The 72,089-nt window shown below is 35.4% G+C and overlaps 1 pseudogene; it reads left to right on the plus strand.

Moving 5' to 3' along the window:
* Window positions 1-2,643: 2,643 nt before the first annotated feature.
* On the plus strand, window positions 2,644-52,347 carry LOC141507314 (small RNA 2'-O-methyltransferase-like; annotated as a pseudogene).
* The last annotated feature ends 19,742 nt before the right edge of the window (window positions 52,348-72,089 follow it).

Here is a 72,089-nt window from a genome sequence, read left to right on the forward strand (position 1 = left end):
ATTTGAGCTGCTCAACAATGCTGCAACCTATTATTAGTTATTTTAATCCCCATTTTGTAGTGGAGGAAACTGAGGCAACCAGAGATAAAATAGTTCTCCTACCTTGAGTCAACATATAGGTTCATGAAGACCAATTTGCCCTTTCAGGATGAGAAAAGGCCCTTTGATAGTCACAGGAAAAAAAAATATCCACACAGAAAAGGCAGGGGTAGGACGGAAGTATATACTTCTTTTTCTAATAGATAAGGATCCTTATATTCCTTGACATCCTTCATATATGCCCACAAATTCACCTTTATGCATCCTTTTTCATTCTAGCAGTCTTGTACAGTTTTCTAAAACTTGATCAACCCACAGCAATTTTACCCAAGGCTTCCCACACTTTTCTATGTCATCTTGATGGCACATCTGTGGATGAGTAGATGAGAGCCTGAAGAAGTTCCAAGCCAGAACTTTGGACTGAATTAATTTCATTTATCTTAATTTCATTTATTTTGTTTAGATCCATGATTTCATATATGCAGGGTGCTTCTAGGGTAGGAATGCCCTTTACCAATACAGATTGGCAGTTGTAGCTTTTAGTCTTGGAGAGTTTTCTGAGGATGTTAAGAGTCCAAGTCATTACTTATAGTCACTTACGTAACTCATTTGTGTCTGGGACAGAATCTGCATTTATCTTTTTGACTCCTAGACCAATTCTCAATCTACCATATCATGTTAACTTCTTGATTTTTAAAATTAGAATTTTCATTTTCTTAAATTTCAATTCCCTTTGGGTCAATATTATTTCAAAGTTCAGAACTCTTGAATCTGACATAATTCTATCAGCAAATGATTTCTGGAAGAAGGAATAGCATTGTCCAATGGCTTTGACAGAAAGTATGATAGGGGTACCATGATTGTAAAAGTTATTTTTCTTTCTCCATGAAAAAATAATTAATTTAGTATTTTATCTTTCCTCAGATACACATAAAAACAATTTTAACATTTATTTTTAAAAGTTTGAGTTCCAAATTCTCTCCCCACACCCCACACCTCAATTGACAAGGCAAATAATTCGATATAGGCTAATGTGCAGTCATGCAAAACATTTTAATAATAGTCATATTGTGAAAGAAAATATAGACCCCCAAAAAACCCTCAAGAAAAACAAAGCAAAAATATTCAAATCAACTCAAAATATTCAGAAACCATTAGTTCTTTGTGAAAATACTGCATAGTATTACTGGGTCAGGTGGTTGATGCAGAGGATAGAGTGGGGAAGAGTTGTTCCTTTTCCTGAGTTCAAATCTGATCTCAGAAACTTATTAGCTATTTGACCCTGAATAAGCCTTTCCCTTAGTTTCCTCAACTGTAAATTAACCTGGAGAAAGTAATAACCAACACTCCACTATTTTTGCCAAGAAAAGCACAAATGGATTTATGAAGAGTTGGACGTAATTGAAAAACAATTGAACAACAGAATAGCAATGACGTGTGATATACCAAATGTCCTTGGGACTTGAAGCACTCAGCTTCTATCTCCAGACTGCCCCCCGCCCCTGCCCCGTATACAGGGATGCACACTTGATGCTGTCCAAATTCTTCTAGACCAGGGATCCTCTTTTGGACCCTCTTTTGAAATAATGTTTTAAAATACATAAAATAGTTACCATTATGTTGAAATGATATTTATTTATTTTAAATCATTTTTTTTATTTTTTTAGGTTTTTGCAAGGCAAATGGGGTTAAGTGATTTGCCCAAGGTCGCACAGCTAGGTAATCATTAAGTGTCTGAGGCCAGATTTGAACTCAGGTACTGCTGACTTCAGGGCTGGTGCTCTATCCACTGCCCCACCTAGCCACCCCTGAGATGATATTTAAATAAAGTTGTGATTTTATTTTTTCTCATCCAAATTTATAGACCCTTGAAATCTATCCACAGATCCCTTGGGGGTGAGCAGACCCCAGGTAAAAAACCTTTGGTACCTGATCATCACTTTGGTTGTTAATGGAATGGGACTCTAGCAAATGGCACTTTCAAAGAGAGTGATAGTTTTATTATGATAATTAGAACCATCCCTGGCTTCTAATTGTTAGATTAGACTGTGAATTCCTTGAGGACTGAGACTACTTTGCCTTTCTCTATAGTCTTCAGGTTTTTTTTTTTTTTTAGGTTTTTGCGTGGCAAATGGGGTTGAGTGGCTTGCCCAAGGTCACACAGCTAGGTAATTATTAAGTGTCTGAGGTCACATTTGAACTCAGGTCCTCCTGATTCCAGGGCCAGTGCTCTATCCACTGCGCCACCTAGCCACCCCTTTTCTCAATATTCTTAAAGATGTTTAGTACAGCACCTTGAACATACTAGGCTTTTTAATTTAAGTGAAGAGACCACCATCCTAGAAAGCAGAACACCCAAACTCCCTTACTAAGCTTATCCTTTATGGGAATTAATTTTCTGCATTTTGCATCTTAACCCTTTTTGTCAGCAGAAAATGAAGAGACTTTATCCTTCCTCTCAACCTGATATCACTGTAAAACCATGCAGATGAATTGGATAAGTTTGCAAAGCAATGTGCTCTTCAGGGGCCAATGCAGCAAAACTATAAGTTAGCATTACTGCTATTAGTCAGATGAGGGAAAGAAATGTTAGCCCTTCCAGGAATGTTCCAGGCAGCAGCTTACGGCTGTTGCTGGGTGGGAGGCAACCCAGGGCTGACATGGCCCGGAATTGCCAGGCTCTCTGGCAGTCCAAAGGGTAGAAGATGGCAGCACTGGACAGGTAACTGTTTCCAAGGAACATGGAAAGATGTTACCTTCAGCCCAACACCAGCTGGGCTCCTGGATAATTATATTTTAAGCAACTCAGAGCATAAAACAAACAGATCCAAGCTGGCATCAAGGGGGCCAATTTCACCCAGACATGCCTAAACTGGCCTTTCTCACTTCAGGGTGTGGGAGAACACAAGGTTTTGTGGGTCCCTTTGGGCCTGCCAGGCCTGCCGCTGTTGCTCAGCTGTTGGAAGGGTGCCAGCTTTCAGGTCTGTTAATGAGTGCAGTAGTGTCTGGCAAGAAACTTGCCTTCAAGTGAGTGTGACTAATCATGAATCTTTTCAATAATGCTTACAATCCATTCTTTTTTTTTTATTCTCTCTCTCTCTCTTCTTGTTCTTTGCTGAATCCTGCTGAAATAGGAGAAAATTAGTCTCATTCTAGAAAAGGCAGGAAATGATAAAGAGCCCCTAAAAGGTTTACAATCCTTGGTGCCTGTGTGTTTTGTAGGGAGTATAATTATCTGATGTGGGTGGGTTAGTAGGGTTTTTGTTTGTTTGTTTGTTTGCTATTGCTAAACCAGTCACTAAATATCATGGGCTCTCCTATAGGAAATAGAGTTATGTTTGGGAGTTTGGGTGATCTGGGTTAAAATCCTGCCTCATATGTGATTGTACCAATTCTGTGACTCTGGATAGATCATTTAGTCTCTTTGGATCTTAATTTCCTTATCTGTAAATTAAGGTAGAAAGAGAACAGGAAAAAAATGTGGGTTTAATATTCTCTAAACTTCTGAACCAGGATGGTAGTTACCACATAGTTTGAATGGCTATTATCAAATTATTATCTTCCACATGCTGTCGGTATATGGAGGTTAACCTTCCATTTCCTGTTAAAAGGTTGCATTTTATTAGAGAATGTTTTATCTGCTTGTGAAAATGTGCTAGTCCTTAAATGCACTGGCCCTCTTCAATGAGGTGTGTTGAGGATAAAGGGAAAGCAAACATGCCCTCACACCCACTTCTTTCCGGGCCACCAATTTTACAATTTCTCTTTGCTCGTGAAAGCTGAGATCTATATGTAGGGCATGCAGAGAATGTGCACTCCTTGAGGAAAGGGATTATCTTTCTTTTCCCATTAGACATAGTGAATAATTCAAGGTCTGGTACATAGTACGTATTTAACAAACACTTGTTGATAGATTGATTGTATGTATGTGTACTGTTGTTGGCCAAGCCATCTGTTGGTCTCTGGGATGGAACCATTTCAATGTTCAAGATAACTGGATGCTAGACCAAAACTATTTAAGGTTCTATAATTATTTAATGAAGCTGATGTAGTCATAATCAATGACCAGTTCTCACAGAATGTTTCCAACACAAATTCTTAATAGCTGGGTCAAAGGATGGCAACTTGGTTAGATTTGAGCAAGCCAGAAGAGGAGACAAATATCAGTAACTGATGTTATTATTTATTTTATCTTATTTTATTTATTGAAAGCAACAAGTTAAATGATAAGGTTACTTTTTTCCTTTATAATTTACAGTTTAGATGGAAATATGTTTTGCATGACTGCACATGTACAACCCTGCTTTCTCAGTGGGGGGAGAGGAAAGGAAGGAAGGAGAACAAAAAAATCTAAAAATTAATGCTAAAAATTGTTTTTTATATGTAATGGAAAAATAAAATATTAAATTTTGAGTAAAAAAAGATGATCCATATAAAATTTTAAGAAAACAACAGCAAGATTTATGGGTTGTATATATATCTCTTTCTCCATACTCTATCCTTTTATTAGTTTAATATTTTGGGGGGCAAAGGGGTTAGGGATTGGAACAAGATCCATGATTTCATTAATATAAAAAACACATTAGAAAGGAAATTTCTTCTACCAAAGAAAGTTGATACTCTCTCTTCATCTAACAGTCTTAGAGAGTTGCCTAAAGCATTGAGAGTTTAAATGAGTTGCCCATATGTGTCAAAGTCAAGACCCAAAACTCAAGTCTTGTCTCTGACATATTTGATAGAGTTCTAAAATTATCATTATGAATGGCTTTTTTTCTTATCCTTTTTCCAGTGGGGTCAAATTAGATTCCTCTAATATCCTTTCCAGTTTTGACTCTATAATCTTATGATTCCTCCTTTATTAGTGGGAGGTAGCATTTTTAAATGGTTTGCCACAAAGCTCCTGGGTTCTTTTCCCAGACTATTGAGGAAAAATGTTGACCATCAGAGAGCGATGGTTCACCTCCATCATAGAATGTGATGGATTATTTTGTAATTGACAGTGAACTTTCCTCACTTTTGTGACTCAGATTGAACAGGTATTATTAACTCCATTTTATAGAAAAAAAGGGGACCTCAATGAAGAGACTTCCCATAAGTCACTAAACCAAACTGGGACTCTTGACCCAGTTTTCCAAGTCTAAGTCCTATGTTCTTTCCATTCCCTCTCACAGTCTTGTTTTTTTTTTTTAGATTTTTCAAGGCAATGGGGTTAAGTGGCTTGCCCAAGGCCACACAGCTAGGTAATTATTAAGTGTCTGAGGCCAGATTTGAACCCAGGTACTCCTGACTCCAAGGCTGGTGCTCTATTCACTGCGCCACCTAGCCACCCCCATAGTCTTGGTTTTCTTAGAAATATAGAAAGTCAGTATGTTTAAAGTCAATATGGAAGTATAGGAATATAAGAAGTCAATATGGTTGAGTCCTTTGAGCGGCTAGAAAAGCTTTTGGAAATGATGACCATCAACAGACAAATCTGCCATTCTACTAAGAGACAGGATGGGAGATTCAGCAATAATAGTAATTGAACAAATAAAAATAACATTGGTGATTATGGTTGGGGCCTGAGTTCTTATATTTTCACTGATTTAAGGAACTCCTAAGTACTTTCTCTGAAACAGTGGTCCTGGAGAAGTGCCTAGCTATGCTGAGGAGTAAGAATCAATTTACCCTGGGTCAATGTAACCACCAGGTGTCAGGAGTAGAACTTGAACCCAGATCTTCCTGTTTCAGTGCAAACTGCCTATCCATTGTTCCATGCCATCTTCAATGATGAGATAATGATTTTTATGGCTTACTTTTGTAAAGTGCTTTAAAGTTTACAAAACACCTTCCTATGAGTCACGCTGCAAAAAAGGGGAGCACTTGAATAGGCTATTTTTGCTTACGAAAAAGCAAAATCCAGAGGTAAAATGTTATAATGCCTGACAAGGTCTATTTTTCATTGTGTGATTGTTGGTTAAGTAGTTGAGACCATTATGTGACCACAATGCTTGCAATGAGGATGAATGACTTTCCAGCGCTCAGTTCTGGCACTGCCTCAAACCTTGTTAGTCCTTTTTCTCTTTTGAAATGACTTTGCAATAATATATATGTAAGTATGCATATATATATATATATATATACACACATGCAGGTATAGACATTTGTATGAATGATGCATATATATGTATGTATATACATATAGATAGATAGATAGATAGATAGATAGATATACCTGCTTATTTTAGTCATGTCTGATTCCTCAAAACCCATTTGGTGTTTTCTTTGCAAAGACACCAGAGTGGTTTGCCATTTTCTTCTTCAGCTAATTTTACAGATAAGGAAATTGAGGCAAACAGGGTCAAGTGACTTCCCCAGGGTCAAAGAGCCAGCAAATTTCTGAGACTGGATTTGAACTCAGGCCTTCTTGACTCCAAGTCTTGTATTCTATCCATTGGGTAATCTAGCTCCCCATAACATATACATATATTATACACATATATGCACTTACTGATGTACCTGTTTACAATAGACTGTAAACTCCTTGAGAGTAGGGATTATTTAATTTTGGGGTTTGTATCCCCAGTACCTAGTACAGTGTCTATTTTATAGTAGGTGCTTAATAAATATATCCTGAACAGAATGGAACTAAATTGAACTGAATTGAATAGAAGTGAATTTTTGTCTTCACTCATTGTCTTCACTCAGAATCTGGGGTTCTTGAGCTAAGTCATTTTATAGGAGAAATAATGTATTTTGGGAAGGTTTTTGTATATTCTTACATGACTACTATATGTACTTTGAACCTTATGAATCATTTTTTCCTTTTATTTTAAAAACATGAAGCACAGATGCAATTTGAATTTTTTTTAAATTCAAGCAATAGTGAAAAGGAAGAAAAATTTAGAATTTTATGTCTTTTAAAGAAACAAAACAACCCACATACAAGAAAACAATGGTACTTTTTAAAAGCCAAAACAATCAAACCAGTGAAAGAATTCAGAGAGACACTTTAGGTTAAATACTTCATTCAGGCCTTGGCTCTACCTGATGGTTTCTTTGTATCAATCAAGACTGACCTGAATGTTGTGAATAGAATAGTTGTTCAGAACCATATTTCAGAGACTAGACTGGTCAGATTGATCATGTTAGGGACTCCTGTGGGTTCCTTCTCATTATAAATAGCTCTATTAGGAATATAAAGTCAGCCTTCAGGCCAAGGATCTCCTAGTGACAGGGTAGGTTCTACATAACACCAGTATTATAAAAATCTAATAGCTGTTCTCTGGAATGGACCACCATCCAGGTAAGAATGCTTTCCAATCCCCAACCTACCCTGGAAAATTCCCTAAGTCAGAGGTTCTTAACCTGGAAACCCTGGGCTTGTTTTTGTTTTTAATATTTTGAAAGAATTGATTTCCTTTGAAATGCTCTGTATTTTTAAAAACATCACTCCAAGGAGTCCATAGGCTTCACCAGCCTGCCCAAGGGGTCCAATATACAAAAATAAGGTAAAGAATCCCTGAACTAAGGGAATAAAAAATCAACCTTGACTCAGTCCTTAGGATTGGAAGTCATGTGTAAACGTATGCCTTTTGTCAGTCCATTCTTATGCCCTTTGAGAATAGATAGAAATAGTCAGCTTGTACTCATATACACAAGAGCCCTAAGCTAGACTCCTTTTCAGAGGCAGTAGGGTATGATGGAAAAAACATTGGGATTGAATACTGATTCTGATCCTTACCACTACTAAGGCTGATATTTCCCACCTGATTGTAAAAAAAAAAAAGTCCATTAAAGCCCCTTCCAGGTTTTTGATGACCTCATTTAAAATAATCCATTAATGAAATTAATCCTTCTGAAATGATCCAATAATGAAAGATTCAGGAGGGATAGCAGGTGGAGGAGGCTTAACAATTGTCTCTGTACCTTTTCTCCACCCACTCACTACCTCACAGGTTGTTGTAGGAATCAACTGAGAAGATAATATATGTAAAATGTTTTATAAACCTTGAAGCACCATATAAATGTCAGCTATTAGCATTATGGCATTTACTATATATATTCCTACTCCCTGTTCTGGGGCTGGATTGAGACCCTGCTTTCTACCATAGAGACTTCAGAAGTCATTCTACTCATAAATGGCCCTTTGGGGACCCATCTTCCTACGCTTTCCACCCACTTCTCACTTTCATTGTTCTATTCACAGCCAAATCTTCATATCGTGATTAAAAAAATAATAATAAAACAAAACAAAACAAAAAACAGGCTTGGGGTGGAAGCAAGGAAGGAAGATGGAGGCAGAAGAAAGCAATGAAATGGGGGCTATCAAGGGACTGCCTTCCTTCCTCTTCTCCTCCCACACTTCCTCCTCTCCCCCACTTTTCCTGTCACTAATCAGTTCTTGGCAGTGGAATTAACTGAAGTAGAATTAACAGAAGAACCCAGCCACAACCTTCAATATTTGAAAGGTGATTCAAAAGAGCTAAGAGATAAAATGAGGAAAAGATCAGAGGGAGAATGGAAAGAAGCAAGACCTAGAGAAAGAGCCAGAGGTGGAAATTGTTTAGTCAACCACTACCACGGGATTTAAATGTTCCTCATAAATCACTTTTGCTTTATCCCATATAGCAAAAATTTGAGTAGTAATTGACAGATTTCATAAATTGATATGTATGTACACATACATATGTATACAGTCCTCTATCTATGCATTATAGTTTTTTTAGTATGTCTTTGAAATGTTATTATATAAAAATTTACTAGAAAGAAATTACTCTTGTTACTATCATTATATAATTAATATTTATTTTAAAGCATAGATTGTTATTCAGTTGTTTTTCATTTGAAACCAACACTTTGCAACTTCTATTTGGGATTTTCTTAACAAAGATACTGAATTGGTTTGCCATTTCTGTCTCTAACTCATTTTACAGATGAGGAACTGAAACAGAGTTTGTCCAAGGTCACACAGCTAGTAAATATCTATAGTAGACAGTAGATTTGAACCTGATTCTAAGCCCAGTACTCTATCCACGGCACCATCTAGCCCCCCCCAAAGAACAGATTGCATATTTTATAACAACACTAACGTGATCAGCCCAAGTTACTTAACTTCTGTCTGCCTCACTTTCCACATCTGCAAAATGGAGGTAATCATACCACCTATCTCCCAGAGTTATTATGAAGATAAAATGAGATAATATTTGGAATGTGCCTTTTAACTGTCAAGTGATATATTATAAATGCTAGCTATCCTTGATCAAGTATGTTGCAGCAGCTTATTATAACTTTTACGATTTTTGGTCTCTTGGTGATACTTTGACTCTAATTGACAGACTGTATTAGGACTAAAACTTGTTATAGTTACATATAAAAGATGATGCTTCCTTCTTCATTCTCAAAAATAAGACCAGGACTTCAGGGAGGTGATGCTATGACAAGCAAATGAATTGGATTTGAGTGAGGCGGAGTGTGTTAAGTTACCAGCCTCACTTTCTCCTTCAGAGACATCTGGGTCCAATGACAAGATATGAATCAGGATGCCTGGACATGGCTCAGGATGCAAGGCAATCAGGGTTAAGTGACTTGCCCAAAATCACACAACTAGGAAGTGCCTAGTGTCTGAGGCTGGATTTGAACTTCCCACCTCCTGACTCCAAGACCAGTGCTCTATCCACTGCTCTTTCCACATATAAAGAAAGGTGGTTTTGAAAAGCAGAAAGGATTTAGAGTCGTTTGACCTGGATTTTAATTATAGCTTTGCTGTTTCCTGCTTGTGTGACCTTAAGCAAATCACTGCAAGTCTTATCTTCAACATGAGGGAAATGAATTAAGTGATCTCTAAGATGTCTTTCAGCTGCAGTCTCTTTTCCCAGAGTTCCAAACATCACATGGAAAACCAGACCTGCTTACAAGGTGGCAATTGCCTTCATTTTACAATTTTTATATGCTCTGGTTTCTCTGACAATGTCCCATATTGTTTCATTTTGTTTTCTAGGTCACTGTGATTTTGTCTTAACTGATATAGCTCTGTGAATAAGTTCCATTATATTATTAATTTTATCAAGTTGTATCAAGTGGGCTTTTGGTCAGGCTTGGTAGGTCAATTATTAAGCCTCTATCTCAGATTTTATAACAGTTATTATCTTTAGGACTTCCAAAGGTCTCTAATGCTTTCACTAATGTTTTCCCTTTCACTAATGCAATTATGAATTTTTCTTCTCTCTAGCAGAGGACCTTGATGAGATGGTAACTCAGGTGTGATGGTGTCATCTCTTATCTGGAAAGTGATCTGGTTGTTAAATTTTCAATGTAAGTATTTACATCTGAGAAATTAACAAACACTATATAAATCAAGGCTTAGTTTATTTTCTTGCTTGTCTAGACCTAAGAATGTGATGAAGAAAATATGAATAAATCAAATTAAACTTAAACGTGTGTTATGGGCATATTTTCTAATCACATACCCCTAGCTAGTTTTTAAATATTTAACATATCCCTGGGTGGGATAAACTGAATTTAGTCTCTCTTCTCTTTGTGATGTGGCCTGATATCTCCTCCCAAGTTTGAGTTTATGACCAACCCAGAACAGTTCTAGTGGCATAAAGAGGACTCTAGAGGAGAGGCTGTCTTTTTTTTAAATTGATATTTTATTTTTCCAAATACATATTATGAAAGGTTTTTAACATCCATTCATATGCATATATATATATATATATATTTATTACAAAATTTCCTTCTACCTTTCCTTCCCACCTGCCTTCCCTCAGTGGCAAACAGTCTGGTTAACATTGTCCATACATATTTTTTGATAAACATGTTATAGATTAGTCATTTGTAGTATGAGAAATTAGGATTAAGGGAAAGAGATACATGAAATAATTTTTACAAAAGGGTTCCTCAAATTCTGAAGGTTTTTTTGTTTGTTTTTCTTCCTCTGGATGGGGATAGCATTGTCCATAGCCAGTCTAATAGGGTTATCCTAGTTCTCTAGAGCTGCTTCTGTCAAGGTTGATCATCCCAAAATATTGTTGTTAATATGTATATTTTCTTGGTTCTTCTCCCTTTGCTAGCATCAGATCCTTTAACTCATTCCATGCTTCTCTAGTCTGACCATTCATGGTTTCTTATAGAAACCATACTATTCATGTGCCAAGACATGTTTAGCCATTATTGATGGGTATCCCCTTAATTTCCAATTCTTTACCGCTACAAAAAGAGCTACTATGAATATTTTGGAACATGTAGAAATTTTTCCCATTTTTTTTATGATAGATATAGACCTAGAATTGGAATTGCTGGATCAAAGGGTATGAACAGTTTTATTGCTCTTTGGGCATGATTCCAAATTTCTCTCCAGAGTGGTCGGATCCTTTCCCTTTTTCTCACCTTAGTCAATCTGATAGGTGTGAAGCAATACCTCAAAGTTGTTTTCATTTGAATTTCTCTAATAAATTATGATTTGGAGCACTTTTTCATATGATTATAAATAGTTTTAATTTCTTCATTTGAAAACTGTCTATTCATATCCTTTGACCATTTATCAATTGGGGAATGACTTGTAACCTTATAAATTTGATATTGTTCTCTATATAATTTAGAAATGAGACCTTGATCAGAACTCCTAGTTGTGAAGATGTTTCCCAGCTTTCTGCTTTCCTTTGAACTTTGGCAGCATTGATTTATTAGTGCAAAATTTTTGCAATTTAACATAGTCAAAATCATTCATTTTGCAGTTTATAATTTACTCTATTTCTTGTTTGATCATAAATTTGTCCCCTTTCCATAGATCCAATAGATAGAGTTTTTCTAGGTCTATTAATTTATCTATGGTGTCACTCTTTATGTCTAAATCCTGTACCCATTTTGAACTTATTTTTGTATAGGGTGTGAGATGTGGGTCTATGCCTTGTTTTTGCCATACTATTTTCCAGTTCTCTCAACAATTTTTGTCAAATAGTGAGTTCTTATCCCAGAAGTTGATGTCTTTGGGTTTGGAGGAGAGAGAGCCTATCTGAGGAAATAAGACTTGGATTCCCACTTCTATTGTGAAGAACTTTCTCTTATGTAATATACTGGAACACAGACTTGCACCTTTGATTCCCACTTAGATGTCCCTTGGAACAAGGTTGCCAACAGACTTTGCAAGAGTGCCAGTTTCAACAGTGCCAAACAGGTACAAAGTATTTTTCAAGCAATGTTATCCTTGGTGTTACTTTGCAAGTGGATGATGTGAGAAATATTTTCGTGATTTTCATTTGTGCTTTCAAGTAATCCAAGTCTGGACCACTCAGTCTTCATTTATGTTCCCTCCCTGAAGAATTTTTTTAAACAAGTTCTTTCCAGTCTACATCAAAACCTCAGATTTTATTTTAAAAACATTTTCCCCACTTCTCTCTACCACTCTCCTATTGGCTTTCAGGTTATTTCTCTGGAGGGGGGGTATTCCTTCCATAAAAGCAGACCATAAGATTTTCAAGCCTTAGCATGATGGCAGAATACATAGAATATTGGATCCAGAGTAAGGAAGATCTGTTTAAATCCAACCACTTGCTTTGTAACTCTAGGCAAGTCACTTAACCTGTGGTCTCATCCTTAAGTCCTTAAGTTTCAGTTTTCTTGTGTGTACACAGAGAAGGGAACAGCTAATTACTAAAGTGGATAGAGTGTTGGGTCTGAAGTCAAGTTTAAATCTGATCTCACATGTTGCCTTGCTGTGTGACCCTGGGCAAATCATCTTACTTTGTCTTAGTTTCTTCTTCTGTAAAATGAGCTGGAGAAGGAAATTGCAAACCACTTTAATATTTTTTGCCAAGAAAACCCCAAATGGGGTCACAAATAGTTGAACATGACTGAAAAAAGCTACTTAACTTCAGAAATGGAGATGATAATAAAACTTCCCTCCCAGGGTTATTGAATCAAATGAGATATTTGTAAAGACTTAGCACAGTGCCTTTTGCAAAATAGGGACATAACAAATGGTTCTTCCTTACCTGGTTTGGTTGTGGCCAAAATAATAATTACCCTAAGTCCTATATCCATGGGTGTTTGGTCAACCCCCTGACACTGATCATCCATACACTTAGCTAGACTGGCTATCTGATGACCAATATGGAATCTGTTCCAAAGCGGAACCCAGTACATCCTCTGATGTCCTGCAAGACCCAGGGTCATCTTTGCCTTCCACTCCAAAGTTGTTAGAGCTCCCTTGCCCCAAATTACTTTGAATTTATTTCCTTCAGATTTAGTTTTGCATATAATTTGTATTTATGTATCCATGTGAGTGTTGTTTCTGCCTCAGTGAGGTAAATTCCTTGAAGGGAGGAACTGTTTATATCTCCCCCCGCCCCAAAATCCCAAACATCTAGCACAGGGCCTGACACATTAACAGACACATTGTAGATATCTATTTATTTGTGAGCACCAGGGAAGATGGTGGGAAAAAACAAAACCCTGAAAAATACGGCTTAGAATTAGGAAGTCAAATATGCTAAAGATTAGTAGACAATACAGAAACCTTTTTTTTTATCATGAATACTTTCTTCAAGAAGAGGATCAAGAAGCCATTGAACAAAGCAAGTACTGAAAAATCAGCAAAAATAAAGCAGAAGAACAACAAAAACCAGATTACTTAAATCAACAGGTAATGACTGATTATTAATAGCAATACAATGTATAATCTAAACTGCAATAAGACTTTTGGAACATCTGGTATAAGAATAGGATAAAAAATAACTTAATTCCAAAGTGGAAGTCATGGAAATGATAAGGTACCATAGTGTCAACCCAACCAGTTTAATCAAGTTGCTGACTTCATAAATTGACTAGTGGACAAAACTAAAGACCAATCCTCACTATTACCATTACTATTTCTTAGAAAAGTTTAGCAAATGTCAAATAGTTTCTACAAAAAGGAGGCAAAAAGGAGCCCCTCCAAAACCATTTTATTTTTGAAATTTTTAGTTCAGTTTTTTCAATATTTTAATTGTAATTCAGTAGCAGATTTTAAGGGTATAGTAGCTGCACTTGACTGCTATATTTCTGTCATACAGAAAAGGGAGATTTTGTTGAGGAGTGAAGGTGTTGCAGAACCAGAAGGCAAATGGAGGAAACTTCTCCCTTCTGAATACAGAGGTTTTTGTTAGGGAAAAAAAACCCAACAACCACAACCTCCAAACCTCAGATTTTTAATATTTAATTCACTTACCATATTTTTCCATGTATAAGATACACCTTTTTTAAAAGGTTTTTTGCAAGGTAAAGGGGTTAAGTGGCTTGCCCAAGGCCCCACACAGCTAGGTAATTATTAAGTGTCTGAGACCAGATTTGAACCCAGGTACTCTTGACTCCAGGCCGGTGATTTATCCACTACGCCACCTAGCTGCCCCCAGATACACCCTTTTTCAAAAAATTTGAAACTGAGAGCGTCTTATACAGTGGTTGTTGATTTTTTTTACTTGCATTTCCCACTTTTTATGCTTGCTGTCTTTGTGCTCATTGGTTCACATTTGTTACTGGTTATGTTTTGCCACTTTCTGCCCAGAAATGGTTCAGAAAAGATTTTTGTACAGTGCTGAATTCAAGTTCAAAGTGATCCAGTTTGCAAAAGTGAATGGAAATTGTGCTGCTGAACATCAGTTTGATCCTCCTCCTACTGAGAAAAAAAAATCTAAAACTGGCTACAGGAAGAAGAAATCCTCCTGAAAATGTCCTGGCAGAAGAAGGCCATAAGAGGCAAGTCAGCCAAATGTCCTGGTTTAGAGAAGAAATTGAAGAGGTAGATTGAAGAGCAAAGGGCCATTGTGTCCACAAAGATGGTTCAAGCATGGGGCAAGAATTTCTGATGAAAAAAAGTGACTGATTTCAAAGGAGAATACAATTGGTGCTTCAGGTTCATGAAACAGAATGGACTAAGCATGTGTCCAGGCACTAGACTTGCCTAGGGAGAGCTTGTCATCAACCCCAGACCAGAGCAGAGTCAGGCTAGCAGTTATATCCTCTCCTAAGACAGGGGTTCATCATCAAACACAGATGAGGACAAGATAATAGATGGGAGTTTTGACAGTGACCAGGAGTCCTTTGAATTTTATGATGAATAAAACTTGAGTTCAATAACTTTATGTAATACATTTTTTTTTCAAATTTTGGGTCCCCAAATTAGACGTGTCTTATACATGGGGAAATATGGTACATATTGAAAGCCATTTTCAAGACCCATGCTAGGATGAAATATATTATTTTAAGAATGTTATGATCCTCTTTGGTGTGAACTAAAGCAACTTTAATAGGACATCTTCTGTTTTATGCTCTTAGCATTTCAATAGTTGTTTCCATAATCTGATTCTGTCATCAAATAAATTTTCCTTTATCACAGTAGTTATGATAATATTTAGTAAAAATTTGATGTTGAAGTAATTTTTCTTTTTTTGATGTCATTTTTAATAAAAACCTGTCTCTCTGGTTCCTCAGTTCAGTTAAATCATTTTTTCAGTTGTGTCTGACTCTTTATGATCTCATTTGGATATACTTGGCAAAGATACTGGAGTGGAGTGACATTTCCTTTTCCAATTCATTTCACAGATGGCACATTGGGGCAATCAAGTAAATGACTTACTTAGGGTCACACAGCTAGGAAGTGTCTGACCAAATTTGAACACACAAATATGAATGTCCCTTACTATAAACCCAGCACTCTATCCACTGTGTCATCTGTCTCTCTATAGTCCCTATTATTTAAAAAAAAAACTATGATCTTGTGATCATAAACCCTTTACTTGTTCAATTCTTAAGAAAGAGTAAATAACAAATTCAGTTATATTAATTTGAAATTAATGCCATTTGGGATAACTTGTGGGAAAGAGATCAATTTCTCCTGTCTACATTATTTCTTATATTTAACAGTAAATGTTAAATATAATATTTCATTCTTCTCTAAGTTGTATTTCAGACTCCCTCTGTCATACTGAAGCCTCATTTCGGCTCTGGAATTCATACATTGAAAGTACCTTCCATCTCTGTGGTCTCTTCCTCTGATTGTATGGCTCCTCCTGGAACCTTCATTCAAAGGATTTCGGGGGCAGAGACTGTCTTTTATTCAGCTAGTATCTGTATTCTCTATTCTTAGCATAGTAACTGACCTATGGTAAGCACTTAATAAATACTTGATTGAAAAATCCTTCCAGAAATGAATGGTGTTTTTTTAGTTGTTTTTTTTTTTTTTTTTGGTGGTAAATCAACATTCACACTAGGAAAGGAAACATAAAGTTCCCCACAAAACTTATTGAAAGATACTTTTCACAATTAACTTATGTCTTAGGAATCTAGAGGTGAGAAATTCTGCACGACTTCAGAGGGATAGCAATGAAAATGATTTCCTATCTGATCACTGAATTTGATTGAAGGAGTTAAGGAGGGAGAGACTATGTCTCGCTCTATGGTTATCATTGCAAATTAATTTGGCTTATTCTCATAGAGATAGGGCCCTGCTCACATGGTGTGCCCTAGATCTTTTGAAATACTTATCTGTAAATTTCTCTTAGCCCAAAGGCTCATCTCCCCTAACAGATGGTCATTAGCTCATAAGGGACTTCATGGCAGAACACAGAACAAAGGTACCATTAAGCTTGTTATGACTTGGATTTCTGACTTAACTCTTCACTATCCTATTCCATTCTCTAGACTCCAAATCATGTAATATGTTTAATAAACAGATTATTATTCTCTCAAAATTTTTGTGCTTTATATATTAGGACATGTTACCTGTATGAGATGGGTCATCAGACACTTAGTAGGAGGTCTTAATGTAATGATATATTTTAAACTGTTTTATCTCTCAATTATTTATTCATGGAACAAATCTAATTTTGTGCAGCTTCATTACCCTAATAGGAAACATTGTTTACATGATGGTCACTATCTATTTATGAGGAAGATTTTCTTGGGCATCTTTTCTTAAAAGTTTTTTGCCCTCTGGCAGTCTGGTGAAGCCCATGGGACCCTTCTCAGAATAACGATTTATTGCCTAAAACCATAATGGAAAGAAATGCTAAATTTTAGAGATTTGAAAATCAAAATGTATTTTTTCCCATAGCTAGATTACAGACTTTAGTCTTTGGTTCCCAGATTAAGAATCACTGAGGTAGGGCAGTTAGGTGGAATAGGGGATAGAACACTGGCCCTGGAGTCAGGAGGACCTGAGTTCAAATCCATCTCAGAAATTTGATACTTGCTAGCTATGTGACCTTGGGCAAGTCTCTTAATCATATTGCCTTGCAAAGAAAAAAAAAAGAAAAAAGAATCACTGAGCTAAAGAAAAAGTCGACATCTTTCCATTTACATTACAACCAAAAAAAAATTCATTTACAATGAAGATTCATAGAATCATGGAGTTGGAAGGGACTTCAGAGGATATCTAGTCAATCCTCTCAAGAAATAGATAAGGAAACTGTGGCCCAGGAGACTTCAGGGATTTGCAAAACATTATGTGGATTAATGAATGTTAAAAATGGGATTTGAAACCCATGTTCTTCTCATTCCAGAATATGCTGGTACTGCTTCTCTAGACTAGAGTAAACTAGCATGAGACATTTTATTTCATTTCTGCTTCCTAGGTGTTGAGTATGTCAAACTTTATTAAGGAAATGGCATTGGGCTATAGAAAAAAGGCTTTAAAAAGATCAAGGCTCCAGCCCTACCTCACAGTGTGATCATTGGCACAGCATCCTTCATAGGATCCAGAAGTAGAAAATTAAGGGCGAAAAGCTTTGCTTTTGAATCTTGACAACATGAGTTCAGCTGTTGTCTTAGCTACTTATTAGCTGTGTGAGCCCCCTTCTCTGCCTGTTTCTTTGTCCATAAAATGGGGATGATATTGTTTGCTTATGTATAAATTATGTCAGATTGCTTCCCTTCTCAGGGAGAGAGGAAAGAGGGAGGGAAGGAGGGATAGAATTTCAAACTAAAAACTAAAAAAATGTTTAAAATAATTGTTTTAGCAAGTAATTGGGAAAAATGCAATATTTTATTTAAAAAAAAGAATTGGCGATGTTAAAAATATCATGAACTTTGATCTCTTTCTATAGGCCAGTTTCCTGAGTCCTTATACAAGTACAAAGGTTCATTACAAGCCTTGGTAAGCAGAGGTAATACTAGCGCATAAGGACAATCCTTAGACAACATAATATTGGATAAACAATGGTGCTTTCTACTATTACCATCAAATTAGGAAAAAAATTATATTATTATGTAATTTTACTATCTTATACTTTATTTTTCATCCTTAAGGATATGATTTCTCTGTCATCACATTCATGGAACCAATGTAAAGACTAACAGAATGCCTTCTGTGGGGAGAGGGGGGAGGGAAGCAATAATGGGGAAAATTTGAGAAATTCAAAAATAAATAAAATCTTTCTTTAAAAAATGAAACAACTATAGTGTCCCATTTGAACAGTCAGTAGAAAGTAACTCCTTGAGAGCAAGGAAAATTTTCATTTTTGTCTTTCTATCCCAGGTGACGTACATAACAGTATACCTGAACCTAGTAGGTAAATAAACTTTGGCTGAAAACAAAAAACAAACAGTAGTTACTTTCTGACTTCAGTCCTGCCATTCTAGCTAGCAAGCTGCCTCAATAATCAAAATAGCTTGCATTTATATAATGCTTGAAGGTTTGCCTTACATGTCTTATATAATTTGATTATCACAATATAGTATCAGAGGTGCTATTATTATTCCATTTTACAGAAGTGTCTGAGAGAGGATTTGGGCCCAATTTATTCTGACTCCAAACCATCACTGTATCTATATATTTCTACCTAGTCGTAAGTGCTAAAGTCAGAATTTGAGCTCATATCTTTTCATTCAAGAGTCAGTAATCAAATTCACCCCTCTGATCATGGCACTTTGAAATTAAAAAAATCTTTGGTAGATTCTAGCTGCCGAAAATAAAGAGGCAAACTTTTCACAAAGGCAGGAAGGAAATTAGCATTTATTATTTGAACTAAGGGGTCAGTCACTAAGCTTAGCACACCAAACTCTTTGCAAAAAAAAAAAAAAGATCTTATTTGATCATCTGATTGTAGGTCCTCCAAAATCTCTTGCTTAATCTCACACCATGCCTTTTTCTAAAAACCTATTCTAGGTTTCAATTAAACTGGGCTACTTTTTAACCCCCATTTTCTTTCTTCTCTCATCTCTATGGCTCTGTTCATGGAATCCTCATGTTTGCAAAGGATTCTCTCTTGCCATTGTTTGCTCATCTCACTCCCATTCTTCTCCTCTTGAAATGTTCCCCTTCCTTTACATTTCTGCTCTTGTACCATTTCCTCCTTGAAGATTCACTTGATCCCCTCCTTCTCCCCACTACTTCCCAGTGAAAAGAGATCTCTCTGGGTCAAATTCCTCATAACTCTTTATTTGATCTTTTGTCTTTCTAGGTGTTAATGTGCATGTTTTATTTTCCTCATTATATTATACAGGATGGCACAGTGAACTGAGAGTCAAGAAGACTTGAGTTCAAATGTTACTTCAGCTTTTATTGGGTGTATGATATATGATATTGGGCAAGGGTAGCTAGGAGGCACAGTGGTTAGAGGACTGACCTTGGAGTCCTTTGAAGAGGATAGGAGTTCTAATCTAATCTCAGACATTTGACTTATACTAGCTGGGTGACCTTGGGCAAGTCACTTAACCCTGTTGTCTCATATCTAGGGCTATCTCCAGTTATCTTGATTTATATCTAACTACCAGATCCAGATGACTCTGGAGGGAAAAGTGAGGCTGATAATTTAGCACTGCACCCCTCACTCAAATCCAATATATGTGCTTATAATGGCATCATCTCTCTGATGTCACAGTCTTCTTTGAGAATGAAAGAGAAATATTATTATTGTTGTTATTATTATTATTAATTATTATTATTGTTATTGTAGCGGGAAAATCAGTTAACCTTTGTCAGTCTGTTTCCTCATTTCCCAAGGTTGTCATAAAGATCAAATGAGATAATTTGTAAAGAACTTTACTTATCGGAAAGCTACTTATTATTATAAAGTCAATAAAAATAGAAATTATATTTTACTTAATCTAGTTCATACACATGTATGTTCATACACATAAATGTTGAGCTTATTCATTTTCAATTTGTGTTGTAAACATGTGTATTAAAGTATATAATCAATTAATAAGCATTTATTTTTTTCTGCCAAGAGCTATTTGATATTTATAACATCATATGAGGGTTATATTTGGTCGAAACATTTAATTAACTCACCCCTAAAAAGTTACTAAATTATTGAATTGAGTCCCCACCTGCGGTTGCCTTAGCAACCTGAACAGAGATATCCCACCCCTACAAGAAATCAATTAATTCCAAATTAGAAGAGATCTGACTTGGAATCAACAGACTTAAAGACCTAAAGTCAATTCCTAAATACTCTTTACCCTTAATTTGGTCAACCCACAACATTGTCATCAATTTAGGTACCTGGTTTTACACCTAAAATATGAGAAAATTGAATTCAATGATCCTTCAGATTCTTCATTTCAGATCCTGATCCTATGCTCTGCAACAAGGATTTTATGCCACAAGTTAAAAGGGGTACATAGAAGTGTAAAACACTTTCCCTTGTCCTTTGGCAGCCTTCAATCTAGCTAAAAAAATAAGACTCATAAAAAACAAAAGTACAACATAGGGCAGTGTATAGATATTCAATGAGTGTATGGAAGTATAAGAAAGAGAATAGTGGTGCTTAAGGAATATTTGTCTTAGCTTTTTGAATTGACTAATGTTATTTAACTTAATTTTCTCCCTTACAGTTTTAATTACAGGATGAACCAGAGAAAAATCACCAAATTATCCCTAAAATAATTCCGATGTTATACACTTAAGATCTGGTAGATCTTTCCTCCATGGAAAGAAATAAAATAGTATTACATTTCTTCAACTCACATTTGAAAAATTGACAACTTATCTTGTTAACTTATGAAAGTTTTAATAAGTAGGAGTAGAAGCCTGATTCTTAAGGATTTTTTAAATGAATAATTTAGCTCATTCATATTTGTTGTCTAGTGATTGCTGAGCTAGCTATCATGAATCCCTAACAACCTAGCTTTATATTCCTGGAATAATTTTCATCATCCTTTCTATTCTTTAAGTCTTCTCTCTACAAGGCAATTAAAACTCAGTCAACTTGGCTTCAATTATTTTATAAAGATTCTTTAACTCTGTATCATTGAACAGCTTTGACCTATATTTGTGTTTCTAATGTCTATCATGTGTTTCTGAGCAAACATATTTATTATCTACATGTAGCAACATCTCCTTAAACTTAAGAGTCTAGAATATAGAGGACTGTCTCCAAATTGACTTAAATTCAGGACAAACAATTGACTTTTTCATAGAATTTATCATTATAATTCAACTATGAAAAGTGTTCAAGTTTGATTTTACCTCTTTAAAAATCTCCCTTGGTTTAACTATGATCATAGACAGAGAGCTACAAGGGACCTGAGTTCAGCTTCCTCCCTTCCCCTGTAGCTCCACACACATAAATACACATTTTACAGATGAGAAAACAGGATCAGTTAAATGTCTTGACCTCGTCAAATAGGTAGTGAGCATCAGAGCCAGTATCCTTCCCAGAAGCAACTTTCTTCAATTAGTATACTATTGTCTACAGACAAATAACCTGTTCTCTCTGACTTTCTCCTTGACTTTTTCCTTTGGGATTGAGAAGCCAAGTTGAATTTGAATAAATTCTGGAAACTGTACCTAGAGGAAGAGTTAGAGAAAAAAAAAACACCGGAGAAAGGCAGAATTTAGCTGACTCTAAAGCCAAACTGTCTTTCTGAAGAAAATGTGATGATTCCTTAAACAGAAGTCAGAGCCAGAACTGAGTGTCAAGTCAATGGAAAGAATCTGGCAAATACAATTGAGTAAGTGAAAAGAGAAAGTCTCTTTTTTAAAACTGACTTCAAAAAGGGAAAGATTCAAGAATAATAAGAGAGAGAATTTTGTGAGGAAGGATATACTTAAGGATCAAAACATTTCTAATTTTTAACAGGCATATATACATGTATATGCATATTTATGTATATATATATATATACACACATATATATTTTTATTTTAATGGAGGATGATAACACCTTGGAAAGGAAGAAAATGGGCAAGGCCTGGTGTGGATATGGTAGGAAAGTGGAATAGACACCAGCTTTTTTATAAGATAAGCAGAATGCTCACAGATCAGATGAGGTATTTGGACTTAGGTCTTTCTGACTCTATCCATACCTCTAGGGTTGTTGTGAGGATCAATGATATTGGGCGTATATAAATCAATGATATAGTAGGTGATTAATAAATGCTTCCTAGATAGAGCATGAATTATGTACTTACTATATTCCATACCCTGTGCTCTGTTCTGAAGAGGCAAATAAAAGCATTCAATATTGTTGCTGTTCTTAGGGCTTTTCTATTTTTACTCTTATTGGAGGAATACAACACCTTGGAAAGGAGGAAGAGGGACAAGACATGGTATGGATATGGTAGGAAAGGGTCATAGACAGCCACTTCTGTATGAGATAAACAGAATGCTCAGTGATCAGAGGAGGAATCTAGGGGATAGAGTCTAAAATTTATCAATCTTGTTTTTGTTTGGTAGCTATTTATATTATATAAGTTAAAGTGATATCTAATGTTATTTTAAAATGGCCTAGCAAAGCAGAATATTTTAATGTCTCCTTTCCCCCTTAATTTATCAATTAATAATTAATTTATTAATTAATTGCCAGTACAACACAATCATTACTGCCACCAAATGACAGACTACTTAAATTACAGGGTCAGTTTTCAGGGTTATAAAGCTCTTTGCTGCTGAAACTGCAACTCTATATTGCAGAGCTGACAACTCTGTTGTCAGTCTTGCATTAAAATTGAAATTCATTATTGAGACCAGGATTATGATGCAAATATATTAGCACCCTCTCAAACCAACTGCTCATATTAAAAAAAATACTAATTAATGCTACATAGTACATTATTAAAGAGTAGCTAATTTTAACTACTGCAGCCTCCTCTTCACTTTTTAAAAAAATAGAGAGAAAATTGCAATCTGAAGTAATTTAATTTTTAAATGTATTCTCCTTAAGGCCTCAAAAATGACTATGAATTAGGTAATACAATGGGCAATAAATCTTTACATCATCATCATTACTCATATTTATATAAAACCCGAAGGCTTGAAATTATAAATTTTATCTCATTTGATCCTTACAATAATCCTAGGAGTTAGGTGCTATTATTACTATCAAATTTATAGTTGAGGAAACTGAGGCTTGTCCAAGATTACATAGCTAGTATCTGAGGATGGATTTGCATCCAAGTTCAACAATCTATTCATCATAACACCTAGTTGGCTGAAAAACAGGTTTTTCTCTTGTCTAAAATGAAAATAAATAAAAATAAAATAAATAAAAATAAAACTGTATGCATTTCCAATGTTTTATTTCCAAGAAACTTGTCAATATATTTTCTAAGTACTCATTGATACCAAGTTCTAATAGAGTTCAGGAATACTGCTTATTCTGTTTTTTATGATGATTTTTCCCCCTGACTTTTGTTGTTTTGTTGAAATCTGAAGATTTCAAATCCATTCTTCCCATTAATTAATCAATACACATTTATTAAGCACCTATTATGTACCAGACTCAATGCTGTCCTGAAATTTCATGAAACTATAGTCACACCAATTATCTTATATAATCATATTAACAGCTGATATTTATATAACACTTAAAAGTTTACAGAACACTTTATAAGCAGTCTTGTATTTAAGCTTCAAAACATTCTGCTGAGCAAAATAAAATTGGTCTATTTTACACATTTTTCAATTGGGAAAACTGAAACTATGAATGATGAAGTGACTTCCCTTTGGTCACAAAGCTAGTAAGTGACAGAGAGCAGCTGAATCAAATATCTATACTCACCATCTCCACTTTGTCCAATTTTTGAGGTAAATTTTTTGAACAAAATTAAATTAACATCCTTTTAAGCAAAATAAATATTTAGATAGTGTAAATAGATGAGTGCTATGCTAGTAAAGCAAATGAAATTTGAGTTTAAGATCAGAGTAATAGTTGATCTTTTTGTTTATAATCAGGACACAATAATTTTTTTCTTGAAGAACATGAGGGCTCAGCTTTATGTAATTATTTCAAAATGCTCTAGTGAAGTAAAGAAATAAATAACTATAGAGATATTCAGTGTTCATGGTTGGATCATGCCAATATAATAAGAAATTGTGTATTGCTTAAATTAGTTTAAAGATTGAGTGTTTTATTAATCAAAATATTGGGAGACACAAACTAAATAATAATTCATTTGAAAGAACAAAATGTTGAGCTCAAAGGAGAGGTGGGGAGGGGTGACAGAGAAGTAAGAATGAAGTATATTAGATATGACTATTACAAAGTAGTAAACATCAACAGTGTTTGATATTATTTAAAATTAATTTTATGTAATAAACTAAATGAGCAAGAACCAGAAACAATTGTAAACAGTAACCCAGAGTTTCATAAGCCCAAGAATAAAACTTCTTTGAAAGTAATTGCTAGTATAACTAGAAAGTAGTGTAATAAAATGTTAGGCTTAAAAATAGTATTTTATACTAAAGATCAGTAGAACATTGGTAGACATATAGTTTACAGCAGCAAATAAACATAATAAACTTGTATTTGACAAATATAAAGACTTAAGATTTGGGGATAAGAATACAGTATTTGGCAAAAAAAAATGTCATTGGGGAAACAGACAAGCAGTGAGGCAAAAACTAGGCATAGACCATTATCTTATACTATTATAAGGTCAAAATGAATACATGACCTAGATATAAAGAGCAATTTTATAAGAAAATTAGAATAACATGAACATATTACTTATCAGTCATGTCAATAGGTGAACAATTTATGAATAAAAAGAGATGGAAAAAAGTTAGGTATAAAATGGATGATTCCAGTTACAATAAATTAAAAAGTTTGTACAAATAAAATAGAGCCCAAATCAGAAGGAAAGCAGAAAATTGGGGAATTTTTTTTACAGACACTTATCAGATTAAAGTTCTCATATCTAAAATGTATATAGAACTTTGTCAAATCCATAAGAATACAAATCATTCCCCAATTGAGATGGTCAAAGGTTATGAAAAAGCAATTTTCTGATGAAGAAATCACAACAATTTATAGTCACATGAAAAATGTTTTGAATCATTGACGTTTATCCTTCATTCTCAAAGATGACCATGACATCAGGTAGGTGATGTCATGACAAAAACATGAATTGGATTTGAATGAGGGGGTGCTATGCTAAGTCACTGGCCTCACTTTCTCCTCCAAAGTCACCTGGGTTCAGTGGTCTGATTGGATCAGTATGACTGGAAATGGTCCTGGATGTGAGGCAATCAAGGTTAAGTGACTTACCCAAAAGTGGCAAGTGTCTGAGACGGGATTAGAATTTTCATTCTCCTGACTCTAAGGCCAGTGTGCTATTTACTATGCCACCCAGCTTCCCCTAAATCATTATTGATTAGTGAAATGCAAATCAAAACAACCCTGGGATATATCTATCAGACTGACTAAAGTGATAGAAAGAGAGAGTTACAAATGTTGGAGGGGATGCGAAAAATTGGGACACTAATTCATTGTTGGTAGAATTGTGATCTGATCCAACCACTTGGAAAGCAATCTGGAATTATGCCCAAAGAATTTAAAAACAATTTATGCCCTTTGGTTCAGCAATACTGCCATTGGGCACATTTTTAAATTTAGTTCTATTTATTATTTAAATCTTGTTTAATTTAGCAGTTTATTTAATAGCAGCTTACTTAAATCTTGTAAACTTCCTCTGAGTTCTTCAAATTCACAATTTCTTGCTGTTCTAGAGTAGTTTATTATATTCAAATATCACAGTTTGTTCAGTCATTTCCCAACTTTTGGGTACTAACTTTGTTTCTAGTCTTCTGCTAACAGGAAAAAAAATTCTGAATATTTTGGTATATATTTTATATTTAATTCTGTCCTTGACTTCTTTTGGGCATATACTCAGCAGTAGGATTGCTTGGGTGAGAATATAAATAGATCTCTTTAACTGTACAATTCAGAATTTAGATCCAGAAGAGCAGACCACTTGAAAGCTCCACTAACATGTTAGTCAACCAATTCTAATTAAAACTAATATTATCATCTAGCTCACATCTCTCCAACTTTTTCATAAGGATGGCACTATAGACTTTTGTTGAATGCTTTGCTAAAATCTTGTAAAACTGTACTTTCAGCATTCCCCTGTCAGTCAATGAACTCTAAAAAATGAAATGTTATATTACAACCTATTCTTAATGAAGCCATAGAGATTTTGTGATCATTGCTCCATTTTAATGATGAATTTTTAGAGGAATTAAAGTCAAGCTTAATAACCTCTGTTCTTTAGAATCCATTTTCTCTTAAAAAAATAGAGCCAATATTTGTCCTTCTCTAATCCTGGATATTTCCATCCAATTCTTCACTGGCAAAGATCACTAGTAATCAATAATCACTTCTGTAAACACAAGTTCTCTTAGTAGCCTAGGATATAATTTATCTGAGCCCAGTCATGTGAATTCCTCAGGAGAAGCTAGGTACTTTTGTGTTTTAACTATCTCCTTAGATATTTTGACTTTCAACTTTCTAATGGTTACTTTCATTTTAAATCCTTTCCAAATTTTTTTTGGTAACAGTAAGAACAAAAGAAAAATAAAAGTTGAACTCCTATACTTAATCTTCATTTCCTTTTCATAATCACAATCATCCAAAAGCAGAAATCTTACCCTTTCTTTGAAAGTCTATTGGGCATTCAGTTGGAGATGGCCAGCAGGTGGTTGATAATTTGAGGTTAGAGAGAGAGAGAGAGAGAGATTTGGGAGTCATATTCATTGAATTAGTGTCAGATGACAAAAATTACCTAGAGAGTTGAGAAAAAGAACCTTGGGAGTTACTGATGCTTGGTTAGTGGGAGATGAATGATGATCTAGCAAAACAAAGAGCAACCACAACAACAAATAAAATTCAAGAGCAGTCAGACAGACAGGGGAAGAACCAAAAGAGATTAGTGGCACTACAAGAGGAATGATTAAAAGTGTTAAAAACTGCAGAGAAAGTACAATGGAAACCAAGAAATAATATTTCTAGAAATTTCATTTAAGAGATCATTAGGAAGTTGGAGTCATTTTGATCAAGTGATCAGTCGAGGTCAGTATCAGTGAGCTACAAAGTGATTGTAGTATAGAATTAGAGATAGAATAGACCTTAGCATTCATTGAATCCAAACCCCTTCATTTTATAGATAAGAGACAGGCTTAGAAAGGCTAAGTGACTTTAAAAATAGATGCTAATATTTATATAGGATTTCATTTGATTCTCACAACCTTGGGGGTAGATACTATTATTGCCTTCATTTTCACAATGAGTAAATTAGAGCAGACAGAGGTTAAGTGACTTGTCAAGAGTCACACAGCTGCTAAATATCCAAGGTAGGATTTGAACTCAGGTCTTCCTGATTTGGAGTCCAATGTTCTTTCCACTATACTATTTCTGATACTAGTAAGTAACAGAAGTGAGATTTGAACCCAAGTCTGCCTGCATCGTAGTCCAGCTTACTATTTATTATACCATGCTACCTTTCAAAAATAAAACCTCCCATACTCAGTATTCCTAGATGTCTCCTACCTGAGTACTAATAAGGCTCGATACTGCTTATTTTTCAAGAACAGAATAGACCAGTCATGTTCCAGGTGGTGTGGCAGTATGAGGGAATGGAGGTAATGAAAGCAAATGTTTTTGTTTTTCCTAGAGTTTGGCTGTGAATTTATTATTCTTTTTATTGCTGAAAAGATCAGTCCCTTCAGTGAAATACACATAAATATTTCCAGCAGAAAGTTTTCTTTAAACTAAGGATTGTTTTGAAAGTAAGCCATAGAAATCATCACAGACCTCCAAAGTTGGAAGGGACCTCAAAAGCCCCTTTTACATATGAGAGAACTAAAGCTAAGAAAGTTAAGTGGATTTGCCCAAGGTAATACCTGATAAAGAATTTTTCAAAGTTAGTAAGATAAATAGGACCTAAAGAATCATAGGATTTTTTTTTTAATTTTGAGGGGATTTATGAGTTTATCTGGTCCAACTCCTTCATTGTATAGATAAGGAAGTTGAGATCAAGAGTAGTGAATTGCCCAAGGACATGAGTGACCAAACAGGAACTAGAACCTAAGTCTCAGTCTAGTGCTATTCCCATCATATAATTGTTGTGAATTTGATATCAAAATTGAAATTCCTGAAGAAGGAAACATTGTGTTTTCTTAATGTGAAATTTCTCATTTTCCCACACTATCCATCAGTCCCACCCTTTAAAATAATAGGACATTTTTCCTCCCTGGAGTTTTCTGTAACATGTTCATCATTTCCAGGAATATCTCTCTCTCTCTCTCTCTCTCTCTCTCTCTCTCTCTCTCTCTCTCTCTCTCTCTCTCTCTCTCTCTCTCTCTCTTTTAGCTTCATCTTTAATTTGTATAAGCTAAAAATGCCTGCATCTATAGAGAACTATTAGCCCTTTAATTCAGAGGATAAACCATCCATCCAATTCCCTGCTATGTCCAATATGAAGGTACATCTGATACAGGGAATGTGTTTTAGTATCTTGACATCACCATAAGCATAAGTTTTTTAGAAAAATAAAATTTTTCCTTAGTTAGGAGATGACGCTTATGGCATTCAGTTAAATATTGTAAATATTAGAAATATTCAATTAAAAAGATATTGGGGGAAGGCAAGATTTAAATTTTCTAATGGAAATTAATTTATCTTTGTTTTACCATTTCTCTTGAGTGGCAGTATGGCATATTTATGATGGACTCACATGGTTTGCAGGATGACCCTTGTACATATGTAGCATACAGCATGATCTTGAAGTCTGTAATATCCAGGTTCAGATCCTACATCTGAAAAATCCTAACTATGTGACCCCAGAAGAGTCACTCAACCTCCTGGCATCTCAGACAAGTCTCGAATAGAGATCTGCATTAATGCAGGAAGTTTCCATAATGTGATTTCCCTGCATCATCGAAATCATAGGTGATGACCAATAATAATAATAATAGCAGAAATGATGACAATAAATGTCACTTCACCTTTAAACAGTGCTAGTGTGGCAAGGGTTGGTATTGCCACAAAGTATGCAGCTCCTTGCCTGGTCTATTCAGGTCTTTTGCTGAATGATCAGAACCCTTATTGTTCCTCTGTTCTCCAGAAAGGTAGGGGTGGGAGGCGGGCATGTACTAAAAAGTATTGATCACCTTACCAAGAGGTTTTGCTCACACAGTAATGTTAAAAGGATTAACTCAATGTTATCACTCTCTTCCTACCTATTAAGGGTGTTGGGGCTCTTCAAGTTCTTTCTCAGACTTCTAGTGAAGGGGAAAGGGATCAGGGTTTGCTTTCCTCCTCTCACTGCACCTCAGCAGGTATGGTGGTTGTTTGCACATGGTGACTAGATGACCTGTTTGTCTAAATGAGCCTAGGATTGAATCTTCAGGCCATGACTGCTTCTGCTTTGTGTTTCTTTCCATGAGTATGAGTGATTAAACATTGATTCCAAGATGGATATTTCTAGCCTTGTTGGTAATACATGATTTGCAAGATCAGAAGTTAGGTGCTCAGCACAAGGTGTTTCTGGAACAACTTATCAAAGATTAAAAATGATCACCACTAGGAAAATACTATGGGTGAAAGGACTAGGAAGCCCAAAGCTAGGCATAGTTTGTTGAGAGAGAGAGAGAAATCTCTTCCATTGCTTCTATTTTTTTCCTTCTCATTTTACAAATGAAGACACTGAGACCCAGAAAGTTTATCTGACTTACCCTAAATGATGTGGATTAAATAATGATTAAATAATCATTACAGTCATGTTTGACTCTTCATGAGTCCATTTGAGGTTTTCTTGGTAAAGATACTAGAGTGGTTTGCCATGTTCTTCTCCAGCTCATTTTACAGATGAACAATTGAGGTAAACAGGGTAAAGTGACTTGCCCAGGGTCACATAGCTGGTAAGCATTTTGAAGCCAGATTTGAACTCAGGAAGATAAAAAATTCTTAGCCACAAAATAAAAATACCATTCTCAAATTATTGGAATGATGAGGGAATTGGGCCCAAAAATTTCTGCAGGCTTCTTCAACTTTTAAATTTTAAGACCTCTTCTTTATATTTTAATAATATAAAATAACATTCATTTATTTTTGGAAGAGAATATTCTTATTATATGAAATTAACTTTGAATATTTTTACTTAGGATTAGAGATGACAGTTTGAGGCCTGGAAAAAAAAACTTCAGAGGTCAACCAGTTTTTAGTCCTTTCACTTTTCAATGAAGAAATTGAGAGGCAAATTAGTTAAGAAACTCATAGATTATGTCAAAAACAGAATTCAAACTCAGATCCTCTGACTTTTGCCATGTTATTCTCAGCTACTTCTTTCTAGAACATTTCCATCCCACCAGGTATTGGAGAGTTCTCACTTTCTTTGGAGGGGTAAAATGTAATATAAGATTATCAGCTTTTAGTGAGTTATCATTTATTAATCACCTACTATATGCCAACTTTGGGGGATACAAATACAAAATTAGGAGAGTATCTATTGATTTTATATCAGGGAGCTTCCATTCTAACAAGTAAAAAACATATATATGGGTGTGATGATCAGGAAAAGAAGTTTTGATTTGAGAAGTCACAAAGATGGCAATTGTAGCCATAAGGGAGTTAACAGATAAGGCTTTCCATAAGCAATAGTCTACTAACTTCATTACTTTTCCCAGAGCAAGATGTTGCAAATGAGGATAAATCAGTAAGGGAAAGGTTATAGGAAGATAGGGTGGATGTTGGGATGGGGTATGATGGAAAATCTGGCACCAGCTAGGTCTAGCCCACAGAAGATTCTGTTTTGTTATACATGCTTACTAACCAACAAAGACAGCACAACTCCAGGGCAATGATGTCAACATTGAATGGGTTAAGTCACCTAAGCCATGACTTCAGGAAGTCCAATAATTTGGCGTGTTCTATATTAGAGCAGCTAGCAAAAAAATTGTCCTGCATGGACAGTCGGCGAGGATATGATAATCGCTACATTTTTTCCCCTCCGCTTGTGAATTCTGTGTTTTCATTCTTTCCCCTTATACTATGTGTGTTTTTGTAAAAAAAAAATATGCCCCAGGTTTATGGGTGAGATATTCTTTTTTTGCTACTGATCCTATTATGCCTCTATAGTAAATGCTTTTGGTTTTAAGTTAATTCTCTATATTTAAATGGTACTTTGACCTCCAATTTTAGGAGTTCTAACCAACAGAAAATCTTGAACAACCTTGTTGTCCTGAGCGGGGACCCAACTGGCAAATTCTAATAGGAAGGAGTAGGGGATAGCCTAGAATCTACCCTTAGTTCTGTTCTGAGCATACTAAGACAAATGCAAAACAATCCTAGCCCTCGAGAACTTAGCTACCAAGGGAGACAACATGCAATGTGCATATAAATGAAAAACATGTGCAAAGTCATTTCAAGGGAAAAAGTACTAGCATCTTAAGATGAGATGAGGTTCGGGAAAAGTTTGCTGGATGTAGAAGGTGGTGCTTAAGCTAAATTGTTTTATCTAATAAAGTAACATTTAAATAGAGCATCAGTAGCAGCATTCCCATAACTGACATCAATCATCTCCTCCTCCATGGAAGAAGCAATTAATTTTTTTAAAATGGGTGTAGAGTCTTGAACCTCAAGGAGACACATCTGTGCTTGGCTAAGAGCATCTGAACTATTTCAGAGGAGGAGGGGATGAACCTTAGGCAAAAAGAGTACTGGCGAGAAATCAAGTGCATTGTACCAGGTACCATCTAGAGTGTCTAGGAATGAAGACACCAAGGAGGAATATTGACAGACTGACCTCAATATATTTCTCAGGTAGAGGAAATAAATTGCTAGCCACAGTCTAGAGAAATTTAGAAAGTGAGGTCTAGAGAGATGAGGGTGAGGCTGTTGGATGAGTTCTCCTGGCTATAGGAGAAACTGTTGGGTGTAACTGTAATTTGTGAAAGAGAAGCCTACCAGTTTTAGTCAATCTGTGACATATTTATTCTACCAATAAAAGCTGATTACTCATTAAAAGTGAGTAATTCTCCTTCTTTCACCAGCTGTGTCACCCTGGGCAAAGCCATTTAACCTCTCTATGCCCCAGGCAACTCCCTAGGAGTTTTATTCTATGTCATAGCTGGTTGTGATCTGGAAAATGATTGAAATTCTCACACTGAGAGTAGAATACCTTTATTCTATTCTGATCAAATCACATGATCTTCATATGTGTTAGGAATAGAATTAAAGCATGGGAACTTTTAGCCCAATCTCCTCCTTTTAAAGGTGAACACAGTCAAAGTCAATTGAAAGAAATGATTATTAAATAATCAATTTATTGGGGAGATCCAGGATTACTTCCTTTTTAAGGAAATCTCTGTCCTCCCACCCAAAATTTACCCCATCTAGATCAATTTATCTTTGGGAAGAATGTTGCCCTGCTTAAGTAGAATATTACAAAGAATTCAATCTAAGATGAATTCCAAATCATTGTGTTTGGTTTGAGTGTTGGGGGGGGGTGTGATTCTTTGTTTAGATTACCCAAGGCTGGGGTGATTTGGAAGTAAATGACTAAGATCAAAGTCATATTCCCCCAGCTTCTTGTTAGAATAGGTCCACCTCTAATAATATTCATTTTCTCAATACTTGTTAACTATCAGAGTTGATTGCCACCTTCAGGAAAACCTACTTTTCCAAGGTCATTTAACAATTGACTAGGTTCTAAGGGAGATCTTTGACAATAAAGAGTGCCGTTGAGCCCTTTTATTAATTATTTGCTAGCATTATTAATAAACTAACTAATTCCCTATAAATTATTTCTCTCAAACTTTTTATGTCTCAACATTAAAATAAAGTGACTTGCCTAACATAGCAAGCAGAAGAGAGAAAATAAATTGAAGTGCTGTACCTTCAGATCTGATGCTTTTTCTACTGCACAGTGCTGAATGTTCCATCTTGAAAAGACACCAGGATCTAATGATTCTAAGGTAAGCAATAATCAGACTTGCTTAGGTAGAAAGAAAGAGAGCTTCACAATATTCCTGCTAAATATATAAGAACTAGACTCTTAAGGATCATTCTTTTCTAAATATTAACTACATAAATGAATATATTTTAAAATTGAAATTTATTATTTTATTAAATGTATCATTTATTAATTTAAATAAAATGTTATTAAAATTTCCAAATGAATTTTAAAGTATAGAAACATAAATTAATAGTAAAAATAGAAACACCTTTAAATTCAAGAATTAATATTGAAGAGGTATACTGAAATCACATCTTAACATGACTTAAAAATCCATTGTTAAATTTTCAATTATGAGAATTTATAACTTGAGGCAGCTAAATAGCTCTATGGACAGCTCCTGGAGTCAGGAAAACCTGAATTCAAATCTGGTCTCAGACACTATCTATATGTCCATGGTCAAGTTATTTAGTCTCTGATTGCCTTAATCTATTGGAGAAGGAAATAGCAAACCACTCCGATATCCTTGTTAAGAAAACCCTGGGGGGTGCAGCTAGGTGGCGCAGTGGATAAAGTGCCAGCCCTGGTGTCAGGAGCACCTGGGTTCAAATCTGGTCTCAGACACTTAATAATTCCCTAGCTGTGTGGCATTGGGCAAGCCACTTGACCCCATTTGCCTTGCAAAACCCTAAAAATAAAAAAAACCCTAGGGACAGTATGATCCATGAGGTCATGAAGAGTTGGACATATCTGAAAATGACTAAACAGTAGTATTTATACTTTAGAAATCAGCAAATGAAATAAATAAGAGAAAAAAAGAAATCAGCAAATGATTTATTGATTACCTGCTTTAAAATAAAGATGTTAAATAATACAACTAAGTTTAAAAGTGAGTTGTGTATGCTTTTTTTTCCTTCAGGAGGGCTAGTTGTAAAATATTTACCAGTATACCCCTGCTTAGTAGTTCCGTGTATGAGGTCAACCATAAGCTGACTCTTCTTAGCAACAGAATAATTCACATCCTCCCAAATGAAAACTTATTTCTTGGAGGGTTATTGGGAGGAGGAAGAAAGATAAACAGATAAAGTTATATATAATCATATGAAAAAAATGTTCCAAATCATTATTGATTAGAGAAATTCAAATTAAAGCAACTATGAGGTATCACTTCACTATCAGATTGGTTAAGATGAGAAAAAGAGAAAGTGATCAGTGTTGGAGAGGTTGTAGGAGGTTTGGGACATTGATTCAATACTGGTGGTGTTGTGAATGGATCCAACCATTCTAGAGAACAATATGGAACTATGTCCCAAAGAGCAATAAAAATGTTCATCCCTTTTGCCCAGTAATTTCAATTTTAGGTCTATATTCAGAAGAAATCATAAAAAAATGGGAAAAGTTCCATATGTTCCAAAATATTCATAGCAGCTCTTTTTGTAGCAGCAAAGAATAGGAAATTGAGTGGATGTCCATCAACTGGGGAATGGCTAAATAAATTAAGGCACATGAATACTATAGAATATTATTGTTCTATGAGAAACCATAAATGGTCAGACTCTAGAAAACCATGGAATGAACTACAGGATCTGCTGCTGAGCAAAGGGAGCAGAACCAAGAGAACAGTGTACACATTAACCACAAAATGAGGGGATGATCAACCTTGATGGAAGCATCTCTTCTCAGCAGTTCAGAGAGCTAGGCAACTGTATTAGACTGGCTATGGACAATACTATCCCTATCCAGAGGAAGAAAAACAAAACAAAACAAAACAAACAAAACAAAAAGTAACCCTTCAGAATCTGATGAACACTTTATAACAATGATCTCTTACGTGTCTCTTTCCCTTAATTTTAATTCCTCATACCATAAATGACTAATCTATAGACATGTTTATTAAAAATATATATGTACAATGTTAATCTGACTGTTGACCACTGATGGGGGGGGGAGAGAGAGGGGAAGGAAATTTTGTAACTTAAAAGTATGCATATGAATGAACGTTGTAAAAACTTTCATAACATGTATTTGGAAAAATAAAATATCAATAAAAAGAAAAATAACCCAGAAGTACCATTTATTAAATAGCACTAGTGCTGTATTCCATAATGCCTGAGTGATCTAAAATAATAAAGCTACAATGTGTCAGTTAATGATTTTTCCATAGCAATAATTATTAAAAAAAATACTTTGGATTTCCATAGTGACTATCTGAAAGCTCATTGAATATGGGCATTCAAAAGTAATGATCCCATAAATTTAAGAATCACTTTTCCTATTTTAAAAATGAAATAGCAATAAAAGTCTTTTCAGATATTACCACAATGAAGTCATGATCTTGGATAGCCAACATCCTTGCTTGTGACTAATAATTGCAAATGTTAATATTAAATGTTCTCATAAACTAGCCTTTCCTGAAGCCTGGGGGGTTTGAAGAGGAGTGAAGGAAGGTGACTACAAAAGCAGCATGTAGGAACTCTATGTGTATATAAGACAGAATAAGGTGGCGAAACAGCTATTCAAAACACAGTACAGATGACTTAGACAAAGAATCACTTTAATACTCTGCATTTCCATGGCTCAGCAAAAGTATTTTTATTTTTTGTGTAAACAAATGGAGAAACAAGACAACAGATACACAAACACATTTTTACACTAAGTAGAGTGTGACTGGCCAATTTACAGAACTGCAACTGAGTTGAGGAGACAAATGATGAATTGGGGGAAATCAACAGTCAAAAGATGAATGGGGGAAGGACCACCATGCTAGGAGAAGGAAGCACAAAGTTTGAAGATTAATGAAGATATGGTGAGGAGGACAGAGTGACCAAGTTGTGATTAGAATATTCTAAGAACAATTTGTTCAGGTGTTTGCTATTGAAATGCTTGGGAATTGCATTCTTCCCCATGATAATGCATTTCCCCATAGTTTCTTCTTGTTAGTTCAGACCTTGGCAGAGATGTCAATCTCTCTTGCAGTACATTAAAAGAAGAGAGACCCAGGGTCCTAATTTATCAGGTATAATAATGGGTTTGAATCCAATACCAACTAATAAGTTCCATCCGGGGAAAAGTTATAAATTCACAGGGAATTAACCCTTTATCAGTTGTCTCACAAATGTATGCTCTGCCCCAAAGGGGGAATAAACAATTATAATAGAACATATTTCTATGATGTCTTAAAGTTTACAAAATACTTTTCAGAAACTTTATGAGTTAGTGCAAGGATTATTATCCCCATTTTAAAGTTAAGATTACTGAAGCTCTTTTAAGTCAAGAGACTTGCCTGGAATCACACAGTGAAGAAATGGTGGAGAGAGAACTTAAATCCACATCCCTTGATTCTACATGAGCTGCTTCTCTGGCAAGAATTCAGTGTAAACCTCCAAGCTCATATCCTTGAGTTGGCAAATCTGAAGGATTATGGCTTCTAAAAAGAACAGTTCGTAGAACAGTCAATGAGACCAACTGGGTTAAATTGTCCTTAGTATTAGATGCTTAGAAGTGCATTTATGAAGGAAGTAAAGAATGGAGCTGCTTAATGTTAATAAGGAAAATGGTTGGAGATCTCTTTTAATGTCATTTGGTCCCTCACTTCTTTCAATTAACTTTCATTTCAACTCAACTCCTTCAAATTTTAATTCAAACATAGTCTTCTATAGGAAATAATTCCTGATGCCTCATTGCAAGTACCTCCATTTCCCAAGAATTCACCTTGTAAAAATTTTAAAATATAAATTCTTAAGGAAACAATTCTTTTTATTTTTAAAAATTTTTATTAATATTTTATTTAAAAATCTTTTTTTGTTTGTTTTATTTTTTTGGATGGGGATAACATAATTCATACAGTCTAGAACAGCTGTCCTAGCTCTCTGAACTTCTGAGAGGAGTTGCTTCCATCAAGGTTGATCAACTCACAATGTTCTTAATGTGTACATTGTTCTATTGGTTCTACTCCCTTCGCTCAGCATCAGATCCTGTAAGTCACTGCATACTTCTCTAGAGTCCGACAATTTATGGTTTCTTTTAGAACAATGATATTCCATAATATTCATGTATTATAACTTGTTTAGCCATTCCCCAATTGATGGGCATCCACTCGATTTCTAATTTTTTGCCACTACAAAAAGAACTGTTATGAATGTTTTGGAATATGTGGAACTTTTCCCATTTTTTATGAATTCTTCTGAATATAGGCCTAGAATTAGAATTGCTGGATCAAAGGGAATGAACAGGTTTATTGTTCTTTGGACATAGTTCCATATTGCTCTCCAAAATGGTTGGATCAGTTCACAACTCCATGAGCAATGCATCAATGTCCCAATCCCCCCCACAGCCTCTCCAACATTTTCCCTTTTTCTCATCTTAGCCAATCTGATAGGTGTGAGGTGATATCTTATTGTTGTTTTAATTTGCATTTCTCTAATCAATAATGACAAAATATGTTTTCTATAGGTGGATTAATGTATATATTGTTTCCCCCAATAGACTGTCCAGAAACCTAACAACGCTGGAAAAGGACAACCTTTTCCCAGAAACCCCTCATGGGTGAGGTCTAGGACTTCCTAGTGGATGGACTGCCCTTTCCCAGCATAACTGCCCTTATGGTCTACCTCTTCTTTCACCAAATGAATTTGTTTCAGATACAATTACAACTCTGGAGGAAAGAAGATACAGTTGGGGACTCTGAGAAATATGTATATAGAGTAAAACTTGAAATTCTGAGAGGAAAAAATAGTTGAAAATACATTCCCCACTCTGACTGCTAGAAGTGCCTGTTACCTTTATCTCTCTAGTACCAATAGCAGCTCATCCAGGGAAATAAACTTTCGATCCAAGGGAGAGGGTTGCCAACTTTGCAGAAGGGCTGATGGAATAAGATAATTTTCAAAAATATGTAAGCCTAAATGCTACTAACTAGATAGTGTGTTTGATGGCAGAAAAGCTGAATTTCTAGTCATAAACACCAAAGTACCTTAAGTAAATTCGTATGTAGGTGGATAGTTCTGTAGCGTACACAGGTGTTTAGAAACCCACACATCTCTATTTACAACCTGAATATGGGCCAGGAATGCGGAGAGAGAGAGAGAGAGAGAGAGAGAGAGAGAGAGAGAGAGAGAGAGAGAGAGAGAGAGAGAGAGATACAGAGAGAGAGACAGAGACAAAGACAGAGACAGAGACAGAGACAGAGAATTTTCTCCAACATAAGTTTCTAGAGCTAAAATCATAAAACCCAGTCCTCAAGGAGGACTATTTGAAATCTTAACCTGCTCCTTAAAATAATGATAATGATGATGATGATGATAATAATAATAATAATAATGATAATCCTCAATCATCATTGGTTTTAGCTCAGTTTATTAATACTCAGGCACCTGTGAAGCAAGATGTGATTTTCTGTCATTTCCTAAAATTTTAATATACTATATTTATTTGGAATTTGACTTTATTAAAATTATTTTATATTTAGTTTAAAATTCAGCAAGTTCAAACGTAGATACAGGGAGGGACCTGTCTGGAATCTACTTCCTCTTCAACTCTACCATGTTATTTCCCCAGCTTCCTTCAAATCTAGGCTAAAATTCCACCTTCACATAGAATTCCTTCCCTGTTCACTTTAACATTAATGCTTTCTCTTGGAGATAACTCCAATTATTCTGTATTTATATCTTTGGAACATAGTTGTTTGCATATTGTCTCCCCATTAGACTTCAAGCATCCTGACAGTAGGAACCTTGTTTTGTCTTTCTTTGTAGCCCATCATGCCTAGTTCATACATAGTGCTTAATTAATATTTGTTGACTGTCTGACGGAGGAATTGCAGTTTCCCTTCTGTGGATTAAGATCAAATAAGATAGATAGACTATTGTGGAGTTAAAAAATCCCTATGAATCATTTTGAATACATCTGTTATAAACTTAAAATTCTGAGACATATTTTACCAATGTGTGAGTAGTTGCTTCCCATTAGTAAGCAAAAATTTTGGGGGAAGTTGTGTTCATTCTTTAGAAATGTTATTTCACTGCCCAAATAATGTCCAGGTGACTTTCAAGAATCAATCACACTTCTCAGAATTTAAATTTCTATAGCAATATACCTGATTATAATAATCTAATTTCCTATATACTTTTTAATTGGAAAAAGCTAAACCAGTCTTCAAGAATATCACCATAAATTATCAAGGAAATGTTCATACAGTTTTTTTTCTGTCCCTAATATTGTAAAACTGAAGGGGAAAACATCACCTTATACTCATTCAAAATATTAAATTTTAAAAGCTAGATGCCATGTGTAGCTAGGTGCATGGTAAATGTAAGTCTGAAGCAGAAATAGAATCTTTTCTGGGCATTCCTTACTCCTCCACAGTTTAAATTTTAATATTCCTCTAATTTCTATCTTTAGGTCCCTTACCACTATATATTCTTCATTTGGTGATAACATCTTTATTAGGGGCTTGAACAAAAATCTCTATAAGATTGATGTCAAAATCTTTATTTCCAGCCATGGCCTCTCATCCAGATCTAGATAGAAGTTGATTTCCAAAAGAATGGTGATATCTGGATATCTGCAAGTGCCTCAAATTTCAAAAGTCTAAAACCAAACTTATCACTCCTTCCAAACCTAATCCTCTTCCCTCCTGCCTTATTTCTATCAATGGCAGCAGAATGTGAATCATTCTGTCTTAGAATCTCCTTCTGAAACTCCTTCTTCTTACTACTCACACACAATCACATGCCAAGTGCTGCTAATTATTACTTTGCCATATCACTTTATTTTATTCCTTCCTTCCCACCATAGTTAAGTCCTTTATTATACAATATCTGAGTTCTTGCAGCATTCTCCTAAGCAACCTTCCTGAGTCCAGTTGTCTCCCTTTCAAATATGAAAACATCTTACATATTAATCTTCCCATAATGCTGATTTTATTATGTCATTCCTCTGCTAAAAAAAAAAAAAACCTGCCATGACTGCCCTTTATCTTAGAAGAAAAGTCTATATTCCTTAAGGACTGATAGTGGAGGATAGCCATAATTTGGCCCCAACTTATTAGCCTTCTCCCTTTGGCAGCAACAAGATGGACTGAAAACCAGAAAGTTTAAACCTCCAGACTCATAGAAATTTTGTGAATCTGGCACATCTTACAGCTTTCTCATCTGTAACCTTTTCAAGGTTGTTTTAAGAATCAAATTACATACATAAACATATGTGCATTTACAGAAAAATATCTGAGTTATAGATTATATAAAATAAATATACTTATGTGCACATGTGAATATATAATTATATGACAGTTTACATACTTTATTATTATTATTCATTATATAAACTTATTTTCTAATCCATTTGGTTCCACTACTGACTCTTGAGTATTTCTCTATCTTGCCATAGAAGTCTCCTTAACCTGGAAATTCATTCTATCTTTGCACTTCTTACACTGAAGATATACTTGACCTCTACAGGTCCTTTTCTCTTTTCTTGCTGTTTCCTAGCAGAACCTCCTTTTTAAGGAAGGCAACCAAGTTAAGAACATCTTACCCTTATTCCCCTCTCTCTGTACTTTCTCTACCACACCTTCCCTTCCCCACTTCTTTTTTTTTTTTTTTTTTTTTTTTAGTTTTTGCAAGGCAATGGGGCTAAGGTCACACAGCCAGGTAATTAATAAGTGTCTGAGGTCGGATTTGAACTCAGGTACTCCTAATTCCAGGGCCGGTGCTCTATCCACTATGCCACCTAGCCACCCCCCCTTCCCCACTTCTTTTAAATTTTATTTAATGTATTATCTTCCCCTATTAGAATGTAAACTTCTTGAAGGAAGAGCTTGGTTGTCTTCTTTTTGCTTGTCTTTATAAACTCAGCAATTAGCCCAATGCTTTAAAAATGTTTATTGAGTTGCCATTTAATATTTTATCCTCATTTCCCTCCTCAATACATATTGAACAAATATGTATAAAACACTCATACATGTCAGGGATGGAAGTAGGCTAAGTACTGAGAATACAAACACAAAAAAAGATCTACCCTCAAGGTGCAAATATTCTTTTGAAATTAATGTCACAAAAAAATTAAAGACAAAATGAATATAAAGGAATTTGGGGGTTAGTGATGGTGCAGGAGTCTACCAATGCCTAAGTAGCAAATCTGCTGTATTTTCTTTCAGGCAAATCTACCTATTTTATGAAATGAGGAGGAGGGAGAACATTCTGGTCATAAGGAATCACTTGTACACAGGAGCAGAGATGGAATGTTGTCCTGGGGAAAATGAAATGGAATAGGGGAAAATTATTGGAACAGAGTACATGAAAAGTGTAATATAGAATAAGTCTAGAAAAATAATCTGGATCTAATGAATTGTGTTCTAGATATGGGAAGGAATCACTGGTGTTTCTGGAGCAGATGAATGCCAATGAGACTTGTGATTTTGGATATCAATTTAGCAGGTATGCAGAGGGTGGTTTAGAGAAGGGAAGAGACTGGATACAGAGAGGCTGATAAGAGGGTCATTGAAATAGTCCAGGGAAAAGGTGGTGCAGACCTCATCTAAGGTGTTTAGGCTGTGCTTGTAGAGAAGTGACTGAATGCCAGAGAATTTTCTTTTGTTCATGCCAGTCCTTCTATCTGGAATATCTTATCTCACCCTTGTTTTCCAAAATTGCATTAATTGACACAAGGTATAGCTCAAATACACCCCCCCCACCCCACACTATATACCTTCCTTAATCATATCTGTTGTAAATAACTTTTCCTTCCCTTGAAAACTGCAACTTTGTACTTTTCATGGAGCATTACTCAACTTGTTCTTTATCTTTTCTTATAGATTGTAAACTCCTTGAGGGCAAGGATTATCATACCATTCATCCTTGTATCTTCCCTTTCAGTAGAACCTTGTACATTATAGATGCTCAAGAATTATTTTTGAGTGAAATGAAAGATTGTAAAAATGAATAGCTAAAATGTATATACTTTAAAACTTTAAAACCAGCTAGGTGGCACAGTGGACAGAGCACCAGCCCTGGAGTCAGGAATACCTGAGTTCAAATCTGGCCTCAGACACTTAATAATTAACTAGCTGGGTGGCCTTGGGGAAGCCACTTAATCCCATTTGCCTTGCAAAAAACAAAAACAAAAAAAGCCCCTAAAATTTGCAAAGTTCTTTATATTATAAATTATCTCATTTGATCATTTTTCAGTCCTGGGGGATAGATGCTATAACCCCTATTTTAAAGAACAGGAAATTGATGTTGATTATGTGACAGTCAAATAGGGACTGAAGAAGGATTAAGACTCAGTTTCTCCAGACTCCCAGTCTAGCTCTTTACCTACTTTATCTGATATATGGATAGCTAGCTTTGATCAGACTGATAAAAAAGACAAGAGTCAGTAACTTCTTTTTACCCAGAATGACAACAGAAAGATGGATGCCTTAAAGTGAAGGGTGGGGGGAGAAACAAAAAAGAGCATGGAAGAATAGAAGATAAGAAAAATGACTTAAAAAGAAAGGCAAGTGTTAAGTGTCACCTAATGTGATATTATGTTACATTCAGTTCCTACATCTCCCTGCAAAAGAACCTTGTACCACAAAATGGGAAAATCAAAGGTCTTAGGAAAAGGGACTAAGTTTGACAATGGAAAAAAAATTGATTCCCTATGCAATTCTTTTTCTCTCTCTGTCTAGGTATCAATTTCTTGATATTAGAAACAAAAATGGAGGCTGGATGAGATGACCTTAGAGGTCTCTTCTAGCTTGAGATCCTATCTGGATCCTGTGTTACCATAAGACAACAGGAGCAAATAAACAGAAATTTAGGTGGTTCTTTTATCCAAAGACTAAGAAAATTCTACCTGATGTTGACCTGTTAGAGATCTTTGACTCCAACTTATTTTCAGAAAAATAGACCTGACAAATTTCCTAGGGAGCAATCCCAAGAGGGAGAAAATATAAGTGATAATTGCATGGGAGGAGAAATTTTCTACCTTTTTTATGCCTCTGGCTTTATAACTATCTGGTCTTGACATTTGAAAAAAAATAACCATTTGTTAAAATATAGGGTTCAGTAATCATAAATGCATGGTATCCTCCCACACTGTGCATAAATAAAAGTCTATATGTGTCAAGGGGTTTTGATGATATGAACTGACTCCTTGAGTTTCACTCTTGAGGTTTTAATATGTCTCTAAATCCTACTTAAAATTATAGCTTTATAATGCAGGGCTATGTATACATATTATCACATGTAAATTACAGTATGAGGTAGTGCTTTTGACATAATCTAAATTTATTCTTACATTAAATGATATTGAATCCAAGGAAGAAATGGATTTTTACAACAGAGAGCAAAAACAGTTCATTGAATCTTAGCAATAAATCAGGATTCAGAATGTACAGGAGTCATATTCTTTTCAGAGGGTTTTCATTTGGTACAAATTTGAACCATAGAAAAGTAATAGGTCATGAAGTCACATATTTCTAAGGTTTTTTAAAGTAAGAAATAACTGATATAATCTTTTTATTTCTCCTCTACATAAAATCTGAATTAATCACACATTAATTAGATCTTTTTTCTTTTCAGCAGAATTTAATGATATACATTCATTTATTTCAATAATCCATGATATTAACTTGATTGAGTTGCAAAATGAATTAACTTTTTTTTTTGCCATGAATTTTTGTTGTACAAACAAAGCCAAGGACTACTCCTCTGACCAAAATAAAAACCAAACATGCAAACAATAGGTAAGTTAGGGCAATGGAAATCATTTTATAATATGGTCATCAATTTAAATTTTGGGGGTCCATTTTGGGGAACACAATTAGTGAAAGGAAAAGACTATGCTAAAGATCCATAGAATCAAAAATATTTAATAGGGTGATCCTTTAGTACTTTCTATAAAATAGGAATAATAAAAATAACAATACTACTAACTCATCAAAATTTTTGGTCTTAATGAAGGCTATATTTTTTTCTCCATCTGATTTGAATATAACCTGGATATGACTCATAAGTATACATATTTATTGTAGGGGAAGACTGGAAAGGCAAAATAATAACAGCAAAATTAATAAAGTTAAGAATGATGATAAAAATGAATGAGATGGGGGCAGCTAGGTGGCATAGTGGATGAAGCACCGGCCTTGGAGTCAGGAGTGCCTGGGTTCAAATCTGGTCTCAAGTCACTTACTAATTACCTAGCTGTGTGGCCTTGGGCAAGCCACTTAACCCCATTTGCCTTGCAAAAACCTAAAAAAAATGAGTGAAATGCCCTTATTAAATTGAAAGAAATGCAAAACAAGCTTGCATAGGAAATATATTTTATATGATAATTTCTGTAGTTATTTTTCACTCAAGGCATTTGGATATATAGTTATATGCACAAATTTGTAGATATATATATATATATATATATAGATACATACATACACACATATACTCAGGCTTACACATATTTTTTCTTTTAAGTAGATTTCATTTTAGGAGAGTGGCATATTCAAAACTGGCATCTATTAGGACCAATTTAGTACTTAATGGAATATATATATATATATATATATATATATATATATATATATACACACACACAAAATGTTTCACCATTAACTGTATGCTTTTTAATTAAATATTTTGTTTTACAATGTTATACAATTTTTTACAATTTTTTCCCCAAACTTACTCCCCCCCCCACAGAAAGCAATTTGTCAGTCTTTACACTGTTTCCATGGTATACATTGATCCAAATTGAGTGTGATGAGAGAGAAATCATATCCCTAAAGAAGAAACATAAAGTATAAGAGATAACAAGATCAGACAATAAGATAGCAGTTTTTTTTTTATAAATTAAAGGGAATAGTCCTTGAACTTTGTTCAAACTCCACGGTTCTTTATCTGGATACAGATGGTATTCTCCATTGCAGACAGCCCCAAATTGTCCCTTATTGTTGCACTGATGAAATAAGCATGTCCATCAAGGTTGATCATCACCCCCCATGTTGCTGTTAGGGTGTATAGTGTTTTTCTGGTTCTGCTCATATCACTCAGTATCTAACTGTATGCTTTTAAGAGTACATTGTTCAATGTCTGTTCTTTGAAAACATCTATGGCCTGGAAGTTGGAATAATTTAATACTTGGGGCTGGCTTACCATAGGAGCTTTAAGGCATTGTCTAGACTAGCTAGATGATACCAGAATTTTGTTGCTATGGTACTTACCATGGAATAAGCTATTTTCTTAATAGTTTCTTCTGGTCATCAGAACATAATTTTAAGCACTCTTCCCTATTGAACATAATTAGATATAAGAAAGGTTTCTTTTAGAGAGAGCATTCAAAGAGGTTTAAGTTATTCAGTACCAGAAAGAACTTTTTAATGAGGCTGTTTCACCTGTAAAGGAGTTTCATGACATAGAGTTAAAGGACAGAATTCTGGTGAAATTTCAAAATAGCTTTGAAAAACTTATCCGGTTCACTTGCATAGTCTTTAATATTGTGTGAAAAATAGGGACTCCTGTAGCTTCCCTTCTTTGTGTCCTTGAACTCTATCTGAAAAAGAGAAGACTAGGCTCAGTGGTAGAATTAGATACAATTCTTTTATAAATGTATAATCTGTTATTTAATTCCCTAAGAAAAACTGAGGGATTCTCCCCTATCTTTTTAATATTTAAATAGTTATGCATAAAGAATCTCTGCTGCTCTTTGAATCTCTGTTTAAGAACTTAGGATTCAATTCTGAGAACTGTGTCCTCTTCATCCCACCTTTGAAACCTCAGTAGTCTCAACCTTCTCTCTCTTTTCTTACTAATAATTAACTGCAAAAACACTTTAACTTTATAACATTTGGAATTGTCCAAAGGTGATAGGTTGACTTAAGACATTGTAGGTTCCTCTTCCTTATAGGTGTTCAATGACGGGGGGATCACTTGTCAGGTCTATATAATGAAGATCTCTTTCACATACCGTTGGACTAGATGACCACTAAATATTGGTAATTGCTCAATTATGGGCTTGTAACTTATGAGGAAATTAAAATACTCATTTTCTTGTTTTGTTCCTTGTTGCTCAGTTAATTTAAAATGAATTTTGAGACTTATTTAAGCTAAAGCAATCTGTGTTATCATGTTTCCATATAATTTTGTATATATTTCATTGTATTTAGTTAATTATATCTTGTTTCCTCCACTGGACTGTGAAGTCCTTCATAAAGACCTGCTTTTGTCTTTTTATTTTCATTTTGTATCATTAGAGTTTAACACAATGACTGATGCATAGTTGGTGCACATTAAATGCTTGTTGACTTGACCATGACTCAATCCAGAATTGTGAGAAACCTGTGGCCCTTTAGGTTACCACTATTTCAGATCTGTTTGGTTTACTCTGTTACCCAGACTAATCCCCAAGTTAGGTTTGGATGGAGAAGGAAAAAGGGAGATATTTTCTTCTCTCAATATTCTTCAGTAAATGTGGGGCTTGTTTGAGATGCCAGATGGACAACCCAGAAAACAATGATCCCCCACTTTTTGTGTAAAACCTTCAAATAGATGTAGGCAAGACAGAAGGGGCCAACTTTCCTACCTCATTCTGAAGGAACTGATTCTGAGTAGAAAGAAAGTAGTTTGTTCAGCGTCAAGGACCTTTTCCAACTTTGCTTTTTCTTCTGAGACTTCCTTCAAAGCTGCCAAGGAAGTGCTTGTTGGTGATTTGGTTGCAGGGATACCTTGCCAATAGAAACTGGACAAGATCCATTAATTCATTTCTCATCAAACACCGAGAGCTTGATCATCAAATATTCCAGACTTGTGGTTCCCAACAGTGTCACTTAGGTTTAAATCACTATCCATGACTTCCTAATAAAAATCTTTTTACTGTACCAAAAAGGGACAGGCAATGGAAACATAGGACAATATGCCCATTTTCATAATTAATGAGAAAAATTTTTAACTAATATCTTCAGCAATTAGACAAATCGGTTCATTTGAATGAATATTTATTTGGATATAGTTTGTGATAGTACCTACAATAATGACTAACTTGAATACTCCTTGTCCCCTCATCCAAATATCTTGAATAAATATCCATATTCCCTTCTCTTTAAACTTATTCAATAAAAAATAGTCATTTGGGAAATTAAGTGAGTGATTGTGCTAAACTAGGGAGATTAGATATTAATTTATTTTGTAATAAATTATGTGCAAAAAAGAATTAAATTTGGCATTAAGATTAAAAAAATGTTTAAGCAAATTGTCAGAGATCTGAATTTGGAGTTAAAGGATCTGGGTGCTTTGCTATTTACTGTCTATAAAACCTTGCATATGTCATGTGGTGCCCTTAGGTTTTAGCTTTTTCATCTCTAAAATGAGGGAGTTGGATTTGATGATTCTAGGGTCTATTCTAGCTTTAAGTCTATGATATTAAGTTTGAAGTTACCTTCATTTACTTTTTTAAAAAAGTTTCACTAAATTAAAAATGAGTCAGTTTAAGTTTGGGGCTTAATTTAATGATAAATTTGAATCTATGCTTTTGAAAATACAAGACCATAAATTATATCTCCTCGGAAAGAAAGGAATAACAAGAACTGTCAGGTCAATGGTTTCATATAGATATTATCTAGGTCATCAAAGTGGACTAAATGATTAGAACCCTACACCAAAATGGTTTCACTTTTCTTCTCATGTTATTAAATGTGACTTACTCTGTTCTTCTGTTATCTTCCTATCTCTTACAAGAGATGCTAAAGCAGAGACTTGTTCAAAATGTAAGCAATTGAGTTTTTTCTTATTCTTTTCTATATTCTTCTTATCCTTGCATTTTAAAGGTGAGGACACATTTTTGTTTAAATGCTATTAATAATTACGGACTGCTTTCTAATTGAAATGTCAGTTAAACAATAGCTTAGAACTCTGATCTTGAGAAGATGCCTCAACATGTTTATCTCTGCTATCAAGGCAGTCACTGCATCAGACTTTTGAGCATTAGATGATAAAGATTACTGTCATGATTGCTAAGGTGAATTAAACTCTTATAGTATGGTCCTAACAATGCAAAGATAGAAATGTTCTACCAAATCAATCATAATCTAGATAGAAATTTGGGAAAAGTAAAAAACCAACACAAAGAGAGGTTTAATATGAAGATTCAAATAAAGTAACTATGTATTCAAAATAGCATCAGCCAGTAAGTATATATATATATATATGTATATATATATATAATATATATTTAAATATATAATATATATTTATAATAAACATTCTCATAAACTGTTCCTTTAACTCCAAGCGATTGTTCATAGTAGTGATACATTGTTATATAGTTGGATTTTTGGGTAGAAGAGATTCTAAGAGTTTTGTAGTTCAAGGACTTTGATTTTTAGAGATCAGGAAACAGACTTAGATATTTTGACTTCCTACAGTAATACAAATAGCCAGTATCAGAGCAAGGATTTAGACTCATTTGCTTCAACTCCAATTCAATGTAGCTTTCCAGTCCCCTAGAGCAAATATTGTCACCTGTAATTTAATATAAAAGTCATGTAGAATAATAGCAATACAAAGTCTGTAAGGTTCTTGCCCAAGAAATGACCTCCATATATATTAGATATTTGAAGGATGCCTTGGAAAAATGTAATTCTTTCCTTCATTTTAGGGCACAGGTGAATCAATGACAGTCTTTTAAGAAAGGGCATTGTTGATTGTTCTTTGTTTGACTATTACCAGTGCAGTTTATTAATAGGGAAGCAATAAGGTCTATTAAACAAAATGTAATTCAATAGAATCAGTTTGATGATAAATGGAGCCCATGTGGTTAACTTTGTTTTGAAATTAACCTATCAGGTGCAGATCTCTGTAATTAAAGAATCCTAATTCATAATTCTCTGAATCATTGCATTTGGCAGGCAAATGGCAGTAATTTTCATTTCACAACACAGTGCCTCAGACGGTAATAAGCCAGAACTAAATAAATGCAGGTTTAATCAGGTAACAAAGCATGTCAAGTACTTATCCTGAAACAAGGGTGTCTGGCACATGAAGTGTGAACTGCTGAGAAGACCCTTGGGGAATGTTATATTCTCTGATCTGTACCTTTTCACAGCTTCTGTTGACACCTTTAAAAAAAAAATCTCCCTCAGAACAAGCACCAGAATTCAAAACAATCTCTCTCAATGGGACTCCAGTGAGCCAAATACTTTTTTCCCCTACCTAAAGGACACTTAAAAAAGTAGTTCTTTGTTCATCTTCATTTGATTTGGTCCCAAACTTTACAAGAAGAGAAATTTCTCAGTATTTTATGGTTCTACTATAAAAGAGTTTGAGTTTCATATATTCAATAGAGGTTTCAACCAACTTTCCTGAAGTAAAGAAATAAAGTATTAAATTGAAATCCTGTAGTTTTACTATATGGAGAATAAGGAGGGGAAAAAAAAGATTTGTGTTGGCTCCCATGTTTCCATGACATCTCCCAGGATACAAAGAAAGGCGACCGTCACCCAGAATTAGTGGCAGATGGGTCTTACACAGTCTTTCTAAAGGGAAACTTCAAAGTATGTCTTGCAAAATTCCTGTTTTGACACTGAGCCTGATTTTGAATATATTAGCAACCATGTATCTCTCACAAGTTTGCATCAATATTTAAAATACAGGTTATTGCAAAAGTAAGCACACAGTCCTCTGTTCCTTGAGAGATCCTGGCCGAATTTGCCTCTCTGGTCCTTCCCAAGCCCTTGAGCAAGGTATCAACCCTTTTAATTCACCTTATCCTGGATAATCTTACTCTTATGTCTTGTAGTGACATAGCGATGACTTTAGATCTTTGAAGATTATGCCATTGGAGGGTAAATTCTCACAGATTACACCATCTCAGGAAGGCTTCATATACAAATCTGCAACTGAGTGTAGCATCTTTTACAGTAGAATTAGAATCAGGGTGGAGTTAACTGGGACTTGTCCCAGGCAACAAAATAAAACAATATGCCATTTCCTCCCCTAGCAGGTGGTCTCAAATATCAACAGGATGATTAAAATTTGTTTCCCAGTATCTCTTGTATATAGTGAAGTAAAGAAATTCCCCAAACTTGATAAGATCCTCTAAATCAAGTTCATATACAGTTTAATATTCAATAACTTCATTGAAAAGTAGACCTAAGGGATAAAAGAGAAAATTATAGAAGGAAAAAAGATTCAGAATTTAGGAATAAAAGAATCCCAAAGTTGATAAATTACTCAGAAACCTAATAGCATAATTATAGACATGAGGAGCACCAAACAGCGTCACCAACAATGGAATTGAATATGTTTTAGCAGACAGGAAATGATCTGTTACCAATATGGAAGTGATTTCAGAATTAGCTATTTGTATGCAGTTGAAGTATAACTCAACTAATCTATAGATTTGTCAGAGTTCAAGTCAAAATTTAAATCAGGAATCAGAAAAAAATAAGGAAGTAAAGAAGATAGTTTATATCTGCAAGAGCTCACAAAATATTTAAACAGCTGAATCTAAACAAAAAGAAAGGATAAAAGTTAAGGTATTTCTAAATTTAAAGTGATCACTATAATGAAAAAGACCCAAGGGACTCAGGAATTGTCTCAGCCAGCAAACTCATTGCCAAAGAGGAGAGAAATGACAGCCAAGGGTAACACTGGATCAGAATTCCAGTTTCGAAAACATTAATGAGGAGGAGCATGGAAACTTATGAATAGTATTAGTTCATAAAATAATGAAAAGGAGTGGAAGGAAAAATAAAGCTAAAAAATGTTCAGGATGAGACTTAACTAAGCCAGATTGCCTCCAAAGCATTTGCAAATTAAACTGGAAGGAAATGAACAAATAAATGTGAAATCAAATAGCTCTGTCAGCATTTCTATTAGGTAATCAATAATTACCATTATTAATGATACTAGAAATACAATATTTGAATTCAAAGACCTCAGTGGCCAATTTGCATTTGAAGTACTATAGATTTAGAACTAGAAGAACCTTAGAGGTCCCTTTAGTTCAAGTCTTTCATTTTCAGACTTAGACCTCCTAACTGATTTCTGACTCTCCAAATAGCCTTTGTTTTCTATGATGTTGACTCTTAAAAAGGGATAAGATTTTTAAAGAACAAGAAGAAAATTAATTGAATCATTATAACTGGGTATCCATCAGAAACTACTGATGAAAATGTTTACTGCCTCATATCTGTAAAACCTATACGATAAAAGTTGATATGTGCCTATCTCATATTATTGAAAATATGATGAGACTAGATAGTCTTCCTACATTTTCACAATCCGTCTTGCATGCCTGAAACTGTATTTCTCCTCCTCACCACCTCCTGTCTTCCTTAAAACCTCAATTAAAATCTTACCTTCTACAAGAAGCTTTCCCAATCCCCTTTAATGTTAGTGCTTTCCATCTGTTGATTATCTCTAATTTATTCTCTACATGTCTTGCTCCTAATAATTATTTGCAATTGTCTCTTCCATTAGATTATTATCAGTACACAAACTTCCAAATTTAATCCCTTGTTTTTAGGGAAAACAGTATCATGTCATCCATATCCCAAATTTGAATGGGATAGAGTACTATTTCAGAGGTAGAGTTCAGATGAAGTAAGACTCTATAGTTACTCAGTCGACTTTACTGGATTTGGGAAACCACCACTTGAAGCTGAAACTATTGGTTTCTTTTACTCAGGTAGGAATCTTTGTGAAAAATGTTCAAACACTGATATATCTTTACACAGTGAAAAAAAATATTGAATATGATCACACAACAGTGGGGATAGTGATATATCCAAACTTGACGGAAAAGAGGTACCTTCCAAAGGCAGTATCCAATGAAGTTTTTTCTCAGCCCTTAACAGTGAAGAGAGATCTGCTACAGAATCTCAAGATGAAGAATGAAAGTGATAGTTATGATGAACCTGAATGTGGTGAGTCCAAAAATAACCCCACTAAGGAGACCCTCAAATTTTGTGTGTTGAAAATACATTTTATATACTGGAAAAACTTTACTCTTTCCTTAAAACACCAATGACCTTGAGTGACCTTGAAACATTAAATATGCTAATTACTGATGAAATAATTCTAAGCCATGATGGGTCAATAGAGAACATTGTTGATGAAGAAGACAGGAATTTGAGTGACAATAACGAAATCTGAATGGCTACAATGGGAAGGAGCATAATGGTGCTGGTTTATAGGACTGCCTTTGATGGATATGAACATAAAGATCATTGTTAAATCATTGTTTTGTTTTCACAAATTCAGGGAATTAAAATTTTTAGTGGACAAAAAATTCCCCTTGACAATAGGAATTATTTTTAGCCTTTTTTTTCAGATTCTCAGTGCTGACCAAAGTGCTTAATAAATTTTATTTTAAGGAAAACACATTTTTATAGACATATTACTGATGGATTTATAGATATCACAAAATCTTTTCTATTGATTTTTATTGATTACAAAGTTGATTTGGTAAAGTAAAATGTAGCCTTAAAGATCTTCCTTAAGATGTTCATTAATTGGAATATGGATAAATAAGAAGTGTTACAAGAATGTAATAGAAGAATATTATTACTCTGTCATAAAAAAATCAGGCATATGACTAAGCTGCATGGGAAGATTTATATAAACTGATATAAAATTAAGTAAGAAGATCCAAGAAAAAGTAATCACTTTGACTATAACTATATGAATGGAAAAAACAGAAAAGAAACTGATGGTGGTAAAATAATAATGATCAAACTTGGACCCAAATAATTTTGGCCCCAAATTATTTCTTTTAGAAGTGACTAGGGTTTTGTGTCACTGTGTGTGTGTGACGCTGTGTGTCAGACTTTTTCAATATGTTGTTTAGTTTTGCTGAACCTTTTTTCCTAACTCCTTTTCATCGTTGTTGTAAAACTTGACTCTCTGGAAGGTATATATTTGAAAATGTAGGTGAAATTAAAATAATAATATCAATAGAAATTTATTTTAAGTCTCTCCTCCAACAAAGTGTTTCACATACATATGTTAAAGATCCCTTGATAAATGCAGTCAAAGATACAACTCTGTTCAATTATCAATTGGCATAAGACATGAAACGGAGGCAAAATGCTCCTTAGAGAGGTTCACAACTATCATGTTGGTGTCCTGTACAAAGTCCAAATGGAATTGGGATCCCCTCTACAAGATGAAATTCTTCAGATGAAGTATTTTTGCAAGTGGTAATCTTAATTCCATTAAATTTTATGAATCTATATGGCCCCTCCAATAAAACCCAAAGTCACTAAAAAAAAGATAAATCTAGTAATGTATTTAGTGAAAAAAAATAGAATGTACATGCAATTGGATGGAATTGAGTTGATCCATTCATATATTACATTTTGAACAAGACATTCGAATTGAATGATGATCTGTGCCACTCAGTTGCAAAATATTACCAACAATCACATGGACACAAGAAATATTTTAAAAGATATCACCCAAAACATGTATGACTAAATCGATAACTCAAGTATTACCCTGGCATTCATAAACTATTCAAGTCAAGTGCTTATTATAAAAAATTCTAAGCAAAGCTCTAAAACATAAGATATATTTGGTAGGTAGAATATGGGCAAAGACAGATAAAAAAATTCATGCAGGATGAGATGTTTGCACCAATGGAGAGAGTACCCCTATATTGATGAGTTCACAGATCTGCATCAAAGTATCCAATGGAAAGAAGCCAGAATGACCAGAGCTATTTGTCTTGATAAGTATAGGTAATTGCCATGTTAAGTGTTTTAAAAAAGCATAAAGGAATGAATAGTCTTCAACCCTTTCATTGCAGAAGACAGTGGGCTAGAAAGGTATAGACTTATTCTTGCTCCCCATCCTCCATACAGAATTCTTCTAAATTTTTATCTACTATGATCACTAGGCCTACTCAACTTATAACTAGTAATGTGTTAATGTCTCACAAGTCTCTTCAAAGACATCAATGGCAATTCATGGTAAATAGAGGTGGGGATGAGGCTTAAGGCACTGCTATCTCAGGGAAAACCCCTAGGCCTTGAGCAACTCCATAATAAGGTAGAAATGGGGTAGAAAGTATCAATCAAGTGTTGACAAGGAATCAACAGATTGTCTAGGTGGCTCCCACTCACTTTAGGGGAGAGAAGAGTTACAGATAAAAGGGGAATAAAATACAGCACATCTGTTAAAACAGACGGAAAATGTCAGATTTTGGAATGCCATTCACATGAATCCTGCTGAGGAAGAGATATTCAACTCACTAGGCTCTCCAGGTGTCAAACCTCTTCTGAAATTTTCCTGGAGCAATCCCAACAGAAAGTCTGGAAATGAGAATCCTGGCTTCGCCAACCTGGGCTGACATATATATGACCCACATGCTCTGCTGGTTCTAGGATCCCATGGAAACTTCACTGAAAGGGCTACCCTCTCTTTCGAATTGTCAGTTTCTGGAAAACATCTGCAAGTTAAAAGAAGTGCATCTTTGTAATAGGTGACTTGATAAAGAACTTTTGTATAATCTCTTGGAAAATTTGATGTACTTCTCTAGCTTTGAAAGTAATGTAAAAATTCTCTAACCAATGTGACCTGAACAATAGCAATAAATTTTAAAAAATGTTTTCAAAGTGCTCTATATACATTATTTAGACCTCATAATGAACCTAAAGGGAGACAGTTCCAGATCTCACTGGAGGGAAAATTCCCCAATCTTCAAATAACAAAGTAGGAATAGAGGCATAATAGAGAATGCCGGCTACACTATGTGTCTCTCCTTCCCTAAGTCTTTCTCCCTTCATGGACTTGAAAAGATTTTGGAATCACCAATCTCCTCTTTCAAACCTGGAAGCAAGAAGAGCCCAAATCTCTTTTCTCCCTAGTATCATCAGCTCCATCAGCCCCTCCTGCAGATAAGTAAACAATTTTCACAAAAGAAGAGAGAATTTCATACAATTGACCCTTTTTGCTAGCTCCAGTTTACTATTGTTTCTTTTCATTGTTGCTGGATTAAATCTTGTAGGCACAAGAATAGAAGTCTGTTGGAGGAGGCTTCCTTTAGCCTCTCTAAATCTGTGGGTTACTCCAATTAAAAAGTAGGAAAGAATCCTAAGAGTAGATTGTTTTCTCTTGCATCCATGATCCAGTGATATCTTTATCACTGGAATTGATTTCTTCATTTCCATTCATTGCCCTGCTTCCAATTTTATATATATACTATCAATTACATGACATCCCACTCTATCTCCCAAGACTACATTCCTCCAGAGATAAAAAAGGGGAATTCTTAACTCAACTAAAGTTGGCTATAGCCACTAAATCAACTAAATTTTTGACAGGCTCATTATATTTTTTTAGCTTGGGTTCAGGGGTGAAAGTACACTTGTCCATAGCAGCAAAAATTCTACTTTCCCCTTATGGGATTGTTTTACTCCAAACTCTCATTCTGACCTTAAAAGTCATAACCTGAAATGGTCTGGAAGGCAGCCGTTATTCTGAACTCATGTCCTTCTCTAAGATCATTCTCCAAAATTTCCATGGAGGTCATCTTGTCCAGGTCAGACCTGAGAAATCCTCTTTTTTACCATCCCCCAAAGTCAGCATTTTGCCTTCACTTGAAGACATCCAGTAAAAGGGAGCTCATGATTTCTCCAGCCAGTCCAGTTCACTTTTTTTTATGTAAAGTATTTACTTATTTATTCTTATTTTGTACAAATGATGTTTTTATACATTGCTAAAATATTCTTATTTAAGAGTAAACATAATACCCTCTTCCCCCCCAAAAATATAGACCTGCATGAGTGACAAAGTAAAGAGAAAAAAATTGAAATTAAAATTAATAATAATAAGAATAAGAATAAGTGCAGCCAGGTGGTGCAGTAGATGGAGCACTGGCCCTGGAGCCAGGAGCATGCGAGCCCAAATCCTGCCCCAGAAACCCAACGATCACGCAGCTGTGTGACCCCGGGAAAGCCATCCAACCCCATTGCCCTGCAAAAACCAAAAAAAAAAGACCCAAAATAAAATAATAACACTAATAACACTAACACTAACAACAACAACAACAATAACAATAATAATAATAATAATAGCAGGGGCAACCAGGTGGTGTGGCAGAGAGGTGGCACAGTGGCCAGAGCACTGGGCCTGGAGCCAGGAGCACCCGAGCCCAAATCTGGCCTCAGACACCCAACGATCCCCTAGCTGTGTGGCCCCAGGCAGGCCACCCAGCCCCATTTGCCCTGCAATCTCCCCAAAAATAATAATAATAATAAATGTGCTTCAGTCTGTGTTCCAACACCTCCAGCTCTGTCATGGCTGGATCACATTCTTCATAAGTCTATCACAAATGCTACTTCTATATAATTTTTCCACCATTGTCATTGCTGATCTCAACTCCCTCCATTCGTATTTCCCCACTACCATATACTATATTTTCCCTCTCCTGTCACTCTGTCCCTCTTCTTAAATGTGCTGTAGGGTAGCTGAGTGGCTCAGCAGACATATCCCCGGCCCTGGGGCCAAGAGGGCCTGAGCCCACATACCACCCCTTAGGTCCAGCAACCACCTGGCCCCATGGTCCTGGACAGGCCATCCAATCCCAGCCCCTTGCAAGAAGTAAAAAAGAAAATGTGTTATATCTGACCACTCTCCCCTCATGGTCCATCTTCTCCTCCATCACTCATGTCCCCCTCCTTCCCCCTGTTCCCCTTCTCTCCTTCTTACTCTACATGTCTATACCCCATTGAGTATATATGCTGTTTCCTCTCCTAGCCACCTCTGATGGGAGCAAAGATTCCCTCCCCCTTGCCTTCCCCCCTTCCATATCATTGCAATAGCTCATTGTAATAAAAAAAATCTTATATGAAATATCTTAGCCTATTCCACTTCTCCTTTTTCTTTCTCCCATTACATTTCCCCTTTAGCCATTGACTCCATTTTTGCACTATGTTATGTCTTCAAATTCAACTCTCTCTCCTGTGCTTCATCTATAAAAGCTCCTTCTACCTACTCTATTAAATGAGAAAGTTCATATAAGTATTAACGGTATCATTTTTCTATACAGGTATACATGTAGTTCATCATCATTAAGTCCCTTATACTTCCCCCTTCTCCTCCACTCTCTGAGTCCTGTATTTGAAGATCAAACCTTCTGTTCAGCTCCAGCCATTCCATCAGGAACATTTGAAATTCCCCTGGTTCATTGAAAGTCCATTTTTTTCAGTTTTTCTGGGTAGTTGATTCTCGGTTGCATTCTGAACTATTTTGCCTTCCAGAATATTATATTCCAAGCCCTAGGAGCTTTTAATATAGTTGCTGCTAAGTCCTGTGTGATCCTGACTGCAGCTCCACGATATTTGAATTGTGTCCTTCTGGCTGCTTGTAATATTTTTTCTTTGACTTGGGAGTTCTGGAACTTGGCTATAATATTCCTGGAGGGTTGTTTTTTTTTTCTTTTTTGGATCTCTTTCTCAAGGAGATCAGTGGATTCTCTCAATTTCTATTTTGCCCTCTGCTTCTAGGATATCAGGGAGATTTTCCTGTAGTAATTCTTTGAAGATGATGTCAAGGCTCTTTTCCTGATCATGGTTTTCGGGTATTCCGATAATTTTTAAATGATCTTTCCTGAATCTGTTTTCCATATCAGTTGTTTTTTCAATGAGATGTTTCACATTTTCTTCTAATTTTTCATTCTTTTGGTTTTGAAGTATCGTGTCCTGATTCCTTATAAAATCAGCAGCCTCCCTCAGTTCCATTCTACATCTGATGGATTTGCTTTCCTCAGAGAACTTTCTTAACTCTTTTTCCATCTGGCCAATTCTGCTTTTTAAAGCATTCTTCTCAATAACTTTTTGAACTGTTTTATCCATTTAAACTATGCTGGTTTTTAACATGCTATTTTCTTCAGAAATTTTTTGGATCTCCTTGACTAAGATGCTGACTTCTTTTTCATGTTTTTCCTGCATCTCTCTCATTTCTTTTCCCAATTTTTCTTCTATCTCCCTCACTTAATTTTCAAAGTCTTTTTGGAGCTCTTTCATAACCTGAGCCCAATTTCTGTTTTTCTTGGAGTCTTGAGATGTTGGAGCTTGTGCTTCCTCAACTTCATATTGAGGGTTTTGATCTTTCTTGGGATCATAGGCAAGGTATTTCTCAATTGTGTTCCTCTTTTTTCTCTCTCTGTTTACTCATTTCTTTAGCCTGTGCCTGGTTTTGGGGGTGCTTCCTGAGTTTTTGAGTATTATTGGGACACCCCCACAAGGATCTCATTGTGTGAGGCTCTGTCTTCCTTCCTGGTCTGTGAATGACCACAAGCACACCCCTTTACCATGGGGCTGAGGTGGGGGGGCAGGCTGCTGTTCTGTGTGGGGCCTAGACTGCGATCAGGATCTGAATGTGGTCAGAGCCCCCAGTCCTGTTCCAGATGCAGAGGACAGACCTTAGCAGTCTCTCTCCACTCCCCTCCCTAGGCTCAGCACTTACACCTGGGGGCTCTTGCTTACTGGCTCTGCCTGCTTCCAGTTCCTGGATCTGGGCTGCTGTGGCCACACTGCTTGTTGAATGCCCTGAAGGATGGGCTTCATGCTCTCGCTCTGGCAGCTGATCCCCCAAGTTGTGTCCGGTGCTCCCCAGAGTATAGGTCAGGAAACTGCCCCCACTGCCTTGAGCCATGGCTCCCAGTGCCCTGGGGCTGCCTCTGGGAGGCTGAAGTTCCTTCACTTTGGTGGCTACCCCTCCAACCCCATGGAGTAAAACCTTTTTGCTCTTTTCTAGGTTGCCTTGTGTTGGAGAACTACCTCACTGGATATTTCTGTGGGTTTTGTCTCTTGAAAATTTAGTTAGAGTCCTTAGTTTATAAGTTTTGAGAGAGAGCACCTAAGAGACGAATCTCTCCTGTTGCCATCTTGGCTCCACCCCTAGACTTCTCCCAATTCACTTTGGAATGACTCTAAATATTGAGGAAAGTTTTTCTGCCATCTTACTTGGATAAACTTATGCCCTGGTTCTCATCTGTGTCTCCCAGAACCAACAGAACAAGACTAGTCCCTTTTCCACTGGAGACCCTTAAAATGCTTGAAGAAAACTATCAAGGGCACTGATAAACTATCTGTTCTCTAGACAAAACACCAATTTTTAAATAATGCATATTAATATTAATAATTAATATCATTAATAATGAATGTAAATAATAATTAGTATAATAATGCAGTGCTTTATTGTTTGCAAGATGCTTTATAAATTATCTCATTTTATCCTTACAATAACCTTGGGAGGTAAGTGCTTTTTTTTTTTTAGGCAATTGGAGTTAAGTGATTTGTCCAGGGTCAACACAATTAGGGTCAAGTGCCTGAGTCTATATTTGAACTCAGATCCTCCAAATTCTGGCGTCAATGTTCCATGCATTGTGCCACCTAGTTGCCCCAGTACTTTTTTTATCAGCTGAGGAAGCTGAGGCAGGGAGAAGTTGTTATTTGCCTAGGGTCACAGATCTAGTTATTAGTGCTAATGCTAGATTTGAACACAGTTCTTTCTGATCCCAATTTACCTCAGTTTTCCTCATCTGTAAAATGAACTGAAGAAGGAAATAGCAAAACTCTTTGTCATAAAAACTTCAAATGGGATCATGCAGACACAACTGAAATGACTAGATGACAATTTTCTTACCTCAGATCTAGCACTATTATTCACTGAAAGAAGAGTTGACAAAAAAAGTTAAAAACTGAAAAGGCCTTTGTGAAACTAAGGGTTAAGAAGATACAAAAGAATGTTTTTCCTTTAAATAACTTATTTCCACTTATGATTATCTCTAGAGTCATTATATATAATATTACATAAATATGCATGTATGTATATGCATAAATATGAGTATAATAGAACTTATGTTAAGGAAAGAGCCAATGGAGTAAGGTTTTCTGGTTCTTTTTTCTACAGGAATCATTCTCTGATTGCTTGGACATTGGTTCTCTTGGTAAAACTTGAGTCACCTGCCATAGGATTGATGACTGGAAGAAATCTCAGAGCATCCTTTGGTGTCTGAACCTAAAGAGGACCTCTGTAATAAAATGACATCATTGCTCATTGTAGACTAAAAATGTAGTTGAATGAGGAGTTAGGTCCCATAGGAGGATGAAGGAAGAAAAAAAGCAAATAAAAAAGCTTTTATTGGTTTGGGGATTGAAGAGGGCTAGTTAACCAGAATGAAGAAGAGAAAGATTCTTGTCCAATCACTGCATAGCTGACTTAGCTTTGCAGCTAGAAAACTTCTTTTTTTTAAGAAGTCTATTTTTTTGGCCTGATATTGTTATTTATTTCTTGAGCGGCACCCTTCTCTCAGCTCTATGTAATACAAAACAGATCCAAAGTTCCACCCCTCTGCCTAGTGTGTGCGGGCAAGATATACAAGAAGGTGTGACAGGCAAGCAGGAACTTCCCCTAAAGTCTAAACCAACTCTACCAAAGTCATTTGGGAAAAAAAAAAAAAAACAAAAATGTGGTTGGGGAATTGCTGTAGAATCAGTTCTGTAATACTTCTCACAAAGTGTTGGGGAGAGTAAAAACAGTAATGATGTCTAGTTGAAATGTCAACTGAACTCAGCAGTTTAGGAGGGAAAATCTCTGAGGAGACAGGTGGGTAGCTCATTAGTTATTTTAATTTTCTTTTAACAAAATAGAAAGAATAAATAAAGGAAGCAAAACTTACTTAGTCACTTCATTGGCAAATTGTGTAATCAAGAACAGACAGACAGAAGTGAGAGAAAGGACAGTAGTCCAGTCACATATTTTAGAGGGGAAAAAACCCCATAAATTACATGAAAAAGAAGGGAAGTCGTGGCATCCAAAATCTGTGGCCTGAATTAGACTGTCCGGATGGCTGGTAGGATAAACAAACTATTAACAAAGGTCAGGCAGCATATCAGAGTACATAGCATTCTCCCAGTGTGACTAGTAGCAAGGACAGGGCTGGGTATGTGGAGGGGGGTGAGAGGTGGGGGAGTAAAGAAGAGGTTTTTAAACAGAGATCCAACAGCAGCTTGCTTGACACAGATGTTTGGATCATCTGGAGAGTTTGCATACCATTCTGTGTTCTTTTCCATCCCAGTTGGAGCACTCACCACCAGATATAAATAAATAAAAGAGTAAATATGATTTCCTAGAATCATGGGACCTGAGGGGACAGGGTGGGTGTAACTCAATAATTTGACCAATGTCTGGAAGCTGGGATGGGCTATACAAGTTGTTCTAACTGTTTGAGTATTGGGAAAGCCATCTGACCTCATGTCACCAAAGCTATCTCACTCTAAAAGAGGGAACACCTTCATTTTAGGGTAGACTTCAGAAGTTATAGGTTTAGCATTCATAGTAGTGAGACCATATTTATAGGCTATATTATCCTCACCTTTATATTTTACAAAAGACAGAGTGTATTATTTATTTATCATGTTGATCAAATAATTAAAAAAGAGGAGGGGCTGGTAATATGGAAAGAATAAAGGTAACCTAAAGACAGCACAGGTGTTCCACTGGTATCCCCAAAATATCACAAAATACCATCACATTGGATGCACCCTCTGTGAAGAAGCAATGTGGCTATAGTTGAACTGTCCTGGATTTGAAATCAAAAGATCTGAATTCAAATCCCCATTCTGCAACTTATTAACTGTATGACCTTTAGCAAGTCACTTCATTGCTCTGGGTCCCAATTGCCTAATCTACAAAGTGAGAAAGTTGCTTTAGATAACTTTTAAGATCCCTAAAGAAGATAGTACTATAAGCTCATAAGCTCTATGAACTTCTGAGAAGCATGGACAATAGAGCAATTTGATGGCTAGACATAAAGGAGTCACAATCCATGGCACCACATGTGAATCTAAATGAGATCAAAGATCCATTTGAGTCTTGCTATATTACATCTATAAGCATTTTATTAAGTACCTATTATGTATAAAGAACAATGATGAGTGTCAGAAAGACAGATTCAAAGAAAGAAATAATTCTTACTCATAAGGAACTGATAGTCTAGTGGGAGAAATAAGAAGTCCACATATGTATCATGATATACATCTGATGTTCTTTTCTCAGTTCTCATTCTTCTCAACCTAACTGCTACATTTGATGCTATAGACTACTTTTGCCTCAGACACTTTTCCTACGTGAGTTTTCAGCACACTTTCCTTGTAGTTCAAGAGAAATTGTTCTATCTGATTATTTCTTCTCCATTAATTCTGCGGGCTCACTATCACTCTTCTGTCAGATTGTTTCTATATTATTAACTGTTACTTTACTATCCACATCACTCCTTAACTTAACCCCCAAAGTTTTGTCCTAGATCTTCTTTTCTCCCCCTCAACTTTTTCTCTTGGCAAGCACATCAACTTTCAAGGGTTTAAATCTCCTCATAGATTTATGAGCTTCAATCCCTTGTCACCAATTGCCTACTGGACCTCCCATCGATATCTCATAAATATCTCAATCTTAATATGTCTAAAAGCAAATCCATTCTTTACTACCCTTCCCCCTTTACTACTCTTCTCACTTCCAAATTTTTCTGTTTCTATAAAAGGCACTCCCTTAATTTTCCATCTTCATAATTCCACATGTCTAGTAAGTTGTAAAATCTTTTCATTTCTTTTTTTTCACATTTCTCACACCTGACCATTTCTTTCTAGTCGCACAGTTACCAACTGAGTTAAACTCTTATCGAGATATTTATAAAGTATTTCGCATAGTAGAGGTTTAGTAAATTTTTGTTTCGTTCCCCCTTCTCTTCTCACCTAGATTATTGCGGCAGTCTCTTAATTCATCCGCTTTCTTTAGATTTCTCCCCACAGCATTCCATTCTATATATTGCCTTAAGTGCAGATATGACCTTGTGACTCCCCTACTCAATCGATTCCAGTGGCTTCCTGTTGTCTAGAAGACAAAATAAAAACTCTCCTATTTCACTTTTATTATTGTTGAGTTATTTCAGTTGTGTTTGATTCTCTGTGACCCCATTTGCAATTTTCTTGGCAAAGATAGGAATGGTTTGTCATGTCCTTCTCCACTTTAGTTTTTAAAGCCCTATAACCACTTAAATTAGAACTTATCTTTCCAGTCTTATTGAACATTATATCCCCTCCTGCCTTCTATGTTTCATCCAAACTGGCCTTCTCTCCATTCCTCACTCTGACCCTATCTTCCCTCTCTGTGTCTCTGTATTCTTGTCCAAGGAAAGAATTCCTTCCTCACCCCTACCTCATAGTATTCTTCTGTTCAAGATTCTGCTCAGTAACTACTTTCTACATGAAGCCTTTTGGGATTCTAGAAATGATTAATTAGTATCTTTGGCCCAAATTCTTTGTACTAGTTTGTATTTATTCTATTTATATTTATTTGTTATATACTATATGCACATTTTTATGTTCCCTATTGAAGTTCACTGTTCTTGCAGGTAGATATTGTTTCATTCTTTATACTTGTATTTCCTGGTACTGAACCTCAACATAACAGTTACTTGAAATGTTTGTGGATTGATTTATACAAATATTGAATAAATTAAAAAGAGAATAAAATCAAATAGAGGGTAGAAAGACTCATTGATTGATATTCTAGGTTCCCCTTCCCCCACACTCTCTCTAAACACACACACACACACACACACACACACACACACACACACGCATGCACACAAACACACATACACAGACACACCATTGACAGAAGGGGAGCAAGTCAAAAACCAAAGTAAAGTCTTAGTGTCCAAGAGGGCCAGGGAAAGGAAGCATTCCTCATTTCCTCCTCTTCCTCCCCTATCCAAAAAAATAAAATTAAAAAGCACTAAAAGAGTACATAACATGGTGTCACCTGGCTAGGAAAGTATAAAGTTCCTAAATGGAGGGTGACCCAGGTCTGAGTCAGAGGACCAAATTGAAAGATCCCTACAATATTTCCCTAGGGCAGTATCCTATGAAATAAACCCAGATATAATTCTTTCCCAGGACTCAGGTGTCCTCAGGGCAATTCTCTAGCTCCAGGGAAATGGAGGAAGACAACTGGGGAGCCTCTCCTTTCCTTTATGAAAAAGGGAGATGTTGTCTACTCAGCCTTCCCTGGTGTGAATAATGGAATTGATCACATTATATAAATACTAATTCCCCTATGAAGATTATCAAAGATGTCATGAAATTATTCCCTTTCCAAGACTTTGAAAAATTAAAAAAAAATTGATATGGTCCAACACCCCTAAATTCCTTCACCTTGAAAAGAACACTAGCTGCTCATTTCTAATGACTTCAACTTCTGCCAACTGACTCCATCAAAATAAACTTGGCCTTGATGAAAGGTGAAGCAAGGAGAGAATAACAACCAAAGGGAAAAGTAAAAACAGTATAAAGGACAAGATGAAAAGGGAGTGGAAAAAAATCAATGAATTGCAATCTAATATGTTGTTCTGTTGAAGAAAACCAGTCGTATATTTTGACCTATTATTTTGGATTTTTAAAATAAGTCAAAGCAGCATCTCAAAACATCATTTGTACTTGGCCTCAAATAGCTTGGGTCATTTCATGCTGATGGAGATCTCTTTAAGAAAAAAAGCTTGGAGTTAAGTCAGATATAAATTGCATCCTTCTGAATCAAGGTTTTTTGTCATATTTTGGTGTCATGGACCCTTCTGCAATCTAGTGAAGGCCATGGACCCCCTCCTCAGAATAATGTTTTTGAATAAAGAAATGCTAAATTTCAGTTAGAGATTATTGAAAGTAAAAATGCATTATTCTCATCCAAATTTATAAACCTCCTGCAATTTATTAAGGGACTTCAGATTAAGAACCCTTATTCTAAATAATGGACCTCAATTCTTGAGAAGATACTTAAGAATAAAATCAAAGTCCTCTTGGAGAATCAGAGAATTATAGAATTGGGAATTGAAAGAGACCTCAAAAATGCAAATTAAAGCATCTCTGTGGTACCATCTCACACCTCTCAGACTGGCCAATATAACCAGAAAGGACAATGATCAATGTTGGAAGGAATGTAGGAAAGCTGGGACACTAATACATTGTTGGTGGAGCTGTGAACTCATCCAACCTTTATGGAAAGCAATTTGTAATTATGCACAAAGGGCAACAAAAATGTGCACACCCTTTGATCCAGCAATACCACTACTGGGTCTATATACTGAAGAGATGATGAAAAAGGGTAAAAACATCACTTGAACAAAAATATTCATAGCAGCCCTGTTTGTGGTGGCAAAGAATTGGAAATCAGGTAAATGTCCATCAATTGGGGAATGACTTAACAAATTATGGTATATGTATATCATGGAACACTATTATTCTATTAGAAACCAGGAGGGATGGGAATTCACGGAAGCCTGGAGGGATTTGCATGAACTGATGTTGAATGAGATGAGCAGAACCAGAAAAACACTATACACCCTATCAGCAACATGGGGGTGATGATCAACCTTGATGGACTTGATCATTCCATCAGTGCAACCATCAGGCAAAATTTGGGGCTATCTTCGATGTCTGACCTAAAAAAATGGGGGGCAGCTAGGTGGCACAGTGGATAAAGCACCAGCCCTGGGGTCAGAAGTACCTGGGTTCAAATCCAGTCTCAGACACTTAATAATTACCTAGCTGTGTGGCCTTGGGCATGCCACTTAACCCCATTGCCCAGCAAAAACCTAAAAAAAAAAAAAAAGAATAGCATCTGTATCCAGAGAAAGAATCGTGGAGTTTGAACAAAGACCAAAGACTATTACCTACAATTTAGAATAAAAAAACATTATCTTATTATGTATTTCTGCTATCTCTTATACTATATTTTTTCTTCCTTAGGGGTATGATTTCTCTCTCACCACATTCAATTTGGATCAATGTATACCATGGAAACAATGTATAGACTGTCAAACTGTCTTCTGTGGGGGGGGGGGGGGGGTGAAGCAAGATTAGGGGAAAATTTGTAAAACTCAAAATAAATAAAGATCTCAGGAAAAAAAAGAAAGAGACCTCAAAATCATCTAATCCAATTCCTATACTTACCCAACAAGCTGCCATTTAGCATCTGTTTGGAGACTCACTCAAAGAAGGAAGTATTCATTATCATTCTAGGTGACCTTTTCTACTTGAGCAAAATTCTGTTGGTTTGCTTTTTGTTTCTCTTGATATCTAGTCTAAATTTATCCCTTTCAGTTCCCAGGTCTGCCTCCTGGGGCTAAGTGGATCAAACCTAATCCCTCCACAACACATTAGAACTTCAAACGCTTAAAGACAACTATCATGTCCCTTTTTAAAGGCAAATATCATGCCCCTTTGGAGTTTTCTTTTCTTAGCTAAGTGAATTTGTTCATTACTATCCAATTACTAATGAAGATATGGCCTTTTTTTTACTCTTGTCTTGAGTCTCTCTTCCTTTCTGATTAGGAGAAGGATCAGGATCCAAGGGGAGACTAATTTGAGAACAAGTTTAATTTGTGACATCATTTGGATTCAGAAACTCATATTTTTGTATCAAAGATTCTTAATTTGGATTTTCATGGTTTATTTTTAAGAATATACAATTAGTTTCCGTTGTAATTCTATGACTTTTACTAGATTTATTTAAGAAATATTTTCTGATCAGGGGTCAGTCCATAGGCTTCATTAGACTGCCAGAAGGGTCCATAACCTCCCCCCCCCAACTTAAGAATTCTTCTTCTAGATAAATGGTCTACCTCCCAAGTCCAGTTTTATAAATTTGTTCTTTTTAATTTATCTACCCTGTCTACCTGATACTGTTGTGAAAATCTAGTGAAATATGTCCACAAAAGCACTTACTCTATGGTAAAAAACTAAACAAATGATATTATTAATCATCAACAGTAGACATTAATAATGATGATTTTTTTTTGTAAAATCACAGCACAGCTGTGAATGGAATGAAAGCTTGTCCAAAGACATTTGTTAAAATTGTCTTCCTGGGGTCCTCCATCCTATGTCCTGTGGGCATCAAAAACCAATTTTTCGGTTGTTAGCATCCTTTGCTAATGTCTGACTCCAAAAGCTCTGGAGGAGAGTCTTTTGAAGGCTCTGCCAGCAGAACTTGAGTTCTGGCATTTCCTACCAAGCTGGAAAGGCTTTGAATATGAGCCCAGTGCCAGACTGTGTCTGTTGTCCAAGCATTATTCAGGTTGACCACAGAAGGACTCATCATTGGAAAGTTGACCACTAGGTGATTTTTGTCTACATAGTTCATCAACACCATCTGCTAAGTCTTCATGAATTCTTAAACTTTTTTTTCCATCATTCTACTTTAGCAACAGAATACAATTTTTATATAAAATAAAACATAGAATTTGAAGGGAAACATATAAAATATTAAAAATATTAAATATTAAAATATACATAAAATAGTGACCTTGGGGGGTGGCAGGTCTGTGAAATCCAGGTTAAAAATCCTTTGCTAAGGTATAGTAGGATTAAGATTTGTCAGTGTAAGATTTCTCACAGAAATAAAAATGAATTTCCTGAAATATGAAGATTTATCATCTTGCTAATAATTTTTTAAAAATTTTATTCCTTTCCCTGCAAGGAAAATCAAGCAAAAAGATAAACCCCAATGTTTGTATGAAACAGAGAACTCTACTCATAATATTCCTCAAAAGGAGCAGAATCTATTCACAATTCTGATCTACTTTATAACTATGAAAGTATCCTTTTTGGCAAGCTGCTCTAGCTACTGTGACTCTAAGTGGTAAATATTAAAATTTCATCATAAATGGATAGATTATTATGATTTCTAAATGTAATTAAATAAAAAACAGATTCAGTTCATACAATGAAGATTTCTTAAATGTCTATTATGTGTAAAGAACTGTGCCAGTCTTGTTTCATAAGAATGACTTTGAGACAGTTCTGAAGTTCCCTAGAGATGGCCCGTTTCCCATGTCTTCTGAGAATACCCATCCTGGCTCCTCCATAGAGCTATATGTAAGTGTCCACAAATCCACAATAGTATTAGTCATAAGAAATTGTTGGAATGCATTAGAAAGGGAGAGGAGGAACATTCCCTCAATACAATGATTTGGGAGAAAGATGAAGATGTTTCTGTCATTCCTTCCTATTGCCTTCCATGTCTCTGACCAGGGTCCTCAAAGGATTTATATGGAACCCTCTGGGAACTCACCAAAACCCAAATTTGGGCTCAAGACCATCTAAAGAATAGAATCTTGGGATTATTCATTAAGAGCAGAAAAACTGTGTCTAACTTTGGAATCCCTATTTTATTGAATAAATGATAAGATGGGAAAATTAGACCTGATGAGGATCTTCTTTCACTGTAATAATGTGATAGGTTGGGCTGCTCTGTGGTTGGCAAAGTTGAGCAGATTTGGGAGTGAAACTTGCTGACTTCTCGATTTACCTAGGAGAGACACTTAAACTAAAACAGTTACCTGATGCCATGGATGGTTTAGAGTCCTGCCAAGTACCATGAAGGATGTAAAGAACATAGTCCTGGCCTAGAGTTCTCAAGATAAAGAAGACAGAGTCATAGAATTAGAAATTTAGAACTGGAAAGGATCTCAGATGCCATTTAGTCCAACCCTTTTATATCAGATATGAAGAAACTATGGCTCAAGGAAGCTAAGTAATTAATAATAATAATAACATATTTTTATAGCACTTTAAGGTTTGGAAAGCACATTACAAGTATATCCTTTGATCCTCACAAAAAAACTGGGAAGCTAGATGCTATTATCATATTTATTTTACAGATGAGGAAACTGAGGCAGATAGCAGTTAAATGACTTACCCAAAATCACAGAGGTAGTATCAAAGCAGAATGTGAACCCAACCTTTTGACTCCAGAACTATACTATTTGTTTAAAAAGAGAAAAATATAGACCCCTGTTAATGGAATCCTTAAAATCAGGTCAGAATGATCACAGATCACAAAATATTGATCTCCCTCATTTTATGGATGAAGAAACTGAAAGTCTGAAGAGAAAAGGTTTTTTCCAAATTCATATAGATGTTAAATATCAAAACCAAGTCTTTTTCAAGTACACTCCCGTGCCTCCTCTAACAAGAATGGATGATTCACGAGTAGGCTCAGGCGACACAAATGATAAGATTCTCCACCTACAGGTCTAGGCCCACTTCTGAATAAGGTCTAAACCTTGCCTCCCACTGTTGCCAGCCCCCATTAGCAGTTTCACTTTCAGCCTCAGGCAGACAGCCCTGGCCATGTTTCACTTAGAGCCCCTGTGAACAGAAACTATCAAGTTTCTCACACCTCTGAAGGGTGGACTGAACCAGCAGACTGTTTTAACTCTTAGGATCATGGGTTTAGTGCTCCAAGGGATCTCATGGATCACTGGTCCCACAGCCTTAAGTTGAAGTTGAGGAAACAGAGACTGTAAGTCTTGTCACAAGGTCACTAGCATAATAAAGGGCAGACTCAAACTTCGTTTTATCTGGTTCTAAACTTCATGTTTTTCCCACAACTCTCCTATTGCTTCCTATTCTGAATCCAAATTTTTCCAGCTTAGACTGGGGTCCTTAAGAGAACCTTTTTGAAATCACAGTCAATTGTGTGAAGGATATAACTTACACCTTTCTGAGCTATTCTGTCTAAAGCTACCTGCTGCAGAATTCCAGTCCCAGCGTGGTGGGTAAGAAGCCTCAACAAAGCCAGATGATGGTCCTACCAGCTGTAAGAAAGTCCTTATGGTGGGGTAACAAGCTAAATCTTAAAGAAAGTCAAGTCTAAGAGTCTGAGGTTGAGAAAGGAATAGAAGGAAATAATTTTCAAATCTCTATTTGCTCAGGAATGTAGGAGGGGAGAATTAAATCACATTGGTCGGATCTTGTCCCTTGTCAAAGAAGACCAAAATGACATTACTAAGTTAGAAACAAGTTATGGTGTGTCTGGCGGATCAGACCAATACAAGCTCAGAATGTTCTACCACAGGTCAGGCACAAATAGTCAAATAAGAAATAAAGGAAATCACAAAAGACAAAATGAAATTATTTTGTTTATATGAAGTCAAAGACTTTCTTTATGAACAAAAACAATGTAGCTAGGATGGAAAAGGAAAGTGCTAAGTGGGAATATCCCTTTCCATCAAATATCTCTGATAAAAGTCTGATCCCCTAGAAGTAGAAAAGTGACCCAGGTATCTAAGATGAAGAAGACAAAGGAATGAACAGTTTTCAAAGGAATGCAAAATATCAATAACCAAATAAAATACTCCAAATCACTAGTAATAATAGAAATACAAATTAAAGCAACTTTCATCAAAATGGAAAAGATAATAAAAGATTGAAAAAAGCAGTGCTGGAGGGACTGTATTGAAAATCATATGTTCTGTTGGAGAAGTTGTGATTTAATTCAAACAATTTGTTAATCAATTTCAAATTATTTGAGAAATGTTACTAATTTGCTCATTTTTTGACCCAAGGACTCCTAAGGGATTCAATGTTGGAAGATTCTCATATATACCAAAATATTGATAACTACTCTATACAGAAGCAAAAATTGGAAATTAGGGGGATGCTTTTTGATTTAGGAAGGTTGAACTAATTGTGGCACATGAATATCATATAATAAGGAAAGATAAAATGAGGAAAACAGAGAAGTAAAAATGCCATTTTTCTCTCTCCAGTTTCCATGAACTAAAAGTCTCTTCTAGTTCTAACATTCTGGCCTTCATTCATTCAATTAATGTTAACTAAGCACTACTGTGTACTTAATACTGTGTTAGGCAGCTGGTAGAGGGACAACATTTAAGATAAGAAAAGATCCTTAAGCTCAATGACCTTACAATTTAATAGTCTGTTTCACAGATAGGTCTTTAGAACTAGTGGACAAAATGAAGTTAGTTGCTTGCATGAGGTGAATGAACTTCAGACTTAAATCCTCCTGCCCTCTTTTTTTATAAATGGAAAATTAGTTGAAAGTTCATAAGCAGGAAGATGTCTATATTAATTATCCTATAGACTCCTAGAATGCTTTTAAAATGAAATGTGAGTGATAACTGCAGTATATAGATAACTGATTTTTTTCCTAAACTGATATACATCTCTTCCTGATGTAGGCAGTCTCCATGTTTGGAAAGGCTAAATAATGCCAGAGCAGGAATGGGATCCTCCAAACTATATGGCACTGAGTCTTCTGAATCTGCTTTTTATCCTAATGGACTCTATTAGGAAGTAGTTGAGGACCCAGACAAGGTCACTTCAAATTCTTATTTTGTATTCGTCAACTCTATATGATGAGATATATAAAAATAAAGAGAGAATGGGTAGGGGTATGGAGGAAGGAGGCAAAATTACAAAAGGAAAGATAACCAAATTTTAATATTTAAAGGGAATGTTGATTCAATGCTATTCTGGGTAGTCCATATTAATTTCAAGTTAGAAACTGGTGAGTTGGATATATTTTCAGTACATATTTTCAGAATGACTAAAGCAAATTTTGACATCAATTTTAGCAAGTCATTTATATTAATAAAAAGGATGTCAGGTTCACTGGAAATAACATGCTACTATTTAAACATGGGGTAAAGGAGCTCCTTTCTTAGGTTTGACACTAAACTGCTATGTTTGTCTGCTTCTGCATTTTGTTGGTCTGGTCTGTTTTTTTTTATAATTTTCCACTTGTTTAGAAATATTTTTTCTTATCAAGAATAAGTAGTTTTGAAGAGTATTGCCTTTTAATATCATTTGCTATTTTATGATCCTCTTTCTTCCTATTTTCTTCATTATTTTCCTATAAATTACTCAGAAATTGGTACTTCAAATTAATATTGCTATTATTTTGTCTAGATTTACAAGGCAAAATCTCTAAAGGCTGATTGATATAAAACACTAAATTTACAAATTAGGTAGCATTAGAATTTTATTATTATAGTTATTATATTAACATAGCCCAGTCAATATATGTGTGTGTGTGTATGTATATGTGTATATATATATATATATATA

Source organism: Macrotis lagotis, chromosome 1 (assembly GCF_037893015.1).
Source record: "Macrotis lagotis isolate mMagLag1 chromosome 1, bilby.v1.9.chrom.fasta, whole genome shotgun sequence".
NCBI classification, from domain to species: domain Eukaryota; kingdom Metazoa; phylum Chordata; class Mammalia; order Peramelemorphia; family Peramelidae; genus Macrotis; species Macrotis lagotis.